Source organism: Pyxicephalus adspersus, chromosome 3 (assembly GCF_032062135.1).
Source record: "Pyxicephalus adspersus chromosome 3, UCB_Pads_2.0, whole genome shotgun sequence".
NCBI classification, from domain to species: domain Eukaryota; kingdom Metazoa; phylum Chordata; class Amphibia; order Anura; family Pyxicephalidae; genus Pyxicephalus; species Pyxicephalus adspersus.
In genome coordinates, this window is record NC_092860.1 from 52,131,364 (window position 1) to 52,203,452 (window position 72,089).

General features: G+C 36.3%; 1 protein-coding gene and 1 long non-coding RNA gene across 2 annotated transcripts; one reads left to right on the forward strand and one right to left on the reverse strand.

Moving 5' to 3' along the window:
- Positions 1–10,966: 10,966 nt before the first annotated feature.
- Positions 10,967–49,290, reverse strand: LOC140326203 (uncharacterized). Its single transcript, XR_011919800.1, has 4 exons — positions 49,209–49,290; positions 47,930–48,137; positions 39,262–39,393; positions 10,967–11,206 (listed from the first exon to the last, which is right to left on the reverse strand). It is a non-coding gene; the product is annotated as an uncharacterized lncRNA (long non-coding RNA).
- On the forward strand, positions 35,355–47,888 carry TMEM271 (transmembrane protein 271). Its single transcript, XM_072404578.1, has one exon. The coding sequence runs from the start codon at positions 35,967–35,969 to the stop codon at positions 36,840–36,842; it is 876 nt and encodes a 291-aa protein (XP_072260679.1). The 5' UTR covers positions 35,355–35,966; the 3' UTR covers positions 36,843–47,888.
- Positions 49,291–72,089: the final 22,799 nt, after the last annotated feature.

A 72,089-nucleotide genomic window follows, 5' to 3' on the forward strand; every position in this document is an offset into this window, starting at 1 on the left:
GTATTGGACTCAACACAGCTTTTTTGTATTGAGTTCAATACAAAGTGATTTGAATTTCCCGCCCCGCCTGCCGCACCGACTCATGCAGCGACGTCATGGAGATCGTCACTGCAGTCGCCGGGAGAAGAAGGAAGAGAGAAGACGTGTCCGGAGAAGCTGCGGGGACCGGTTAAGTATTTACTTACTGTTGTAATCCGATTGTCATACAATGTATGACAATCAGATTGCAATATAACGTTTGTTTATATTTTTAACCACCTGGGAAAAGTTCGGGTTTAACACTTTTTGCAAGTGTTTTTACCCCAATTTATGTTGCGTTTAACGCCCAGGTGGTTAATATTTAATATTTTTTCTTTGCCTTCAATAGCATCATATATCCACTCATTGCAATTTTTAAAAGATCAGCAAAACTTCAAAACTAAAGCTGTCAATAAGAACTTCAAAACTAAAGCTATTAATAAGAAAAAGCATACCCATTCCCAGTAGAAGCAAAGTCTGCCATTCCCACCAGTGCTTTTGTCTTGCTCATTTTAATAATCAGTATTATTTTATTATTAACATTATTTCCAATTATATTAATAACAGCTCATAACTGAATAATATTCAGTGCATTATCATCAATATCCATTAAGAACAAAAAAAAAGAATAGAAAGACAACAGTGTAGCAAAGAAGAAAAAAGAAAGGCCAAGGCCCAATCCAATAAAGATAAAATAAGAAGAATGATGGAAAAGGGAAGTTTTAAAAATAACCACAAAGGATTCAAATCTACAATGTGAGCACAAAATACCTTTGCAAACCTTTTTGTGTAAAAGTAGCACTAACATAATCATACAAATGCTTCTCCTATTTAGATAATTTTTCAGCTTTTAGGTTTTTTAAATATTTTAAATATTTGTTTTCCTTCAAGCACTCTGGGTTCCCCACACCCCAAAAACATGCAATTAGATTGATTGGCTAGCCATGAAACTGATCTTGATATGTAAAATTAGCAGTGCAGTGCTGACAAGCACAATATGGATGTGTGATAATGATAAAACTAATAAAGAAAAAAAAACTTTAAAAAGCGACAGTTTTCACAGTCACAAATGTCCTAATGAGAACACTTATGCTCACTTCTTGTTCCAGTGAAATGTAGGATTTTCCATGATGTTATGTCTTGGTTTACATAACTTCCCCTTCTTCAACCATCTGGGAGATTTCAGTGTAAGAGAAAAAGACATTCTAAAAAACTTCCCTTCACCCATTTCCTTTCCTTCTGCCACCACTCAGGTAAAGAAACCTCACAAGTTATTAATATTATTTTTAAGTTTATCGATTAATCCTCTTTCCTAACCATATTTATCCCCAATAAATTCCTTATCTCCCTTCTCCCCTTAGCTGTAGTTATTATTATTATTATTAAACAGGATTTATATAGCGCCAACATATTACGCAGCGCTGTACATTAAATAGGGATTGCAAATGACAGACTAATACAGGGCTTTTTTTTCCTCCGCCGGCCGGCTTCTTGTTTCAGAGATCACCCGGCGCTGGAACGAGAACGACGCTGGATGATCAGCAGGACCAGGTAAGAAGCCGGCCGGCATCTTACCGGTCCCGCTGGTATAGGAGAAGGCATCCGACGCTGGAGAGGGAGATCGACGCTGGAGGACGACGCTGGAACACGGACACGACGCTGGATGAGCACAGCGGGACCAGGTAAGTGAGGATTTTAATGTAGGGAGAAAATTTCGGGGTTAACGATAATTGCAACTTTTTTTAGTACGGAAAAGTGCGGGCTTAACGGTTGGGAGGTTAAAGGGCAGTCAGTGTGCCAGCAAATTGAAGTAATGGCTATAGCCTTCACTGGCTAAGCATAAGGGAGAAAGAATGAGTATTTTTTACATGAATGGCATAGGTGCATACACGAGTCAGTAGAATCTGCATTTGTAGATCAGACAAGGACAAGTGGCCCACATCTCCAAGATGCAGTTTATGAAAATTTTTGGTGAAGACAAGAATTGTTAAAACAACAACTTAGACATTTCCTCACTTTTGGCACTTGCGTTAGTAAGTCCCAGAACAAATAATGCAAGTAAATCTCTGTAAGGCTGGGTCTACATGGATGTTTTAAAAACGCATATAAACGTTCCTACCACATTTATATATGTTTTTATGCATTTTTACAAGTGTTTTAAAGCTTGACTTTAAAACACTAAAAAACTTTTATAAAAGCCCATGATGCAACCAGGGGAACTCAGCTTTGCTGACAGCTTTGCTTCACTGATTACTCCCGCAGCCCTAGAGGAGCTGTAGTATGTGTTACAGAAGCTGTCAGCATAGCAGAGCTCCGCTGATTGCTCTGCTCCCTGATTGGCTGAGGAAAGGGAAATCCTGATGATGCTTGAGCTGTCATCAGGGTTTCCTATTTCTCAGCCAATTACAGAGCACTATAGATAAATAGGGACAAGTCTCACCATTCAAGTCTAGTGCTGAATGGCTGAGAAACGGAAAACCTCAGCCAATCGCGAAGCACTAGAGATGAATGGAGAGCCTTGTCCTCATTTAACCCCTAGTGCCCGGGGATCCCTCACTGTCAGGAGGAGTCCCATGGCTGTGTTCATGTCATAAAAAAGTTTAGTTACACAAACACACACACATTTATTAAAATACTTTAACATTAAAGCTTGTTCAATTTTTTACACATATTTTAAACCTTTTCAGGGAATGAGTAAGGGGTTTTATGTATCCCTGTACTCATGCCCCAGAGTGGGGGGGTGGAGATCTGGGAGTCTCCTTAATTAAAGGGGGCTTCCATATTCCAATGTCCTGCTAAAAATGCTTATAAAAGCCCCCATTGTTTTCAATGGAAGCTTTCAAAAAAAGCTTAAAAACGCTTGTAAAAGCCTCTATTGAGTTCAATGGGAGCGTTTTCAAGCGTTTTCCCGTATTTACCCTGCATTTTAATTTTTTAAATGTTGCAAGCAACGTTTAAGATAATGCTCATAAATGTGCCTGAAGGAAACGTAGGTGGTGTAGGTTAGCCCATTGGAATGCATGGGGACTTCAAACATGGGCTTTAAAAGCCTCGGGTTAAACGCCGGGGAAAATGTCCATGTAGACTAAGCCTAAGAAAAGTTTCTAACAAAATTGTGGCCTTCTGTACACTGTAGGTGGAAGTAACCCTATGGGGTAAATAATATAGGATTTCAACTTCTAATGCACAGACTGAGATGCATAGAAATGGTAAATGAGGAAGGGGCTTTAAGTAAAAGAGCTTAGTCTACGTCAGTAGGGTTTAGTAATATAAATGAAATTTGATCTGCAAAAAGGGTTTCTCTTCTTTCTGGTTCAGTACATCTTCTTTAGAAAAAGCTATGGATATATTCTTTGTAATTTGAATTGTATTTTTATTGTTAATAACGATATTAATGAAATAGCTTGTTTACATGATGGATTTAAAAAAAAAAAAATGTATCACTTTTTTAAGAATATACAGTCATGGAAAGAAGAAAGACAACTTCTTCCAATTCTGAAGTGTTACGTATCAGGACATAATAAAAAAAAAATCATGTGGTCATTAAAAGGTTCCAAAATTATTTAAATTTAACCTTAGGTGTGTAACGCACAGAGAGACAGGAGTCTCTCTAGGGGTTACGGCTTGCACGGAGGTGGCATGAGCCCTGAGAAGGGCCAGGGGGTAGAGTCTAAGCAGTAACCAGGTCTTCTCCAGAGCCTCTGATTGTGAGGATGTTGGGCCGCTACTTACTGATAGATTGCGGTCCCTGGGCACACCGAGGTGGGAAATTACGTGCCTAATAACAAAGCAGAAGGCTAGGGTCGAGGCAGAAAGCAAGCAAGAGAGGTCAGGTCACATGCCAGGGGTCAATTACCAGGGATCCAGGAGACAGACACTAGTGACACAGGGGCCACTGCAGGCACAGGGAACACAGGAGAACTAGGAACTAGCTCAAAACAACTAGGGGCTCTGCACAATGGAGACACGTTGCACGAACACTGAGTGCAGTGTGTGAGCTAGCTAAATAGCCAGGGCTGGTCATGAGGCTATTTCCTGATTGGCCAGTGCATTGGACGCAATTGATGAAGCTTGGAAACAGAGGCACGCCCACCATCAGAACTGCCTGCATGCGCAGGAGAGAGGTGTCTGCGCTTTAGTGAGGGAGAGGTAAGTGTGACAAGGTGTAAAAAAACCTTATATAACAAAAAAAAATCCAAAATGGAGAATCTTTGTGTGTAAGACAAAGTATCCTATGATTCAGTAACTTGAAGAATCTCCTTTAGCAGCAATTACTAGGTGTTTTTTGTATAACTATCAGTCTCTCATCATCATCCACATCATTATGGAGGAATAATAGCCCATTCTTCTCTACAACATTGCTTCAGTTCATTGAGATTAATGAGCATTTATGTACAGCTCTCTTAAAGCGGACCTATCACCAAAATGTTACTATATAAAGGGGTAGATAACCCTGTTAAATAAAGGAAAAATTAGCTTTTAAAACTTTTTTTCATAGGAAGCCCATGCCCTTCTGTCTTTACTACTGCGGACGACTATTATTTTTAATACAACTAGTAAGTTAGTAAGGTCCCGCAAGAACGCAAATGGATTGAGTTAGTATCTGATTTCGGCTAAAATTGTTTGGAAGTAGCTGATGCTTTGACATTGTGTTAACACAGACCAGCAAACTATGAAAACTTCTGCCTTTTTAGAGGTGGTCGCACTTGCTGATAGTTAATTTGATTAACCATTTGATTAACCTCACCTGTCAACTACTTACCCTTCTATGGAAGTTGTAAGTGTGTACCTACTTTTTCATATACTGTCTTCACATTTTAACTTTGACTTTAACTTTAACTTAAGTCTTTGCTAAGTAAATAATGACATGGTGTAACATGTTATGTGTTGTTGATCATCTGAGGTTGTATATATCTAATTTTAAGATCTGCTAAGAACCATGTGATTTTTTGATTTGCAAAACCTTAGAATTGACAAAGTTTATCCTCTTTTTTCTTATGACTGTATGTCCTATTTATATGAATAAATCTTTTGCATTCAAATGTCCTTCTGTTATTCATATGATTCAATAAATATTTATGGCCACTATTCATATTTCTCATATATTTTCTGTTTCCCCATACTTATAATATCAGCATGCATTGTTTCTTGAAATATTTGAAGGAACAGTCATAAAACTATCTTTCTAAAGCTACAATATGTATAAGTCTGAGGCATTAATAAAAGAGACCATAGAATAAAATATATAAAAGACTTTTTCCATGCATTATCAAGTGGATTTCTAACAAGAAACACTAGAATTAATATATCTCTGCATAGCTTCTGTGAAGATTTGTCTGTCAGGAGGTGAGGCGGTACACCAGTTATAGATGATAATAACATTCATATTTTCAACATTCCAGCAACTCTCAAGAAACATCAACAACCCCACATTTCAGTGGAAGTGTTATTATTCTGGTGTTAATTTTAGTCTTGGACATCTACTTGAATTGGAAATTTCTGAATTTAATCTTGAATATTAGGACTAAACAAAGGTATAATCCAGTAAACCTAAATACACAGTTGAAATACTGTCACTGCTCTGGAGAAAAAAAGATTTTTGGTAGTACATGATGGAGTTTATTCATTGGCAATAATTTAATTTCTATATGTATTTGCAATTTTCATATGCAGAAAATAATGTTTTAAATTTTGTCTAATTAGTGCACTGCTTCACATGTGAAAGTACACTTACAGTATAGGTTATAATGCTGAAGAAGCTGACTCAGGCTGCAGAGTGTCTCAATAATAAAATAATCTGCTGGATTGCATACATTGATCTAATACAAATGTTTACTTTTGTGTGTGTCCAGAATGAAAACAATTGCAGCTTCATCTTTGCCTCAGGCTAAAGAAAGGAAATGTAAAGCCAAGGGAGTTATTTTGTGCAATTCAGTTTCAGAATTTTCAGTACACTCTATTTAAAATGAAAAGGTTAATGGGCTTAAAAGTATACATGAGAAAATATTATTATATCTTGTTATGCTTCCGAATTATTTTATAAAAAATGATTATAACTTGTTATTGGAATTGTTTGAACATGGCCACTTTATTTAAATATTGTACTATTCCATTTTTTATCAATTTTATTAGATTCATAAAACCACTCAATAGCATCACCATACTGGTTTGTATGGCACAATATATCATAAAAAGGCTTGTTTCATGCTGGCAGATGGCAAGACAGGCAAATGTACAGAAGCATTCACAGCAGTGATTGATTTACATGTACGGTTATTGCCATCAAGGATTTGGTTGTGTTTTCTCTGAGACTTCTCATTCTATGTCATCCCCCTATAAGAGTTCATGATGACCTGCTCTTACCGACTAAACTGGGAAGATTTTTTTCAAATTACTTTAATATGAAGAACTCAGAAATATGTCCTCTTGTACCTTAAGATCCTATTTTCAGTGTTATGAACATTAGGGGTTTTTATAAAATAGTGAATGGGGTATTCAGTAAGCATTCTCTGGTGTAGAATGAATCACTGCATTAAAAAACATATTAAATCTGGAATAATCTCCAAACTAAATTGTTTGGTGAATCTCAGATTCACTGCCTTATGAAGTGACCCCTGAGTAACAATGAAGTGGAATTTTTTATAAACAACTAATACCATGGCTGGATATTTATCAATGGATACAGTTTTCTGAACCCAAGTACCAACCCCCTGGTCAGCCGTGCTCATATTTTTTTCTCTGTTTTGTCTCACAGTATTTTAATTTAGTTTTTGGTAGGCACCTACGTAGTCTATTATTTTCTACCAATAGTTTTCTTTTGTTTTCAAGTTCTAACCTGGCTAAGAGTATTTTATTCAAGTTTGAAATTGAATAATTTTTCATGATAACAATACAAAATATGTGGCTATTGCATATATAGGAAATCCCCAACTCTTGCCTTTTGTCCCCTATAGGCACAGGCCTCCTAATTTATAGAATGAATGGGTAATCTGAAAAGTGACTAGTGATTTAGCAACAATACTACCTGGTTTTCAAAGATATCAGTCTTGGACTTTTGGGTTCAGTATATGTCAGTGAACATGGGGTGCACACACTGGGCCTGATTTATTAAACTGGGGAACAATTTTAAACAAATTGTTTGTTGACTTCAATTTTTAAGTCTATTTACATTAAAATAGGTATGCTGATTCTGAAAGTGCAGTTAGTTTACTTCTATCATGTCAGTGTTTCTCTTATCTCACTTATATTAATGCGATTACTGTAGCATGGATTTGTATAGGTGATTCATTTACACGCAAGACAGTGTGGTCAGAGGTTGTGCGCTGCTCTACATAGTGAATAAACTAAATTTATTTTTCAACTTACACAGGTATTTCCTTTCTATCATGTCTGGCCCTGCTGTTTCTTGACGTAAGTGCCTAAACAACCCTGATTTATCTTGTTATATCTGTGGCATTTTCACTATTCCCAGTCAAAGTCCGAACATCAGCACATTTGTAGAACAAGCCTTTTCGGCATATTTCAAAGTTAAACTTGGTGATCAGGATAAGTCTTGAGCTCCTCATAATGTGTGCAAACAGTGTGTTGAGGGTTTATGGATGTGGACAAAGGGAACACATGATAAGATGCCATTTGGTATACCTATGGTTTGGTGAGAGCCAGGAGATCATTTCATGGACTGTTACTTTTGTATAGTGAAAACTTCAGGATATAACGATAAAAATAAATATTCCAGTGCCGGTTTTCATTACACTACCCTCTCTTGAAGAACATGATTATGGTGATGAACTAGATGACAACATAATGAAGAGTTTGAAATTGAAGAGGACTCCATTTGTAAGGGAGTTGATCAGCATGAGTTGAGTGATTTGGCACGTTATTTGGGTCTATCAAAGAAGGCTTCAGAACTCCTAGTATCAAGTCTGCGTGAGAAAAATTTCCTTGAAAAAAGAACAAAGGTAAGGTACTTTCGAACCAGAGAAATTGCATTTCTGCAGTACTTTAGAACTGACAGTGGCTTTTTGTATTGCCATAACATACCTGGTTTAATTGGAGGAATTGGGAATACCAATCTATAACTCAACTGAATGGCGACTATTCATCAATAGCTCAAAGTGGAGCTTAAAGTGTGTCCTCCTTCACAATGGCAATATATTTAGGTCAGTCCCATTTGGCCATTCAGTTTCTCTTATATGCAGACATAAAGAGAGTCATTAAGGTATTGCATTATTATCAACATAATTGGGTCATCTGTGTTGACCTTAAAATGGTATGCTTCCTTCTTGGTCAGCAACGCGGATACACCAAGTATCCCTGTTATCTGTGCATGTGGGACAGCGAAGCTCGTGAGAGGCATTGGGTGGAAAGGAATTGGCCTCCAAGATCTGCCCTAAAACCAGCTGATCCAAAATATTCTACATGAGCGACTTGTTGATATAAAGAATAATATATTCCCGCCTCTGCGCATTAAACTGGGTCTGATGAAGCAGTTTGTTAAAGCTTTGCCAACTGAAGGAGACTGTTTCAAGAACAGGACCTGAGGTGCGCCGGGATTTTAGAAAATCCCAGATTTTTTTTTTTTTATAATTACCTCCACACACAGGCAGCTTTCCTCTTGCAGCACCGTGGACATCTGGCACAGTTCCAGGGAGCAGTCAGCAGGGACGTCTCAACGTGTATTTAGTTATATTCAAAGATAATCCAATATCATCCTGTACCTCATTTTGGCATTACCTAGCCTGTCATTTGAAAAAAAAAAAGACTGGTGTGTTTGATGGTCCACAGATTCAGCAGCTTATAAAAGCCGAACATTTCATCAGGACAATGTCAGAAGTCGAAAAGAATTCTTTGTTATCATTCAAAGCCATTGTAATGGACTTTCTTGAAAACACACGAGCAAATAATTACACAGAAATTGTCCAGAAACTCTTGGAGAGCTACAAAATTCTTGGTACCAATATGAGCATCAAGGTGCATTTTCTGCATAGCCATCTTTCTAGCTTCCCGGAAAACCTTGGTGCAGTCAGTGATGAGCAAGGTGAATGATTCCACCAAGATTTGAAGGTTATGGAAGGATGGTATCAAGGTGGAAAGGATGTACATATGATGGCTGACTATTGTTTGAGTATCTGACGAGATTGTCCTAACAATGAACACTCCCGGAAAAACTATAAGCATAAATTTTTACCTTAACCACTTACCCAAATAATTTTCAAATGTTTTACTGTAAAAAAAAGTCATATAGTAATAATAAATTATTTGTATGAACAAAAGAAATGTAAATTAACAGTACAAATTATTATTTCTTTTTTTTATTGTATGTAAAATTTGTATGTTTTTTGACAAAACTGGAGGGTATCCTGTATCGTAAAAACTGGATGTGACAGCAAAAAAAAGGTGTCATTTCTGGATTTACCACCCAAAATTTAGTAAAAAACAAGTGCAAGATCTAACTCTAACAAAAATTATGTTATGAGTGAAGGGGGATATCTGCCAAATGCGGACAAAAAAACTTATAAAAAACGTATAAAACTTAACAGGTTTATACGTTTTAACCCTAACATGTTCTTTCCATATCTCTCTCATATCCATATCTAAATAAAAAAAAGTTTTGGCTGGGATTCTACTTAAACTGTTTAGGCTTGTTCTATAGAAATGTATTTTTTTCGGGCTTGTGGTGCAAAAATTAGATCCTATGACGTCTTTAAACCTGTTAATTATCAAATGATGACTGCATGGAAACTAATTCAATAATTTCACTAAGAGCTAGAGTTTCTTTGAAAATCCCACAATGTATTGAACTTATCAAGCCGCAGAATTGAGCTGAGTCAAGTCAATCTGAAAATAGACTCTTTGTTTTATCAAAAGCCTTTGAGAAGGAAGAAATAAGCTGACTTGGCTTTTAACATTGCAAATGAAACCTCTAAACTGGTATTGCAGCCTCACATATACATCGATTTGTCATAATCAGAAGCTTGAGTAGCCTAATAGTAGACTGCTGTGATTTTCCTTTTGCTTTGTTTATGCCCAATCAGCTTTTAGTAAGTAAGACTCGACAATAGAATGCTTTATTATAAATATGCTAAAAGATATATAGATCTAAAGGAAAGTTGCACAGCATTATCCTAAAGCCAAGAAAAATTTTAAAGTATACAATAATACAGTATTATGGAACCTGAAGTGTTTGCTCCACAGGCATTTAAAGCAACCCTGTCATGTGAGCATCACTACAGGGATTTTTATGTTTATTATGTACAATAAAGCATCACTGTCATTAAAAAAAAAAGTTTGAAAAACAACACAAATACACTTCATGATGTTTCTACTTCCAAAACACCAATCTGTTCAAGAAAAACATCTTCTAAAGTCCACAGGGAAACTGACACTAACGGGAGTGTTGATCTCCTGGGTCCCCTGAATCTGTCACTGGTTCCTTCTGCTGATCTCCTCTTCACTGTTGTATACTATAATGAGCGGAGATCAACGGAGGAATCCGCAAACAGGGAACTAGCTAAAAATCAAAGTGCAATATTTTCAAGGTGTAGCTTTCCTGCATACTTCAGAATACAAATTGTACTGATCTGAGTGGTGTTGTGGCAAAAATCTTATTTGCCAGAACTCTTGTTTTCCTTTATCTAGAGGAAATGCTTTTTTTGTTCTTTCAGTATAGTTAGGGGCATTTAATGCTATTTTTTTGTTTGTTATGTAATCATTATTTGTGTATTGCAGCTTGTAGCTTTACATATCAGGAAAAAAATAAATACTCAAATGTGAAAATAAACAACTAAAAATTTAAAGAGCATGGTCCAGGTGAAACACTTAGCTTTGTATTCTATTATCTATTTTATAAAAGTTTTGCCTGCTATTTAAAATGCCCTGCTGGACCACTTCTTTGGTGCTTAATTAGGTTCAGAAGCTGGAAAGAGATTCCTTCACACCCTTGGCAGATAAACAATCAAATAGTACAGTAAAGAGGCACTCACATATTATTCATTAAATATGAACACTTTATTGTTCTAGTCATCAAAAGGAAAGGCCTGTTTTGCACCTCTTCTATTTAATTATTGTGATTGTGGGTTTTCCTCTTTTGGTTCTGTTAACAAGTGTCAAACTTTGGCAATTTCCTGGCACTTTCTGTCTCCTTGACAATGAAGGACATATAAACAGGACAATATGCCAGGTACAAAGTCTAAAAGTACAAGGAGAAAAAAATGTTTGTGAGAACTAGCAAAAGTCAATAGCAGGTAAAAATGCTCACAACGTATTACATATCACAGTATTTTGATATATCTAAGGTAAAGCAAAAGGAAAATGAGCAGTCCACTCTTCTAGGTAGGGCAGTGGCCATTTCAAAAGCTTGGAATGCTTAATAAAATTATAATGACAGACATTCATATTATAAATCCTATCACATGTTTAGTTCATGATATTTACAAGTGTTTTATATATATATATATATATATATATATATATATATATATATATATATAATTCTCATTATAATATTAAAGATTGTATAAATATATATATATATATCATATTATACAATATATATATATATATATATATATATATATATATATATATATATATATATATATATATATATATATATAAGCTGCAAAGCATAGTGTTGTTTATCATTCAAACAAAAAAAAAATGCTACTCTGTGAAAGCTAAGTTAAATGCTAAATAAAATACAGTGTCCACATCACAAAGTATCCTTGTCATTTAGCTTCCTTTACCACATGAACACAATACATCTCTCCCTATTGTTAGCTGTCCACTGATAAAATCTGGAAGCATACCACTGAAAAAAACTAATTTAGGAACTTCTCACATTGAAAAGAAAGTAAGAAATGAAAGGCTTTTGATCTAATCTTATATTGTAAAGAATGAGTACAATTATTGCATTAAGTGCTAATTAAGGAACCAGCACAGCAAAACAGAAAAAGCTTGTTGTATGGAATAAACTATTACTACATAATTAGCATACTATGTACTTTATCACACATTTAATTTAACACAGTAGAATTACTTACCTAGGTACTGAGCAGGACAAGATTGCCCAATGTGCCCCTGAGTGCCATTTAAAGTACTGTAAACTGGATTGCATCTCTGGGCAAGGTTCATCATAAACAATTGCAATGTTTCTTTTTAGATAAAATATGATTTTGTCATTTATTTTATCCACTTTTACATTGGAGTGTTGTTAGCTGCATCAAGCTTTTTTTACATACTTCCTGCCTTAATGTGCTTACTTTGGTGTCTGCTGCAATTCATTCCAAGGCAACTGTTTCCTGGACTATGCCTGATCATTGTGTATTAGCACAACTAGTTGTAGTCCTCATCAGAGTTGTGTGACAAGTAACATTGCAAGAGAACAATCAGGCCAGAGAGTTTTCACCTCACAACAAAATGTGTCTGAAAAATATGAAGAAAATATGGACTTCCAATGGTATTACCACCATAGGTCACATCCTTTCCAGCTTCATAATGGTGTTGTTTAGTTTTGTAGGCACATGGTTCAATCTTGATTCACATGCATTGTTATAAGGTTGTTGGATAAGGCATGTAACGGTTTTGGAATTATAGCTTTTTGAATAATGGAAATGATTTGCGCTAGCAATGTAGATGACTCCAATATAAGTAATAATTTGTGCAACTGTGAAGTTGAAGGGTTATTGGCTAGACACATTGGGCTTGATTCATTTAAGCTCTACAAGACTGAACAGGATACACTTTCATCCGTGAAGCTAGGTGATCCAGCAAACCTTGAATGAATCTGGTCCAGGATTCAAACAATTTGCATAGCAAACATAGCAAATAGTAACTTTTAGGAAATCCATTCCAGGTTAGCTGGATCACCCAGCTTTACTGATGAGAGTGTATCCTCTCCAGCCTTGGGCAGCTTTACCAAATCGGGCCCATTCTTTCTAATGACACGAGATCAGCAAAAGATAGTATTTGTTTAGACAGAGTGGATTAAATGCTTCATTTGTTAGTATCTCAATTTCTTTATAGGTTGTATTTAGGCTCAAAAAGGTTTTATTTTGATGGTAACCTGGTGGAGGAGCAACGTTGTTCAAACTGTCAAAACTGGTCTATGAGTAGAATGACTAAAATAGTTTATAAGGTTGGATATAATCATGTCCAAGTATGTGAAAAAGCAAATACATATATCAACCTAAATTTTGTGTGAAGTAAGCCCCCAATTTTAAAGTGTAAGTAGTCATATGTAAAGTGGAAGGTGACAGTCATCTATATGGTTTTCAGATCCCCAGTAAAGCTTCTATGTCAGTTACCATGGGAACAATCCAGCAGAACCCATTTTAAACTGTAGCAAGTAAACACATTAAATTATGGACTACTTTAGCCTGTTAAAACTCACAAGACATAATTGATTAAATTTAGATCTACTTTAATGTTGCTAAAGATTATGTTACCGTTTTCTTTTGTCCAACATTTTTAATATTGAGACATGGGTTAGATGTTTTCCATGATGAATAATAAAGAATCTTCTAGTGTCATTAATTTTGGGTTAACCTACCTCACTTGGTAGCTATATCTCCATTCTCCAGCATAAAAGGAATAGGGAGGGATGAGTTTCAAGTGTTTAACATGTTATTTTATCCAGTAACTGTGATCCTCTTCATGTTCATGAATAATCACAATCTTACTAGAACATGTCCCCCAAATTACTGACATTAACATAATGTTTTAACCCCAGGCTTAAAATATGTAAATAGAGGCATATAAATTAAATCATTATTTTGCCTGGAACATGGCTTTAACTTGCTTATGGCAAGATCATAGTTCATAACTAGCAGATGCCTATAACCTGGGCATAAAGTTTATTCAGCAAGAATATGCTGTAGCCTTTCATATTGCCCTAGTGACATCTTGATTACCACTCTTGATGGTCACATGATTATCTTGCAATTTTGAGTGTTCATATTATTTCATTCAGTTAATTGAAGAAAAATGTGTATGTGTTACGTTAAAAACAATCTATGTCCATGACCCTAACATGAATGTATTGCAATCATTTCTTTTCAAAAACTATTTACCATGACCATGGCAAACATTGCACTGCATGCAACCTTTGATTTACTGCATTTTTATCACGTGGCCTCAGGATTGGAGCAGTTATATTATTCTCAGTGTTTTGTGACAATCTCCATTTCAGCCCAATCAGCAAAGGAAGCATAGTCTGCGGTTGCAATGCTTTTTATTCTACTTAGATGGATTTAGACAGTATGACAGCAGTAGTTGTACCTTACTGAAATGTAATCATGAACCCAAACTATAATACAGGCTTGTCATGATGTGTCACAAAAGCCAGCTCCCTCTAGGAAAAATCTTTGCTGTTCACATATTTTCCCAGAGGCTGTAATTTTAATGTCTGTAAAAATTCTGTTCTTATCAGGTGAAGACTGGCAAACACATTCCAAACACCAGACTGGATAGCTAGATTCTGCCAGTATATAGAAACTAAACAAAGCTGTTCAGTATAGTATTACAATTTAATTCTCTGTATTCTCCTTAAGTGTTAAGAATATTACTTTAATTTAATTGTACATCGTGATGCCCAATGTGAACGGTCTAATCAGGTAGATGCAATTTGACTGCACCAAAGGTGTAGTCCCCTAAAAGGGACTACAAGTGGCTGCACTAACACACATTGCCCAGGCATAGAACACTTTTGTCAGAAAGCTGTTTTGGAACTGAATGTCATTGAGTTTCAATCTGCTTTAAAAAAGGGGGTAAATTAATCACTTTATTGCACAAAATGCTGCTCCAGCTTTAATAATTAACACATTTGCTTAGGGTAATAAATGCCAAGGACTTCAGGAATGTGGTCAACACAAGATAAACACACCTTTATTTTCTTGTTTTTTTAATAGCTTTTGTTATTTGTGTTATTATGCATTATACTGAGTTAGGTTGTTTGGTTTCTGGTGTGTGATGATGAAACCATGATGCAGGTCATGGCAAAGAACTCTGTGGGTCCAAAATATGTATTGCAGAGGCTCACTTCTGAACTTTTAGGTTCTTCTGTTTTTGTGTCAAATCATAAGTCACTCAGTCAACCTTATGGTCATATCCAAAAATATCAAAGTATGGGACATTAACGGCAGTTAAATATTATAAAAATGGCATTTTATTTACATAATTTTAAAAGAAGTTTATACATACTCCTCCCCATATAACAATTCAGGGGAAGGTAAATATACATTGTACACATTACATATGTAGGGATCATCTGACGCGTTTCACAGACTAGGTCCGCTTCCTCAGGGATGTTATTAGTACAGACAATAGATGTATCAGCACAAGATGGCGGTCTCCATTTTCTGAATTACATGTATTGGTCTAGGACAGGGGTCAGCAACCTTTACTATCAAAAGAGCCATTTTGCCTCCTCTTCCACTAAAGAAAAATAGTCTGTAGCCGCAAAACATAACAGTTTATAAACTTTTAAAAGTTTTAATATTTTTTTAATTTTACCTGTTACAACAAGTGTGCACGTGTAGGCCTACTTTGAAATAAATTAAACACTGAACTATGCCCCTAGAAGCCTCCAGCTTCTAACGTATCATCCTGTTACATTAGAAGCTGGAGGCTTCTAACGTAACAGGGTAGATTTTTTTGATGGGCAGAGTTCTTTATTTTCTGACGATGCCTTAGCGATTCAATTGTAGGTGGTGTTAGCCATAAGTCCCCCCCACTTGCACCATTATTTTGGTCACCTGTACCGCCTCCCCCCCGTTCCAGAGAAATTGGGGTTCAGATGCTAGATGCTTCCAGCAATGTGTAACAGGGTAGATTTTTTTGATAGGCAGAGTTTTTATGAATTTTTAGGAGGTGTTAGCCACAGGTGTCCTGTACTTGCACCTCAAATTTTTTTCACCTGTACCCCCGTTTCCAGATAAATTGGGGTTTAGGTGCTAGAAGCCTCCAACAATGTGTAACAGGGTAGGGGTTTTTTGATGGGTGGAGTTTTTAGGAGGTGTTAGCCACAGGTGTCCCCCACTTGCACCTCTAATTTTGTTCACCTGTACCCCCTTCCTGTTCCAGAGAAATTGGGGTTCAGGTGCCTCCAGCAATGTGTAACGGTAGATTTTTTTGATGGGCAGAGTTCTTTATGTTCTGATGATAGCCTAACAATAAAATTTTAGGGGGTGTTAGTCACAAGTGTCCCCCACTTGCACCTACATTTTTGGTTTTGTACATCTCCCCATTTCAGAGGAATTGGGGTTCAAAGGAGGGGGATGTCATTGTGCACACCCATTTGTACACGCCACGTGGTAGATTTATTTCACTGGTAGATTTTTTTCATTAGAACACCGGATAGGGAATCCCCCTCCTCCGCAGTGTCTTGGGAGGAAGGGGATCCCCCATCAGAGATCTCCCGGCGGCAGCCAAAGGGAGCCACAACAAGGAGGCTGAAGAGCCGCATGCGGCTCCGGAGCCGCAGGTTGCAGACCCCTGGTCTAGGACAACAATTTTCTGTGGATAAATAGATACCTGAATGGCAATTTTTTGAAAACTTCAAGGGACAGACACTACAAATTGAACATTATGGTGGATGATTAATTTGGGATACCCTATCCCTGTTGTTGTGGTTTTAGCTCTGCTTTATACCTGCCTCCATACCAGGTGACAAAGTGCACTTGTAGTTGAATAGCCTTTTGTGCGGATACATCTATTGTCTGTACTAATTGCATCCCTGAGAAAGCGGACCTAGTCTGTGAAACAAGTTGGATGATCCCTACATATGTAATGTGTACAATGTATTCAGCCCCTGTATGTTATGATGTTATTTACCTTCTCCTGACTCGTTATATGGGGAGAGGCATGTATAAACTTCTTTTAAAACGATGTAAATAAAATATGATAATTTTATAATATTTAACCGCCGTTAAATTCCCACACTTTGATATTTTTGGATATTATAATTGAACTCATTTAGGGATAGTGACAGTATTAAGTAGAATTGAAATTGGGCAAAAAACATAACCTTATATTCATATTTCATATGGGTTTACTTTTGTTGATGGCAGAGAACAGTCAATTTTGGGCACACATAAGCAGTGGCATATTCATAATATACACAATATACTCTATGGAGATGGAAGTCAATAGAATACAGTCTTTTTAATTTTTATTTATACAAACTGAAAGGTTTTAAGTCTGTTCAGTCTGTTGATATGAACACTTGTCTGTGAAACACATCATGAGGAGACTCAACATCTTTTTGTAAACACTTTGATAATTTGTCTTACTTTTGATTTATAAAAACAAAGGTCTATTTTAGAATAATAAAGGAAATTCTGAACTTCCAATTCATGGTCATGTTTGACCTACAGCACTCGGGTGCTAGACATGCAACACGGGTAAACAAATTTTTAAAGTCCATCCTTTTTTTAACAAGGACTTATTTTCCTAATGCCTAGAGTCTGAATACCAAGCTCAGTCAAAATAATTTATGTATGAAATATACAGTCATAACAGGTCACAAAATATTTAAATCTAACCTTAGGTGTAGAACCACAAATTCCACTGTTTCATTATTGGCAAAATTGAAGCCAAAAAAAATTCAAAAGCTTGTAGAGCCACATTTAGCAGAAACAATTTAAATATTAATTTTTGTATGACTTTAAAAGTCACAACATTGTGGAAAAATTTTGAACCACTCTTTTTCTACAACATTGCTTTAGTTCATGGAGGTTTGCAGGCATTTGTTTTTGCACAGCTCTGTTAAGGTTTGAATTGAGGTCTGAACTCTGACTTCAACAACGCAACAATTTATCTTTTTTCAACCATTATGTTGTAGAATTACTGGTGTGTTTGAAATCAGTGTTTCTGCATGATCTAACTTTGGTCAAGTTTAGCTGTTGCACAGATGGCCTTACAACTAACTCTAGAATATTTTGGTATACAAAGGCATTGATGGTCAACTTAATTACTGTAAGCTGCCTAGGTCCAAAAATCTCTACTTTAGTCTCATCTTTTTAAGACTTCTGAAAAGGACTTGTTTTATCTTTTTCTAATGGAACAGTCATGAACTTTACATTTTACCACCTAACTGGGGTCTGCAGAGCCTGAAATATAGTTCATGGGTTTTTTGTTTTTTTTTTTGCAATTTCACTAAGCATTGCATGGAAGATTGGCAAGTGTCTTAAATGTTTCCCACTAAATAATATTTTTTACTGTAATTCAAAGCATTTAATGAGCAGCACCTAGCTGCTACTCACCTTCTTCATTTCTACGGAAGTGTTAAAGGTGTACATGATCTTTTACATGCTGTTTTTGCTTTTTGACTTAGTCTCTGGTAAATATATAAATACACAGTGGGGCATGTGTTGTTCATTTGTATTTACCTAATAATTTAAATAAAATAAATGTGTATATATATATATATATATATATATATGTATTTTAAGTAGCTGTTTTGAAAAAGTGCATAGTCTCTTGTGTTTTATGAAAGGCTGGCAAATAAGGAGGCTTTGTAATTTGAAGTAGTGTGTATCACTGTGAATTTTTGCTAAACTACTGAGAAAAACAGATATGTTGATTTCAGTTTGCAATTAAAGAACAGAGGGGCTGGTGTTAAGTTAGCTTTACAAATTAGGAAAGGTTCTGAAATGTTATCATTGGAAATTTTAGTTAATAATTAAAGAGAATGCAGTAAAAACATGTTAAGTCAACTATGGACAATTTCATGGTTTGGTGATTTGGGTGAGGTGACATTTTAATGTATTAGCAGCTCAGCTTTACTTGTTTTAATGTTTGCACACACTCAGAGGCTAGTTAGGTAGTCTATGTTACAAAAAGCCACGTCAATTCTTTTAATGTTAATGTCATGGGTTCTTATAAAAGCCAAGATGGTTAAGCACCCTTACACTCTACAGGATGTCTGAGCCCGCTTTGGCTAAAGGAAAGTTTATTGAATTATTTAGGTACAGTTTACATTTACTGCTCTTTAAGTACAAGATTTTCCTGACAGCATATAAAGTTATATGTTCTTTTCTACATGTTTACTAAGCTAAGCATGTTAAAAAACTGTTAAAAAAACAAACGTTGTTTGCAAAGCTCATATATAATGACATTTACGCAAAGAACTGAATGGACATATGTTTGCTCTGTTCAAGGAGTATAGTTTTATTTTTCAATTAAAGAGAGACAGTCTAAAAGCAAACAGTTTCAGCTTCTTTCTGTGAATTTAATGTTTATTTGTAAAATAAAGATTTTTTTTTTGTAAGTAGTAAAATGAAAACATATAAAACAATGTGTTTCAAATATAAACGTAAAAAAAAAAATAGGCTTACCAAAATTATTTTAAGTCTTCATTTTCAGTTCAGTTAAAAAATTTTGTCTTTTCCACGTAGTATTTGATAACTTTATATTCTAATGAACCCTCAGTACTTATTACAGGTAGTCCCCAAGTTAAGGACATCTGACATACAGATGACTCCTGGATACGAACAGGGCTTCCCTGCTGGCTCCTGTGCAGGGTGGGGGCTTGTTAGGGGGGAGGGGCGGTTTGCATGACTTGCAGAAGAAATCTTTTTCTAAACAAAGCTGAGGTTGTGGGTAATCTTATGGGGTGAGCTCCTTCTGCAGCCTCTTATAACTCTTTAATGACCAGGACAAACTCTGCAGTTGTTTCTTTCAGCATATCAAAGCACAGCTTGCTCCAGAAGTTAATGAATGTCTAGGCTCCATAAGGATTTTTTTTTTTGCTTTGTTTGTGATTAACTCACATTGAGGATTTTATAGAGTAACTGACACCATGCTGCCTAATAATATGTTGAGACAAACATCTGTACTAATTGCATTTATTAAAATAATGTTCCTGTCCCGACTTACATACAAATTAAACTTAAGAACAAACTTACAGTTTCTATCTTGTATGTAACCTGGGGAATACCTGTACTGTAAAGCAGTCAGACTGCATATGCAGTAATTAATATATTCTTCTATCTGGTTTTGTTATATAATAAGGGCTGCAGTAAGGGTTAAAATTAACCATGCTAGCAGCATGATGAAGAATTAGATTGCTGCTTTCACATAGAGAACAGAGGTCTGGGTCTCAAGTGCTCTGACAACTTGTACCAAGGCTTTATTAGGGCTTTAATGTAGAATATATTATTTGAAACAGAATCAAAATGCCAAGTGAGCCTTCCAAATAATTAGGCATTTAATAGGCCTTAACAAAAAAATACATTGAAAATGGACAGCTAAATAATTACATATGTATACTGAGATGCTTTAAAAAAAGTTCATATTATCCACTAACTTATTATCTTCTGTGGAGTAATTATTATAATAAAGTATTTCCATAGCATCGACATATTACACAGTGCTTTACATATTCCATTGTAACGTCTCTAGCTGTCCTTCAAAGGGGCTCACAATCCAATGTTTCTATATGAAATTTTACAGAGCTTCCATGTCATCTGTGGCACTGCAGACTTTTTATCTGGACTCCCCCCTGAACTCCAGCAATTTTCCTGACACCTTGAGACATTTACCAATGTCCAGCACAAAACATCACTCTGGATAAATTTAATAAAAAGATTGCAAGTGGAGTTATTATCAACTATTCCATCTCTAGCATCAATGAAAGCTTGAAGTCTTTTGTGGTAGTTGTGAATAAGTCTTTTTATTTTCTAGGGTTGTATAGCTGGCTATTCTTCCTGGCCCAAATCTTCCAGGTTATGTGAAATACATTTTGTTTTCTAGCATGAACAGCACATTTTAGGGTTTAAGAATTTCAAGTTGTTTTTTGGTTGCGATGGTCACTATGTAAACCTTTGCGCACAAATGTTTATGAATGGATATTAGTTTTAAAATAATTTAGGCCCGTGTAACACTGTTGTAGCAACAATGTATATCAGGCTACAGAACAGCTTGTCTTAGCCTTTTTTGCTGCTAGGAATAATTAGATTGCATTCAATAAAAGGTCTGTGTAATAGAAATTGCAAGAGATTTGTATCTTAGTCACTGAACAATTGACTTTTTGCAGAATTTGGAGCTAGCTACAGAAAAACAAGCTTCCGTGGTTAATCATGTTATATAGTACAGAAGTTTTTACAGGGATATCAGCAACCTTGGGAATACCTAGCTCATTCATAACCACTTACTGCTGCAAATTATATTCACTGATTCTGTGTGGTTTGGCTTCTGATGTTGTGAGCACATTACCATCATAGTGATCACACACAGGCTTGAATCTTCATCCACAGATAAACTTTCTGCCTGTAAATGGCACTGCAAATGCTACTACAGCCTGAAGATGGAATTGTGTTTTTTAAAACTGCAATTGTCAAATGCAACGTCAGTATTCAAAAACATTTAAAATAATGTATTATATTATTACAATATGTTCAGTGACAGGCTCTTGGAAAACTTTCTGAGAACATAAAATGAAGCAACCATGATGATGAGTGTCAGAGTAAAGTCAGAAATGCTGATCTGCATGCTTAACCTAACTAAGCTGTTGTACAGACGCCTTTTCTGTACTGGAACTGCTTAGTTTTCAAGGCTTACACTGAACACTGCAAGTTTCTCACAGTGAAAGTCAGGACCAGGGACTGTAAGCATTCTTCCACACTTAATCCTTTTTTACTGTTACTGCTTGTTGTTTTATTCTGCAGATATTTTTATGCATCATTTTTCTTTATTTTATTAAAAATGATATAAAAATTGTTTGCTGAATCTTCAAATGTTCGGAAGTAACAAAGTATGTACTTGCCTATAAAAGACACAACCAAGTATATCAAATTGTGTTGTACTTCTGCCTGAGCATGGCTGTGACACATATTTTATTATCCTAAAAAGTCATTATTGCAGCAGCGCTGCTGGAATCAGTTCATGTTTTTCATTATAAACGCGTGGTGGCATTTTGTTTATGTATATATGGGAATAACATTTTTGTTAACCCTCATCCAGTAATGACTACTCTCATTCAGCTGACATTAGTTACATAGTAGTTCCACGAGTTGGAAATTCTTGTGCAGGGTGGGTCCGATCCTAGAGTTACATCACAGTGGTTGTAGGGTTTGTATCATGTGTTGATGGCAGCCACTTTGGGATCATAGCATTGCATCACTACCCAATCTAAAATGGCCTAAGCAAACCCAGAGTGTCAGAAAGGAGGAAAACATAGGGGGAAAAGGATAGGGAAAATTATCTTAATGAAATGGAACAGCAGAGCAAAGCAAATAGGGGGCTGGGAGTGTGGCCAGCCCCTCATATGCCCCAGCATTTACCTAGTTTCTCTTTGAGCCTCGAAGCAGGGTATGCAAATTCAGGATTGAAAGCAGGGAAAATTGGTGAATTAAGGTTCACTAATCTCCTCTGCTCAGGCTAAACTAAAAAAAAAAAAGCTTATCTCTGACAACATCCAGGTACGAAGGTATCAAAATCCTATCTGCAGTGGTCGAGTCATATGCTGAAGAGGTGAGGAGTCTAACAGACAGTCACCAAGAGGTATAATAATTAAAAAATTACACAGTAATTTGTTCAACATGAGTGCTTGTTTCAGAGTTGTAAAGAGGATGCCAATAAATATACTCTGATAAGAAACTTTGGAGGAGGATGGACAACAGGGAGTGTTTTCAGTGGTCTGCAGGGAGGATGATACCTTGGGCCTGATTTATAAAAGCTCACCAAAGCTGGAGAGGATACACTTTCATTGGTAAACCTGGTTGATCCAGCAAACCTTGAATAAATGGTTAGCAAATGTTTTCAATCTTGGACCAGATCCATTCTATGTTTTTTAGATCACCCAGGTTGACTGATGAAAGTGTATCCTCTCCGGCCTACACCATGGGGAAACATTGAGGGTATTAACAGTATTAATGTGATAAATTCAGGGATCGATTTCCAAAACTTCTGAATATTCAAACAATACCACCAAATATGTGCTTACAAATCCAGCTCACCACAGCCTCTGCAGAGTTGGAAGGCCCACATGATATTCTGTAAAGCAAATGGTGACATAGTACAATCTAGAGAGAGCTTGAAGTTTATTTCCTGCATTTTTCAGCACAGAGTTGACTGTTGGGACAGATCCTATTTAAGTTTCCTCTTCCAGTGATCAGGGATGATCAAAAAGTTTTAGGAACTAGCTTGTTTTGGTATTGGGTAAGGTATTATGGAGGTTATGAATTAATAAGATTAAAGTTGAGAAACTGCATAGGGAGGTGTAGTGCCCGAAACCAGTAGTGATTCCAGTAGTATAAGGTCCTAAAAATCATGAAATGGGTGTGGCAATGTGTACAAAAAGTGATGAAACTACATGTAAAGATGCCAATAGGTTTTATCAAAAAACGGTAATGATTGAGTTCCTCAAGCAAGCTTGGTGCCTTATATGCAACAGAAATTTTTTTGGAACCACTGGTGTAGATTTCAAGCAAGATGGAGACAAACAAGTGCTTTGATTAAAATAAGTTTTCAACTTTTGTTAGTGTTTGTAATTCTTAGGAAAAACAAGAGTTTATGCTTGGAGGCACCTATTTTAAAGCCTATAAAGGGAATTAAAAGACCTAAGAATATGTAAAGTAGGGAGTAGGAAACCAGTACTTTTTGGATCAAATGCAGAAGAAATAATTGTTACTTTTGTACTTTAACACACCACAGGTGCAACTTGAAACGAAGACTGTTTATTTAAAATGTACCAGTGAACTTCTAATAGGCTTTGCAGAATTTATTTCTATTTTAACCTGGACTGAAGAAAAAATAAAAATCACTTTTTCTATACAACTATATATATATATGACCCCTGGGGGAATATGTTGTAGAATTTTTAAATCATATTAATCACAAGGTATTCTTATGGTTAAAGCATAATGATTATCATTATATTACTAAATATTCATTTTGATGTTTTTATATTTGGAAGGGGGGGTATCCGATAATGACATATTATTTCTTTATAATTTGGAATTAGGGTAATTCTTGTGTAGCACAAAATTTCAGTACAGACTTAAATAGGTTTATACTAAAATATTGTTAGCAGTCTTTCTATGATGGATAGGCTGAAACACTTCTTCCTTAAGAAAAAATAAAAATGTTTTTGGTGATAACCACATGTCTGAAGGCCTAGGCGGTTGGTCATGTGGTGTCTTGGGAATGGGAGCAGAACTCAATCTGGCTGAACCTTTTCTTTAGCAAAGATTATGTGACAAAAATCTTAGGCCTTTTGTGGCCCACATTAATATTTGCCTTGAACATTTTTCAGGAAACATAATTATTTTAGTCCTTCTGTTCTATATGCTCTTATCGGTCTCATCAATTTCTCTTTCTTTCCTGAATGACTGTTAACAAAGCTTTTGGAAACAGATTTATTTTAGAGTGGTGAGTGCATTAGCTTTTCATTTTTTAATTTGTTAGCATATTTTTTATTTTCTGTATATGTAAATATTTGTAATACTAACAATATATTAAACATGTAAATACTTTTAAAACGTAAACTTTTTCATTCTTAAAAAAAAATAAAATAAATAATTGCCATTTTTTGTGAATGATTCCAAATTTTCTGTTAGTCTTCAACTGTTTCTTTTTTTTACAGCTGTAAATAGGTTACTTCTTACTAATCTTGCATGAATAACTTGCCCAAAATGGGACTGTATATATTCTATAAAAAAAATACAACTCTTTCATTAAAAAAAAAACCTAATGAATTAGCACTGGACATTCTGGCAAGTGACCGCATAAAGTAAATCCCAAGGTAGTTTACAGTGTGACAGTGCTAAACAAAAGGAATTAAACACTTAATTAAACAAAGGAGTTAGAGAATTAGAGACCAAAAGTAAATGAATTGAATTCAGCTAAAAAGAAAAAATGTTTTTTGTTTTAAAAAAATATATCATCAGTGTAAGCAGCAAGTTTGTGATGCCTGAAACTGAACCCCACTGCTATTTTTTCATTTTTTTTTTTACAGTGGCCAAATTACCCTTCAGACATATGGCAAACAGTAGGAGGAACAAACCTGTCAAGAGCCACTAAGTAGTGAAAAGGGAGCTGATAAGGTGCAATTACCATAAACCTGTGCAGATGGTCTTGAGTATAGATCCATGATCTATCTTAACATATTTGGCCCAGGACCCAAATTATATCGTCAGTAAAGAAATATAGCAAGTCCACCCTGCCAAATGGATTCTCAGCATTAGGTAAAAGAAGCACGGACGGTTGGCTGGAGCTTCATACCTGATGGATCAGGGAAAGAACCCAGATTGTCCCGGATCTCTGGGCTGGAACACATCCCACCTGTTGGACATGTGTGCTGCTTGGGAGAAATATATATAACCAAGACTTTGTGTCAATGTACACGGATACAATCAGAGAGAATATCAAAAATAGTCCTTAAATTCCCAGATAAAGAGTTGTCACTCTTTAATATTTACGCTCCTAATTCTCCTTCTCGGTCTTTTTTTCAAGAAGTGACTAGTTGGATCACCCAGGATTCTAATGTCTATAAGTTGATAGGAGGTGATTTTAACACTGTAATGAATGCATTTGATGATAGGACCCCTGGTTCCAGCCATACCACTCAGGAAAATACCCGAATTTCACAGGGATCTATGTGTGTGGACTCTTTATTGACACATTTTACATGAACCACACACCTAATTGACTACTACACCAATTTCCTGACCGAGAGGCAATACCCCTTTTTTTTCCCACGCCCATGCGTCACAGTCTAGAATAGACTATATGTTTTGTACTGATTCCCCCTTAAATCTTATATATAAGCCGGAGATATTTACAAAATCAATTTCTGACCATGCGCTGGTGGCCTTCAATTTGAGAGATACACTCCCCAGGGGTGATTCTTGGTTGTGGAAGTTTCCCACCTATTTAAGCAAAGATAAATTATTTCAGGCTGAGCTTAAGTCAGCATGGGCCACTTACACGGACACAAGAAGCATAAAAATGACCCATTCTTTTCTGGGAAGCAGGAAAGGCATATATGAGGGGCCATATCATGGCATATGTCAGTTCCTGTAAAAAAAAAGACATGCTTGGCATCAACAGAGGTCATTAAGGACTTAAAGACCTTATTAAATGAAATTCCTACTCTTGGCTAGCTGCTAAAGCCCATTTTGAATATTGGACAGAACAACAAGAATTGTACAATAAAAAATATAGTGATTTGAGAATACATAAATTTGTGAATAAATCAGAAAAATTGTTAGCCAATCTTATTAAGCCACAGTACAAGGTGGCACATATTCCTTCCATGTACACTTCTAAAGGGGATCTAAATAATGATCCAAAAGACTAATAATGCACTGCTTGAACAATTTTATAAGAATTTATACACTAAAAATGTGGTGGAGCCATCCCAGGCTTCGCAGTGCTTTGCAAGTGTTCCCCTGCCCACGTTAAAGGAAGGCCAGATTGGAATTCTTAATGCGGAAAAAACAGAAGAGGAATTACGAGGCACCATTTCTTCACTGGTTAATGATAAAGCGCCGGGACCCAACGACCTAACGGCCCAGGATTATCAAATACTCAAAGAGGACATTTTAAAGGACCTGGGTAATGTGTATCACAAAATGTGGGAAACAATTGAGTATCTTCCCTCGGGAAGGGACTCTTATATTAAAGTCCTTCCAAAACCTGGAAAAGATTCCAGGTACCCAGCTTCTTACCATGCAATATCCTTGATAAGTTTAGATGCTAAATTACTTTCATCAATATTAGCGATCAGGTTGGCAGGATTTTTACCTGATCTTTTTTCGCCGACCCAAGCAGGATTTGTCAGAGGCAGATTGGCAGTGATAAATATCCGTAAGGTTTTGACAATACTGGAATATGCCAAATGCCATCTCATGTCTGACCTGGCTATCATAGGAATCAATGCTGAAAAAGCATTCAATAACGTCATATCCCTTGGCTGTTTCTCACTTTGCGGAAAACTGGAATTAGAGGACCATTTTACAATCTGCTGACTGCCATGTAATCAGACGCCCAAGTGAGAATTAACACACCCAGGTTTTTTTCGAACCCGAAATCATTGTGGCAGGGTATGTCCCCCCACTTGTTTAATATGGCTATACAACTGCTTATTAGGTATATAAATGCAAGCCCTCTTCTTCATGGAATTGAATTACATGATGTTAGAATTAATTGTGCATTCCTTGCAGACGAGATACTACTATTTATGTCCAACCCTACCCAAGATATCCCCAATGTCCAGACTATACTAACACAATTTGGAGAGGTGGCGGGCCTGAAAATTAATTTTTCCCTAACCAATTTAAAAAACAGGGACTGGTTGAGTACTTCCCCATTTACTATTGTCAAGGAGTATCTAACATACCTGGGCATACCAATAGGTAAGGAACCTATTTCTCTATATCAGCTGAAATATACACCTATATTCCAGAAAATACAGAGGTAAATGGACATGTGGGAAAATTTGCCATTATCTTTCATGGGGAGGTGCCAACTAATAAAAATGGTAACTTTCCCCAAACTGTTGTATCCACTTCATACAATTCTAATACTACTGAAACATAAGGTCAAGATATGTACAAGTCTTTCATAAAATTTTTATGGCAGGGGAGAGACCCAGAATTTCTATTACCACATTGTTTCTTTCTGTGATGGACAGTGGAGTTAATTTCCCCAATATCCGCCTATATAACATAGCGTTTAACATTCGACATGTGATTGACTGTTCAAACTCCGTTTTGGAACAGGCAATGGTTCACCCCTAGCGCTTAACAGCATTTCTACCCTGCAGCCCTTCACAACTGCCTCTTAATTTAAAACATAACATCTTGGTGAGGGATACTATACTCACCTGGCGAGAAGTGAGGCGCAAGCTAGGCTTACCTTGCTCTGTGTCAAAATACTTACTGATAGTAGGGAGCCCATTGTTCTATGGTAATGGACACCAAGTTTACCATAGATTATCTGAAAAAGGTCCAACAACGGTGGGTGATTTTTACTGGGCGAACCTTCCAGGACCGATTACCTTACAAAGTTTACAACGTAAATTTGGTTTGACTGTACGGGAGGTTCAACCGTTGTATTACTTAGTTTGTAAATTTCTGCAAGGTGTATATGCCCAATCCAGCTAAGGTGGTTGACCATGATAGATTTGATAATCTACTGGCCATAACATCTCCATCTATTGCATCTATATACCCACATTTACAGATGATGTATCCTAAACCACTCACAGACTCTAATGTACGCAGTTGGCAAAGAGACTTTGAGATCCCAGCATTACCTGATAGAATTGTTCAAGGATATTTAGAGGTTCGTAGGATTACACCTAATGAAACTTGGGAGAGAGACAGTTTAGGATTCCCCACAGGGCATACAAAGTCTATTGACCCACAGTTGTGTCCCCAAACACTGTTCCAGTGAGAAACAATCAATGTCAGAAATTTGGAGTTATTCCAAAAACGCTTAAACATAGATGCACAAATATGCTGCAATGGATAAATGCTCAACCGCCTAGTTTGGATATAGTGTTGGACTTCTTGGAGCCAAATGAGTCAGACAACCCTTCTGTAACCAAATTTTTTGATAAATGGTTTAATTTTATGGACTTTACACTTGATCCGCCAGAACTGCGCCAGATTCTCCATCGTCATCGCCTTTCTACATGGCACATCCATGTCCTTGAGATTGGTTCCTATCAGCCACATATGTGGTAAGGGTGTTCACAATTTTGTCCTGCCAATGTAGCTACACTGATTGACTGCACTATATTTTTTAAGAAACGACAACCCCCCCCCCCCCCCCCAATCCTTTACCCCATCTCCTATATGTGCCTGAAATTTTCCCTTTGTTTAAATCGAAAAGAAAAAAATGGAGGAAAAAGTGGTTGTTTATTGAAACAGTTAGACACAACACATCGCAGTTGTATGAATACACTCTGGACACATGTAAGGGGAGAGTATTTTATTTTATTGTTATTATTGTCCACTGGATATATAAGACTATGTAATATTACCACGTGCTCTGTGTATACAATACCTATTTTGTAATGTGCAACTCCGTGTTTTGCACTCCTGTATATTTTGCTATGTCTACCTGTTTTTCTAAAAAAAATTATAAAATAAAAAAAAAAGTCGGGTTGAGGGATTGGGATGGGTCCGAGGTCGCACACAAAGATTTAAAAGCTGTTTTTGTTTTGTTTGTTTTTGTTTTTGTGTGTGAACTCAGAAGTCTGAGAAAGAGAGTGTAGAAAGTGAGAGAGCTGTATAGCTCTATAAAAATCTAATTCATAACTGGAGGCTCTCAAACTGTCCAATCCACTCATATTTCCTCTTTGGAAAAATCCTATATATATATATATATATATATATATATATATTTATATATATATATATATATCCTGTTCCATTGGTACCTAAATTGGTACCGGGTGCCCATATTTTGTTCATCCTCTTTTCTCTGCATTTAAAGATGCGATGCTGCAGGCAGTATTTTCCATATCTGATGGACCTGTCCAGTAGCCAGGCAAAATCGGGTCTTAATCTCCAATGTTCTTAACGCTGCTAAACTAACCTTGGTTAAGGAACGGAAATTCCCAAATGTTTGTTTTGGTGAGGGTAATATACAAAGCATTTTCATAAATGAAAAACTCTCTGAGATTTTATTAGACAAACATGATACATTTTCTGATGTCTGGCAGCCGTGGATTGAGTCTACTTACCTGAGGAACTTGGATCATACTTCAATTAGAGTACAGCCGAGTATTTATGCATACCCCACTTGGGAATGGTTGCGATCCCCTTCAACCCTCTACTGTCTTTTTCTATCACTCCCCCCTCCTTTTTTTGAAAGCTGTGTGTCTGTGGTCCAGTCTCTCTGTTTTTCTCTATAAATATTACTTTTTTTTTATCTCCTGGTACTATAAGTATAAACTGGACTATTATTTCACTGTTTTCTGGATAGCATTCAGGGTTTCATTTTTTATAACCCCCTTCCTCAATCATTTAGATAATTTTCCCACTTTAATGTCATATTGTCGTTCTTTTATTATACGGGATTCAAAATGGGTCCATGTGTTCGGTTCACTATGTAATTATTTATGACCACTCCTGCCTTGAGATGCTTATCTGTATTTGAGGTTATTTATTTTTTTTATTTCTAATTGTTTGCACTGTCTTCCTACCGGTAGCTAAAAATCTCAATAAAAAATTTGTACAAGATTATGTACGAGTCTATACACACCGTCAAGCCTAAGCCAAAGAAAGACCGGATCCTCCAATCCTGAGGAGAAGGCGGGGTGATCTGTAATGGGCATGAGGGGGAATGGAGAAGGTGGCAAAAGTGATCTAAGCAAAGTTTTTTTATTTACATGGGGACAAAGTTTGGATGGGTGTAGGCACAAGTCTGGCTGTTCCAAAAAGGGGAGCCAAGGCAGAGCTGCAAGAGGAACTTTGCTGAAAGTTTGCTCAACAGACACACACTGTTTGATATCAGCATGTCTGCACCAGTCCAGAATGCCAGCCATATGAGAGGCACCGTAATACAACATTTATATAAAATTTGGAATACCTAGATGTCTTTCACGTTTTTGGTAAAACAGAAGATTTCGCCTAAAAGCCTGTGTCCTTTATTGCCCCAGATAAGTCAAAACATTTTATTATGTTCTATGATGACCTAATGAGGGCAAAAATACAACACTCTGGGTAGAATGTTCTTTTTGATGGATAAATGTAGTTATTTGATGTGGGATAATTAACCATCCTAACCTTAATTCTTGTACGTGTCTTTCAAAGCATGAATATTGGTAAAGATTTGGATGTAGACAGTAAGATAATTCCTTATTCTAAATCAAAGAGGAATTTTCTTATTTCATTACCATTTGTAACCTGCCGTTTTAAGGTTCTAGAAGACCTAATAAAAGAAGAGCTTAGAGAAAATTAGGCTGATGCATGTGGATTGTTGCAGCATCTGCTTTTAACCTTTGTAAGCACTAAAGGAGTGAAGTGTCATTCTTTGGATTCTTAGAAATATTGTAAAAGAGTCTAATGTCATAAATCCACAGGAGGAAGTAAATCTTAGTTTCCATTAGCCATTCACCATTGAAAGCTTTGTTAAATTGTCATTTTCATAGGGAATAAGGGACATCCCAAGATCCAAAAGGCAAATGTACATTTACAGGGCTGTAAATTACTTTAAAGAGTCTTATTATTTCAATAAATAAGCTAAAATGTAGTTTAATTGTACACGTCTGTGTATTTTCCACTGTACATGCAATTTTAAAGGAAGACATCAGCAATAGAACCTCTCTCAATGTGTATATACCATATATATATATATGTATATACACACACATATATACACATACACAGACATTGCCCCTGATTCATCATTGAAATCCGCGATCGCTGGGAGCGCGAACGTACGCGCGGCCAGCGATCGCGGATTACCGCGGTCCGGACTCGAGTATGCGCGTACACCCGCCTCACTACCTGCAAGATCGCCAGTAAAAAGCTGTCGGATAAGCGCGGCTCCGTGCGCGAGCTTTTTCAGTTGTTGAATAGCGCGATCGCGCACGATTCCGGATCGCTAATACGAATGCGCGACCGATAATCCAATTTTGCTTGATGAATCAGGGGCAGTGAGAGAAGTTCTTTTGCTGATGTCTTCCTCTAAAAATGCATGTACAGTGGTAAACTACAAATATTTCTAAAATGTACTTCTTTTACAATATTTCTAAGATATATCACACCATAACTGAACTGATACATATAGATCCTAGAGCTTCAGAAATTGATATTCATATAAATGTATGATTCCTATGAAAACAAGGGGAATATAAAGGGAAAAAAGCTTTATCAGTAGCACCAATAGAAATAAAATATTTAGTAGTAACTATATTACATTTATACCTGGTACCACCAAGTAAATTGTTGCAGAGATATGTCAATGTGTAAACCCAATGACCCCAAGAGAGGAAGTTTTAATAGATGTAAAGAATAGTGTACAGATATCACAAAGACTGTAGGTATCTTACAAAATTCAATATGAATAACACCATTCAATGCATCCAGGAAATCATCAATTTTGCATTTTAAATGTTTACATTTGATCATACTGAAAAAATATTTAAAGTTCTACATCAGATAAACAACTAATTTCAGCTATGTTTTGTGATCTGTACAAAGGTCTCCAAAAATGTCCTGATATCAATAAAATGTGGCACTACAATTCACAAATCATCAAATAGTGATAAGCAAAACCGAGAAATGTACTTTTAACCAAACTTTTTCATGAAATTCACCAAAATGCATGGTTGCATAGTTGAGATATATTTGTAATTACATCCAACTGGTAGGAAAGCTTATTATATCAATTATATCCCTTACCAATACTTTATGCGCATGCCAGACATGCATGCCACAATCACTAGATGCACATGCACAAGCGTGTGTGTGTTAAGAACAAATTTTTTTTCTTTTTTCATATGGTCACTGTAGTTATTGATCAAGAGCCTCAATAATTACAGAGACTATGTCCAGGCCAAATTTTATTGGGTTTTCAGAAACCATTTACAGTTTAGCGTATGGTAAACAACCTTTACCAGTATTTATGTGGGTTTCATCAGGATTCACATAGGCCATGGTAGGTTAGTTAGGTTTTCTAAAAATAGTTCTAAGAATGCAGTAAACCAAAAAAACAAATGAGTTTCGTTCCCACTAGAAATAAAAGTTTATGCTTAACATGCACTCTACCATACAATTTTGGATTTCCTTTTAGGTGATATATATATATATATATATATATATATATATATATATATATTGTATAGGAAAATAGCATGATTTTTTTTTAATGTTTTTAAAAAGGATTGTAAAATCCCTAATACACTGGGAAACAATTTTGGGGACTTCAATTTTTAAGCCTATTTACAATAAAATAGGTATGCTAATTGTGAAAGTGCAGTTAGTTTTCTTCTCAGGTGTCAGGTTTTTTCTCTACTGCTGGTCAGAGGTTGTGCGCTGCTCTACGTAGTGAATAGGCAAAATATATTTTTCTGCTTACACACGTATTTCCGTTCTTTCAGATCATGTCTGGCTCTGCTGTTTCTCGTCGTAAGTGCCTAAACAACCCCGATTTATTTTGTTATATCTGTGGCAGTTTCATCATTCCCAGTAAAAGGACAAACATCAGCACATTTGTAGAGCAAGCCTATTTGGCATATTTCAAAGTTAAACTTGGTGATCAAGATAAGTCTTGGACCCCTCATAAGGTGTGCAAACAGTGTGTCGAGAGTTTATGGATGTGTACAAAGGGAACACGTGATAAGATGCTATTTGGTATACCTATGGTTTGGTGAGAGCCAGGAGATCATTTCAGTGACTGTTACTTTTGTATAGTGAAAACTTCAGGATATAACAAGAAAAATAAATGTAACAGAGTATCCTAGTCTACCATCGCCTATACGCCTCATTCAGATGAAATCCCAGTGCCGGTTTTTGTTACACTTCGTTACACTACCCTCTCTTGAAAAACATGATTATGGTGATGAACTAGGTGACAACAATGATGAAGAGTTTGAAACTGAAGAGGACTCTGTTCGTAAGGGATTTAATCAGCATGAGTTGAGTGATTTGGCACGTGATTTGGGACTATCGAAGAAGGCTTCAGAACACCTAGCATCAAGACTGCATGAGAAAAACTTACTTGAAAAAGCAACGAAGGTATTGTACTTTCAAACCAGAGAAATTGCATTTCTTCAGTACTTTAGAAACAACAGTGGCTTTGTGTATTGCCATAACATACCTGGTTTAATGGAGGAATTGGGATTTCCAATCTATAACTCAACTGAATGGTGACTATTCATTGATGGCTCAGAGCGGAGGCTAAAGGGTGTTCTCTTTGTGAAGAATATGCAGACATAAAGAGAGTCATTGAGTTGTTGCAATATCACCAACACAATTGGGTCATCTGTGTTGACCTTAAAATGGTATGCTTCCTTCTTGGTCAGCAACGTGGACACACCAAGTATCCCAGTTATCTGTGCATGTGGGACAGCAAAGTTCGTGATAGGCTTTGGGCGGAAAGGAACTGACTTCCAAGATCTGCCCTAAAACTAGCTGATCCAAACATTCTACAGGAGCCACTTGTTAAAAGAAAGAATATTATATTCCCGCCTTCGCACATGAACCTGGGTCTGATGAAGCAGTTCGTTAAAGCTTTGCCAACTGAAGGAGACTGTTTCAAGTACCTCATTTTGGCATTTCCTAGCCTGTCATTTGAAAAAATAAAGACCGGTGTGTTTCGGCAGCTCATCAAAGATGAACATTTCATCAGTACAATGTCAGAAGTTGAAAAGAATGCTTGGTTATCATTCAAAGCCATTGTCAAGGACATTTTCAGAAACACACAAGCAAGTACACAGAAATTGTTCATAATCTCTTGGAGAGCTACAAAATGCTTGATTGCAATATGAGCATCAAGATGCATTTTCTGCATAGCCATCTTTTAAACTTCCTGGAAAACCTTGGTGCAGTCAGTGATGAGCAAGGTGAATGATTCCACCTCGATTTGAAGGTCATGGAAGGACAGTATCAGGGTAGATGGGATGTACATATGAACATTGAACACTCCCGGAAAAGCTTTAAGTTTAAATTTTTACCTTAACCGCTTACCCGATTAATTTTCAAATGTTTTATTGTAAAAAAAAAAGTCATAGAGTAACAATAAATCATCTGTATAAACAAAAGAAATTTAAATAAACAGTACATTCAAGTTAATATTTCATTATATTTCATTGAATGTAAAATTTGTATGTTTTTTTGACAAAAATGGAGGGTACCTTGTATCGTAAAAACTAGATGTGATAGCAAAAAACTGGGGTCATTTCTGGATTCACCACCCAAAAATGTATAAAAAACAAGTGTAAGATCTAACTCAACAAAAAATGTGTTCCCCAGTGTTATCAATATGGTATGCAGCAAGTGCCTCATTCCAGCTACAAAATGTGCCTAGGGCCTATAAACTTAGCATGCTGGCTGTGTTCAGTAAAATAGATTATTATGTAGTCACTCAGGAATACAAAAAGTTTGAGCAGCAGAATAAACATTCCATGCTGCAGTGCTATATACTAGAATTTGTTACACCTATTGTTCATGATGCTATTCAAAACATTTACTAGCCATTTCAATGGAAGCTAGCCGGAATGTGTTTCAGCGTGATTCACAGCTACCTTTAATTGAAAGAGTATATGTAGTCTTTGGAAGAAAATAGCAATTAACTCCTGAAATCTTTCATTGATGGGCAGAGATTTAAGGGCAGCAGTGGCATATTCCGTTTCCCCATTTCTGTGCTTTTGTCACAATGCAGTATCCGCACAATCAAGCAGCTTCTCTTCATACAACTAGTCTCTTGCACCATTAACCTCTTCCATGCTTTGAAGATATGCAGGTTAAAGATAGCAATTCTGGGGGAGGAACCAGCTCTGTGTGGGCTTCATGACATCAACTGCTAAGTGATTGTTTTTTTCCTCCTAGCCTAAAACGGACTGGTGTGCAGCAGAGCCGGCTGGTGTAAAGTCTGACAGGCTTTCTTGTCTATTCCTCAGCACATTGCCTGTATTCCCCCCTCTCTCACATCAATATTTAATCCTCTTCTAAGAGCAATGAGATAATGCAATGTGCAGAGGCTGGGAAGGTGCAGTGAGAGGGAGCTGTGCTGCTGTATGCTACTACAACTGCTGCTGCTGACTGGACTCAGAAAGCCAGGATCCTTGGGCTAAGCCCTAGTGCATGCAGCTCTACAGCCTCTCTCCCTAAAGCATGTCCTCTCTGGACCCCACCACCTCCTTCCTGGAAAGGGCAGCTGGGGAGGAGGATACGGGAGGATGAGGAGAGAGAGCCGGCCGGAGCACAGGAGGAGGAGGAAGAGGAGAAGGAGAGGAGGGGGTGCTGAAAGAGGAGAGGTCGGCGCGGAGGATGAAGTGGGGTGTCCGGGGAGCCTGCGCTGCGCTCTCCAGCTGCTTCCTACTTGCCTGCGCCCTAAGTGCAGCCGCCGTGGGCCTTAAGTGCTTCTCTCTGGGTTCTGAGCTGAAGGGTGAGCCATTTCGTTTGGGTACGGCCGCTGGCGCCTTCTACTCCGGGTTGCTTCTCTCAGCGGGTCTCTCCCTCTTGGGATCTGCCCTTATCTGCTGCCGCGAAGATGCGGCAGGGGAGAGTAAACCCAGCAGTCAGAACTTCCTCCTCCTCGGAGTACTGGTATTCATGTTGGGTGTATTGAGCGCCTTTGCTGGGGCAGTGATAGATGGGGACACTGTGTCGCTTGTGGAAAGAAAGTATTCACACTTTTGCTTGCAACAAACAACACCTGGCGCAGGAAGCAGTTCCACCAAGTGCCAGAAGCTGAAGGATTATCAACGGGGTTTGGTCATATCTACCATTTTTAACTCCCTGGAATGTCTGCTGGGGCTTATCAACCTGTTGCTGGTCAAAAACTACAAATCCTCCCAGCAGCGGCGCAGGAGAAGAAGGAGATGTGGTGGAAGGCGCTTTCAGCGGCAGAACAGGGGTTCCATCTTCTCAAACGAGGAGCATGACTTCTCTCCTGGAGACTTCCCCTTCCAAAGTGTATCCTACATTAATGTTGGGGTATTTCATCTTTTTGATGAAGCAGGTGTTGAAGTACACTGTGGGGGTCACCCGTCTCTGGAGCTACCTGGTTACTCGCCCATGGATCCCGATTTAAACCCTTCATACCCTTATTGTTACCCTCTACCTAATGAGCAGCCTCCTCCATATGATGAAATATACCCTGCTACAGAGCTGTGCAGCAGCACAACCACCACAACCACATAACATCACCCAGACTTCTGTACAGAGACCATACTGCTTCATGATCTGCACTGACAATCACTGATGCCTGCAAATGGGACAGGGAGATATTACACAAGGACTACCACAATATATCTAGATGGTTGTGTACAGACAATGTTCATAACCAATGTATGGTAAGGGGTGAAAGCTAAACCATGTTGACTGGTGTGTTAGTATGCGTGTGAGTGTGTGTACTTGCTGGTCTCAACGAATGCACTGTATTCACCTGACTCCAACTGAAATAATGTATTTTATATTTGTGGAGTCAGTGGCAAACGGCATAGATCTATCAGTTTTTCCTCCTCTTCACATTTATTTTGTCATACCAGTGTAAATCTCAATTTTGGTATTCGTCACTATTGCCATGGTTACAGTGTCTAGCTACAAAATTATTATGTCAGTATAAATAGGCTTTTTATTTCATGTCTGATGAGATTACTCATCTTTATCGAATCTCAAGATTTTATCAGTAATGCTTCTGTTAATGTCAATTCTTTTACAATTTTTGCCCAATTTCATGAATCATCAAATAGAGTATTTTTGTAAGCTTGAGAAAGAAAAGCAACTGCCTAAAAAAAATGATTGATATGCAAAGAAAGGAAAATATGCAAAGGAACTAAATAGGGCCAGAGCAAGTAATGGTCCTGATGCATGGAGGTAAAAGGGCCCCAAGGCTAAATGGGATCATGGTTCTTAAAATTGTGCTGATGCCACTCTTTCATCTCTTTGCAGAACAAACAGAGTTAATAAAGGTCTACGTCTTTGTTGGCTTGGCATCTGATCACGTTATGTGGGCTGAACAATCAGACATGTTGTTCCAAAGAAGGATTTTCAGAATTAAGGCAGGAGCCTAGGCTTAAAAACACTTGTAGGAGTTGCAGGTATAAGGATGGAACTGTTTTCAAGCACTTAGGCATGGATATTAATGAAACAGCCCTGCTGTCAGTTAACAATTCCTCAGAGAAGTCTCACATCACATCCTCTAAAAAGCCTCATCATACAAAAGTGAAGGAGCGATGCACACAGAACAGTGATTTAAATGACACTTGCAGAAAGAAGTCTAGAGAAATGCAGATTGCATGATGGGCAGCCCTCCAAAGTTCAGCAGATACTTAAATCAAGAGCATTCTGTATGGATTTTTACTGAGAGTAAACGGTGATATGGTCATCTAATTATCACATGTATTTACATATATTGGGATAATGAATCTAAGGGTAAGGTTTCCTTCAGATTTTCATCTCTCAGTGGCATTTCATAAAACAAGAAATGGAACATAGATTTTCTTATGCAATCAGAATAAATTAAAAAAATTTGTTCCATAGTAAATAAGTTGCACGTCTTTAATCCTTAATACTTGATAATTATTCTTTTGGAACATGAAGATTCACAGCAAGAAAGCCATAAGGCTTATTTTCCTAAAAAGAAATAATAAAAGGTTTCTTTTTACGATAACCTAGTGAATGATGAGTAACATAAGCATGGGACTGGGGATCAGACTAACAGGGAGTATCAATAGAAAATAATGCATGTCTCCCCATTTCAGTTCCGCAATAGCTCTGAATATACACAAACTAGAATTGTTCTCTTTCTGTCACGTGAGATGGATGGAAGATATATTCATTTCCAAAAATGCTGCATGTAAAATTTCTTGATCACCCTCCTCATCCTCCTGTGTGATAAAAGACTGAGCCCCCCTTTTTTTAATGCTGAGCTAATGCACTTAAGTCAACAGAGGACACACTGTTCTTTAAATTTAAGAGAAGCTTTAGATGCCTTTTCTGCCATTGTCCTTAGGAGCAGTATCTTTACAAGAGTTTTTAATGTCCATGGTTCTTTAAATTGATAATTACAACTTGTAAATTCTTCAACAAGCTAATAATCTTTACATCAATTCATGGTAGAGGTCAAACTGGAAATGCTTTGACTCTGTTATATATACATGGTTGTTTCCTTGTAAAGATCATTATTCCAAGGTTACAGCCATGTAATGAGTGCAATAAAAAAACTCTCCTTAGGAAATCTCATTTGTATTACCACCATTTATATAGTGATTACCAATTGAACAATATCAAGATGCTAAATTTCACCAAAAAGTATCTTGACTATATAAAATGAGCAAACACATGTATACAAACATAAACAATTAAATAAACCGAGGGAGGTAGACTAGTATAACAGGGAAGGCTGTTCCGTCCATGAGCACAACAAACAAGTATTTTAGAATCTCTACAGGGTTCCAATTGACCCACTACTAACACTATGTTTGGAACTAGCATATTTTGTATTATTCAAAGTATTTTATGGCCTGGTGTTAAATCGCACCTGTGCCCAAATTAGAAAACAAAAAATATTTACTTATATTATATATTTATATAAAAGAGCTTTAAAACAAGCACTTACCTCTCTAGCTGCATGTACAGTGAAGTAACTGGTTGTCAAAAATCCTCAATGACCACAAGAAAGACTCGAAAGTCATTTTTAATTTTCTAAGAATCTCCTGCTGTGTGTTTACATTAGAAGGCTGCCAAGATTCTGTTTAATAGAAAGTAATAGAAAAAGAGCTAAGATGAGAGGAGAGTTCATTATAAATTGCTTTTACATACCAATGGCATGGAAACAGAATGTATTACAATTTTTTTACCGGATTGCAGGCATCTGTTTAGAAAGAAAACTCTAACATTTGATTACTTGTTTGCTATGGACAAGACAGATACATGCCTTCAATTTTGTATGCCTAAGGTCCTGTCTGTTCTCTGACAATAGCAAACTACCCTGTGGCATTAACTTTGCACCACTTATTTTCAATTATGACTTCATCTTTTTTTTTTAAGGGTCATTGCCCTGTATGATTGTCATAAAATACCCTTGTCTTAAAAACAGTATCATAATCATATTACTCTAAATAGTTATGCTGCTTGGCAAAGCTTTATAATTTGGCAATAATTTTAATGCTAGACAAAAAAGTTTTGTTTTATCTTTTCGAATGGCAAACGTTGCACTTTAAAGATAGAAAAGCTCCTGTATATTTTAGGTATACAAAGCAGTCATCCCAGGTGCAAATAGACATTTATTAGTTAGTGCTATCATTTATGCTCAGCAACACCACAAATTTTCAGCTGAATCAGACATAATATATATATACTTTATGTGTTCCAGAGAAAAAGACCAGTACTTGAGGCACTTTATGAATTACTAGAATATTTGTTTTGTAATTTAAAAACTGAGAAAATATTTTTGATGCCAAAAGATATGGCGTAGAATAATGTTTGGGTATACATTTTATTTTCAAATGTAATTATTTTTAAATGTATTAGAGCACTGGTTTTATGTAGAGTCATAAAACCAACATCTGGGTATATTATTTATGCTGAATCTATAGATCACACTGTTGCATGAAGACATCTGCAGTCTATGTAGACATATTACCATGTAGTTAATACAAATTTTAATTTGCAGCCATTATGTCCATGTTGCATGCTTTTGTTCTGTGTTACAAACTAATCATAAGAATTACCTGCTGACTGTTTTATTTGATTTCTGTATTTGTTAAAACACCAATGCTTTGAACTGATCATGTTTTTGGTGATGCATGTCATTGACGTGAAAGCTGATTCATAGTATGGCAGTGGGATGCTAAATACAACATGTTTATTGAAAATACAATTTTGGTGAAATCTGGAGCTTGAGCTTGCTACAGTTTGACATTAGTCATAATTTTCTGCTTTGCCTAAATGTGGCATTTTATTTTGGTCTGTTATTCCTACTAAATATGCCTGCTAATAATTATAATTATTAATAATATTATTATTATTATTATTAAACAGGATTTATATAGCGCCAACATGTTACGCAGCGCTGAACATTAAATAGGGGTTGCAAATGACAAACAAATACAGACAGTGACACTGGAGGAGAGGACCCTGCCCCGAAGAGCTTACAATCTAGTAGGCTATAAAAACTTACCTTGCCCGATATCCCATGCTAAATAATTTGAAGCCTTGGGTTACACATTTCTATTTACATTGAGTGCCATCTTTTACAAGATGATAATTCTTCTAGAAAGACAAGAAGGGTTACAGAACAAAACAAATGTTTTTGAATTATGTACATACTAATATAAAGCTAGAATACAGCTAGGGAGTAATAAACAGTTCTGTGTTTAGGTACCATTGCTCCACTATCTAGAACACAAGTCATTACACTTGAAAAGAAAACAAACTTGTGGATGAAAAAATTAAAATGTTCTAAACTCACATTTCTTGTTTGTTTTAGCATGACTGCCCCTGCGCACAAGAAAAGGGTCATAAGGTGGCCCCAAACAGCCCTGGCTTAAAAGCCCTGATCTCAACCCCACTGATCATCTTGGTAATTAATGGAGATGTCAATGGGAAAATAAGGTTTTCTTTTCTGGTACTTTTCCTCTCAAATTTTCTTCTTCTTCTTCTCGCTAAATTGTGCCACAAAATTTCACAAACACACTTATTCTTGTAGAAAACCATTACAGAAGAGTCAAGATTGTTATAGCTGCGAAATAGGTGGCAGTGGCTGGAAAAAAAGCATAATTTTATTGACCATGGCTATAAACAAATGATGTCTACAATCCTTTGGCTGTTTATCTATCTATCTATCTATCTATCTATCTATCTATCTATCTATCTATCTATCTTTTCTTTACCTACCTACACACATTTAAATGAAAATTCAAATTAACCAGTTCTTTAAAAAGTGTTTATTTCTCTGAATTAGCTAATCTTTACTAATCAATTTTGTCAGTTGATCTAACAAAAGCCTGGATACCTGAAATTTAGACGTTCTCCAAAAAAATCACACAGCAGCATACATAAACAGCAAAATTTGTTATGGCATTTTTTATAATTTTAAACTTCATACAGGAAAAATTCTGAAGGAGGAAGCTTACTTTCGAAGAAGAAACTGATCACTAGGGGTAAGGTAGATGCCTATTTTATAACCATTGACATGCAAATCAATCAGACACCATGAACATTCTAGTTGACTATGGTACTTTGAAAGAATATACCAAGCTCAGTTCAATGAATGGAAAAGGGTGGCGGAGGGCTGTAAGTTATGTTTAGCACTTTCCTAAGTTGCCTCTAATGTTACATTGGGAGCATAAAGCACAATTCAACATATGTCCCCACCATCATCTACTGCGAATTCATAGTAAGGTTACTATATTGTAATATATACATTTATATTCCAGTATATTGTTCCTTTAAATGTTTGTACAGAGTAATGACAATTTCAACAATTCAACCAATTGCTATTTAATTAAACATCTTTCTAACCTCTGGTGCTGGGAAAAAAAATAATTGAACTTTTCTAACAAAGGCCATAGCTTTTTAGTTGGAAATAATAACGGTCTATGATCAATTTTATTTTTACTTTGATTTTACTTTACATTTACATGTTTAAAATGGTCACATAATCTCTGTCTTTTTATTGTTTATGTACTGTCTTTGACATCCTTGTTTATGTACAATCTTGCCATGACAAATTATTTACAGAGTACTATGGATAAGCTAGAAAAACAGCAGTAGCTGCCTGTCTTGTTGCTCTGTCTACATGAAATTTCAGCCCGAGCCATACAATGATCCAATTAATCTAGAAAGCCTATAAAATGCTGTAAATAGATAGTGATACACATTTAAAATGAGCCTTTTGCCCCCCCCCCCCTCTTCAGCAAAAAGAAAAATTCAAAATAGTATTAGGTAATATCTTAGCTTAACTACAAAAAAAGTTTTTTGTTTTTTTATAATGGTTTGCCAACATTTTCTCAGGAGAGCACAAACAATCGAGTTGAAACAGAAAGTTTAAAACACGACCAACTCACAATGGACCTGTCTATGGCCATTATTAGAAAATCAGCATGGTAAGTAGCTGATGTGATCTGATTAATTACCTGCTCTCATCACATTATACGGCCATAAGTATCTACTGCTAATACCAGTGATATCAAAGCAGCACTTTTTAATATTTATATGGTAATTACCCATCTGCACAATGTAAACAACTGCACTGCAGCATTAGAGGTTCTTCAACCATTACCAACCAAGGAAAATTATGCCCGGACAGCATTTGTACATTTACATTCCCCAGTTACTGTTACAGTGATTGCTATTTATCTAAATTTGCTTATATGAATTTTAAAAGTAATAAAAAAAAGCAGTGCCAATAGAATTTAGGGATATGCTGCTATTACCTGGTAATATCTTAGGATCAGATATTATGAAAATACATTGGCAATACACAGTGTATGTAAGTGAAGGCATATTTAAATTTATGTACTGAAAAAGCTAGAATAAGTTTAGCACCCATGCAAATGTTAGATACGTTTTTGATTATATATGCTGGTGATGTGACCTCACATTACAGTCGTAAGGGTAGTCTATTTAGATGCAGAGGACAAATCATTTTGGAAATTAAGCTTGAAAACTTTCCTGAGAATCCAATAGCCATTTGTAAAGTGTTAAAGCAATTTAAGCAAACAGCTAATTCATTGTAACCTCCCCTGCTGTGCACTCCTGATACAGTTAACAGGTCTTAGTCTGCAGTAATAAGAGCTACATTTTGGTTCTAGGCTAACAGCTTAAGCATTAAATGAATATATCTTCTGATAAAATGCAGGTTTAACATGAAATATTGGGATTCCATACAACTTTTTTTGGATTCTGTAGGCTTTGTTACAGCACCCCAATGCTATCATCATCTCTTTTTAAAAAAGACACTTATCTGGTCTTTGCAAAAAATTAATGAGATGATTGTATTTTAGTGATGAGTGACAGAACTAAAAAATTATGCCTAATGGCAATACTGCCCTGGTACACTCACATGAATTTAATTTGTTTGTCTTTGGCCTTGTATTTCCCTAGTGCGTTCTACCTATTTTTCATGATAACTATAAAACTGAGAAAATATAGACATGTTTTTATTGTTGCAAATGAATACACCTACCATTTTATCCTCCCCCATTTTTTTGTTTATTCTGTTAATTAATATTTTTATGAAGACATTAGGGTGAAAAGAAAATGCTTAAGGCTATAGTTAATGATTTTAGGTATAGTGTTATGCTACAAAAATTTTTAAAAAATGGTGAAAAATAAAATTAGTAGAAAAGCAAATAAAAACAAATCAAAACCTCCTCCTTTCATACCAGTTTACTAAAAAAAAGTCTGTACCACTTGAACACTGTAAAACGCAAGTACATTTATTTAAATATACCAACGTATACTCCCTATGTCATATTTTAAAGTGTTTACAAGCTATAAAGCATCAACATAAGGAGTATTGTTAAAAGGCAATTAGCATACCTACAAAGGAATTATATATATAAACTAACCGTAAGATACAAAAAATTTCTAAAACCTCCCCTGGCCAAAAAACAAAACAAAAACCCTACATCATAGGATGGCTAAACAGGTCATGGAGATAGATAACTTTACCACTGTTCAAAACTTATGCATACTTAAGTATGACTATTTTTAACTGCCTGCTCATTTGCCTGTGTCTCCTTATACACAGGCAAATTTTCACACATGTTAACAACAAGCAGTAGATGGGCTTTATAACAGGAACTCATTGACCTCTGTAGCCTCAGGCGTTGTGTAGAAGTTCATCCTTAATATTTACCTTGGAAACACTAAAGTCTATATAGTTGGTTTACAGCAGCTCAACTTCCCCTTCTCCACTCTCCTACCAGCAATTCAGCAGCCTTCTGACGTAGACTCCAATGTAATCACAATAAATGTGCTGTAGAAGAGGAAAACAAGATGAGCTGAGCTGCTGAGAAGAGGACTTTGACTACTTTCATGTTTTGAATTTGAGTATAAAATGTTTTAAATTAATAAGTTAAAGCAGGAGGGCTGTACAGTGTTGTCCTTGTCCATAGACATAGTGAAGAGAAGAGTAGAAGTTTCCTGCTGCTTTCTTCCAATGGTAAACAATAGCAGATTTTAGCAGTTATGCAATGGTAACATTTTCAGTCAATCAAGAGAGATTGTCTTTGGTGTGTACAAAAACTTAAATCCTAGCAAAAGCATGGGAGGCAGTGTTGAAAGCTTGCTGCTTTAATGTATGAAAGCCAACTTAATATCTTTATTATGTGCGAGGTGTCTCATTAGTATAATGGAGACTCATCTATCAGTGACCTGTAATCAACTTAAAACCATTAAAAATCAAATATAATAATTTTGCTAAAGGACTACGATATAGTCATCACACATTTACAGTATTGCTTCTTTCAACAGTTCTACCAGAAAAATCCCAATAACACCTTTACTGCTGTATATGGCTAGATAAAGGCAAGATTGAAAAGGGTCTTTATTATGTGAATGTCAATGCTTTATATTACGGTTATATCATATGAACTACTTTTGAGTCATATAAACTACGAAATTATCCAGATGGGCAATGCTCATTGACTTCACGGGCTTACAGTGCAATTGAATTGATGACTAACATGCATTTGCCTTGGCTACGCAAATTAATTATTGGGAATTGTAAACAACAGCTAAGTCAGAACCGAAGCACTATTTATTTGTTGAACACTGCACATTTGAATTTCACTGGGATGTATATTATTGATGTCTTAAAGCAGAATGTATTCACATGCTTCCATAAATCCAAAATGTAAGTGGTTTAAGCTTCATTTTATGATAGAAGGTGAACACATGCAGATTGTTCCTTTTCGTCCCAGAGGCCAATTGTGCATCCAGAACTGCTGGTTATTAGCACAGATGTTGTCTAACATATAAAGCCATTCATCCAACCTGCATACTGATGTTTTCTCCTTGTGCATAACAAAATCAGTAATGTACAATATTATATTGTAGAGTATATTGACCAGTCTTACTATAACTTGAAAGGATGTCATCTAAACATCTGCAGGAAGATTGAATCATTTTGCTAAATAATTCAATGTAAAATTTCTGCTAACATCTTCTGATAACATCATGGCAATCGCTCAAAAAATTATACCTAACCTTTAACAGTCAGGTGCACATGGCAAAGGACATTTTCTAGCCCATGTGGTAGCTAGATGGATAAAACTAATTACACTGTTGCAACAATTTGATTTCAAAACAGAATTTTTAGTTGCATACATTTAAATAGAAACCACACTACCCCGTCAAGGCCCTTTTGTAAAGTGTGGTACCTCAATTTACAAGAGCTTTCATTCTGGAAAAATAAAATTGGAACGGGTATGTCTGGAGGATGTCCAGCAAAACACAATGGCAGCTGAAGACTAAATGGCAAGTACTAAAACAAATTATAACTAGCCTTTAAAAGCAAGGTGCCCAATTACTAGTCCAGCAGAAAGCCAAATTACACTTTCAGCAATTTACTTTAAGGGGATTTGGTTACAAACATTTTGCATACATATGGCTTCCATATATATCTGGGAAGCAATCGCCTACCAATATACTTATATATTACTGACAGGTAGAGTCGCTCCCCTGGCTTAGAAATGCAGTGTTTGTGCCAGCCAGGGTATGCTAGAATGTCCTCATACATCCTATAAATTTCAACATGCCTTGCCAATTTTTTCTCCTACCACTCAACTCCCAACTCTTGTCTAAATGTATGACCTAAATAGCCGGGAGCTGTATTAAAAACATTATTATCCAGCCATCAAATGTGGGTGTACTTCTGCACCTATAACCATAGGACGATGTAGAAAAAAAACTACTCTAATGCAGAGTGATATTTGACAAACAAAACTTCACTGCTTGAGGTTTTGCTTACCATAATTTTCCTGCTCCTGAAGCCAATGAGGACTTTCAGGGCTGTGAGGTTCCACACCAAACATTAGGTCTTTAGTTTTGCTTGTGTACACATCCTTGGAAATATATATATCATGTATTAAGGTAAAGAATAGAATATTTAACAAATAAACATTTTTGAAACTGTGGGTATACATGCAGATGAAATTCGATGCTTTTCTGAGTTTTGTACATTTTTTGAGGTAGGTGATTTGCATGTCATCACCAACATTCTAATTTCTTTTATCTCAAAAAAATAAATAGCATCCATGTCTAACATTAGTGTAACATTATGTGTATTTAAGTGGAACACTAGCCACAAATTTTCTAAGGTTTTTACTCTTTGCAAACTATATTCTAAACAAAATAAAACAATGTTTTAGTTGGATTTTCATTTTAATTCAGAGTTTGTAGTAACAAAAGTGACGCATATAACCTTCCGTACAAGATCTGGGAAAACAGCTATAAAAGGTAACAAACCAATTTAAAATTAATGGTAGAATAGACTATGCCTGCATTTTACAGCTCATACCGTACCAGCTCGAAAAAAAAATTCCCTCTCCGCTGCGCCTACTGTTTTCATCGAGTAAACTAATTTACAAAAAATATTTTCTGCCACCAGAGAATGAAAAGTATGTATTTCATATAAAGGTCTGGTAAACGTGAAATATTACATTAGGTAAAAATCTGCTTATACCACCTAAAGTATCCTTTTTTCAAGCAAATATTAAAGTATATCTGTGATCAAATAATTTCATTTTGTATTAATTAGGGTACATTTAGAACCTCTGTTAGGTTTTTATGTCTGGATGACTGTCTATGTCACTGCAGAAATACTTTCTCTCTCTTTCTGTCCTGATAACCATTAACAGGGAGGACAAAATCCAAAATTTGAATATCCGACTTATTGAAAATGTCAGAAAAATTCCTTGCACACAAGAAAACAGGAATATTTTGAGATTGCCAGAAATGTGAACAAATCAATTTGTATTGCATTGCAAAGCACTGTTGCCCTAACATATTCCAAGCAATGAGGTTTAGGGGTTGCTCATGCAGCTTACAAGATGGGAAAAACACAAAATGCTATTTAGGTGGTGTTTCTCCTAAAACTGGTAGATTGAGCTGAGATTAAGTTTTGTTTAGAGATAGAACAACACCCCCTTATTTTTTTTTGTTTAAAATAAATGAAATGTTTTGCATATCTGTTCTTCAAAATGTTTATTCAAAAATAAAATGTTTGAAAATAAATATTTTATACTAATAGATATTTCATATAAAAATATACTTACCACTTGCAGCTTGCAAGGAAATACTACTCCAAGTACTCCAATTAAAGTTCCACATTTGCAGCTCAGAGTTGGTTGCCAGGAAAACCCAGCAATCTCGATTTTTCTCAGACTGAATGAACATTCACGAGCCTGTGCAGAGGATATTTCACCCTGGCCTGGCCAGTCAAGATGAAGATAATCTCCATGAAGAAAAGAAAATGGTAGAGCCCTGCAACAAGCAAGAACAGATGGGTATTAGATGGGTTTAGTTCTACTTTAAGCCTAATTTACTACTGCACTGTATGTGTTATCTGTTAAATATTATGCTTAAAGAACTGGATACCAAACTACAATCATGCAGATAATTAACTCTTTGGGGGAACACACTATAGCTTCTATTGGCAGAGACCGTACCCTTCTCCATTCATAATTTGGGTATATTCTGCAAATTAGCTACCTTTCACACCTACTGTGGAAAACTGGACAGTTGGTCACTTGCAGGTGCATAGCAAACTGCTGCTGGGAGTGGCAACTTGCACCGCAGATAAAACATTTGCAGTTGCATTGTTGGCCATTGTGCAGCGGCCACATACCAAAAGTGATTGGTTGCTTTCTAGAACTGTACCATGTTCCACTGCAGCAACATGCACAAAATGGTTTGCAATCACTTCGGGTCACTGAAATTGGAATGGTTGGTACCGCAGCTAAGTAGTTGAAAACTGTGGCTCACCATGGGTCCAAAATGGCCCTTAAAAAATTAACTGTGTTTGTTAGTCTGGGCTTACGCTGTTGATGACATAAATTTGTCTAGTCTAGTTGGTTAAACAGGAAGTGATGAGGCAGGAGATAATAGAAGGCAAGAAGACAAGAAACATGGACGACAACGAAATGGAGGATGAGCAGCCTTGTCCTAATACCCTGACTCAACAATTCCATCTGGACCAAGGTGGAAATATACAGAAACCTTCAGAACTAAAGTCCCAGATTTAAATCAACAAGTAACAATTGTGTATAATTTTGAATTTTAGAAAACAGTTCAAGATTATTGGCTTGTCTTAATATAAATTCAATATCAATAAATATCATAAATATCAATAGATCCACTATTTTCATCTGTGCCTATTGCTCTACATAGCTATTTTCTACACATTTTTAAAGCTGGCATTCAGTAAAGCTATACCAACCTCCTGTTATTCTTCAATCTCTTTCTAGACCTGACCCTTTAAAATAAGCAACTCCTAGTACATTGCTCCTTCAACAGAAGTCAAGGAATAATGTTTCACAAGGCAACACATCTCACCTATACCACACCAATATGCATCAGTTCCTCCTTTCCTGGGTCCAGCAGCAGAAGAATCCTCTAACTTTTATCTGGATCCCCCTCAGCAAGATGCTTCCTACCTGGAGAAAAAGCAGAGCACTCAGGAAATTCACTCCCAACATGTGAACACACCACTGAGCAAACTAGCAGACCTGCTGACTTCTGGCATCATCAACAAAAGCAGACAGAAGAAATCCATCCAGAGTTTAGAAAAGATTTGCAGAGTGCTGAAAATGTAAACATATAGACAGCTTTCAGCCCAACTAACCAAAGAAATGCTACAAAACTGCAATTTGGGACACTCCAGCAGAAAAAGGGAACAAAGATATAAAGCTATAGTCTACAAACTTGTAAAATTCACCAAAAGGCATATTTCCCTCATAATTTCTATAGCATTTAGATATAAATCCTGTATACATTACAAGTTTGCTTTGTTAAAAGGCTCACTAATTACTTTTTGGAGAACATTTTATTATAATGTTAATATATTTTATTACTTATGTTAAGCATGGAATATTTTTATTGCTGATCTTTGATGTTAGTTGTGTGTCTGTTAAAGCAGAACTAGAACTATCAATACTCACCTGTCCCTATTCTATATTCAGCACCGCCATCTTCCTTTTTCTTTTCCACATTTTGATCTTCCGCCAATTTGATTGGCCAGACTGCCCATGCAGGCACACAAAAGTTCTTTTATTTCAAGGGAAGCTGGAATTGTCGGGTATCTCTGAACTTTGACAGCTGGGTGAGAATAGTTGTTTCAGAAAGGACGTTAGCCGACCTTAACATCTGCCTGATCACAAATTTTCGAAGTGAGATTTTAAGCTGATCAACTATCTTTATAACATAGGCACTTACTAACATGTATGCAGAACAGAGAGGTCAGGGGACAGTCATCACTCCTTATCGACAGCCTGTTTGTATTTCTCATGATAGGTTTACTTTGATGATAATAAAAAGTGGATTCACTGAAGGTATTATTTATTTATTATCCTCAAACTCTTTTGCATGTAAAATCATATTTTAACATTTCTATTATACTATATAAGCCTTTCTTTGAGAATGGGTCATGAACCCGTTTGCTATGGGCTGCTGCTTGTCTGCTCAGCTGCCTGCCCTGCGCTCTGATAGAGATTGAGTTTTATTTAAAATACAATCTCACAAGAAAATTTACCAAGGTTTTTTAAATTAGCAATGAAAAGGTTAATCCAGTAGACTATTCTGTCTGCATTCCTTTGGAAAAGATGGCCAAGCCAATTTAAAGCAATGGCACATAACGAAGCAAAGAAAATATGTAAAAGCTATTTTCTGGAACAGATTAACTTTCTCTGAACAGTTAAAAACCCTTGAATTCTTTTTATTTAGGTGATCAATAGAAAATATTGCAGGAGATTTACATATACCGGTATGTAGAGGTGAAATCCTATAGTATTCCTAACCAATGTGTTTCAACTAACCAATTTCTAGGCTACAGGGCAAACAGGGTAAAAAAATAATGTTTCCCCCAGGGGTGTGGTGAATAGTGGGTATGGCTTCACTGTGCTCACATAGGAGGTAATAAAGGCATACTTAAATAAGAGCTGAGCCTCCTAGTGGTAAGAATAGATCAGCTGGGACAAAAGCTGACAGTTAGTGTATTTACTGGGGGCTCAGTGGTATGTGATGTAAGATTCAGAACTTTGCTACAGCTTTTGTGTACAATGTTAAGTGGAAGTTTAATAGAAATCTGAGTGAAATAATAAAGAATTTCTCAGCTCAAAACACTGTCCCCCAGACACTGTATCAGTACATAGGAATTTCTGAACAGGCTTCATTTGCATGCAGAGCACACTAGGAAATTCACCCCACACAAGAAGCTCAGAATACATGACTAAGAGGACAGAAGGCAAATAGCTATTAAAGGTAGACCGGGACAACATAGATGAGTACAAGTGGGCTGGATGATACTTTTAGTCAAACAAGTAATGAGGTGGGATCAAGATGAAGCTACACATGCTTGTTGTGTGGAAAGGAAGGGAAATTAAACACATTTGTGCAGGAAATTAAACTAATTATTTTTTACACAATAAAAGATTATCTACAAGTGTGCAAAAAGAACAGTAAGGCCAAAGTTCAGCTTTATAGTGTTGCAATGCTACTTTGGAATAGCAGAGAAAATAATTTATTAATCAATCTTTACTTGTATAGAAATCCATCTCTGCTATTTAGCATTACTCTGCAGTGTGGTTAAATGCCAGCCTCAGTATTTCACCGATTACTTCGTATGACATTAAAAAACCAACTAAAAGATGTTGTAGATCATGGATAGGAAACACTGAAAAAGTGGAGCTCTATCTAAATACCATGGAAAAGTAAACCAGGGTGACACACACATTTTTAAGGAGATAACCTAATTAAGTTCCATTAAAAATTAAGGAAGGTTTGAAGAGAGTCCTTGTTCTCAGCAGAAATCTACCACCTCTCAAAAAAAACTCCCCTTGGAAAAAATTTCCCAATCTCTAGGAAACCCCTCCTCTCCCGACTAATAACCTCCCCACTACCCCCAAGAAAACCTCTTTCTAACTTTATCAGCAACAATATTCTCTGGAATTTCCACTGGCAGTATGATTTGAGGTCTAATGGGAAGTAGAATACTTTGCGTTTGTGGGCATCAAGCTGGGGTCATGACCTACCCACCACTTGACATATGCAAATTTAAAGGATCTTCCAATTGTGGTCAGCATGGTTACAATGGCCAGTAATGATGGTTTTAGAATGTTTTTTTTTATTCAGCCATTTCTCATTGTTGGAGATGTATGAGTGGAGTTAGTTTACTTTGCTACAGTGCAATATTGTTCTACATTTCTGTGGATTGCAATGTGACAAGCTACAAATTAGGATTTATTTCTTTCCCACTATGTTTACAGCTAAGAGATTTTTTTAGAACTTCCCCTCTCATGGTTTAAAAGAAAAAGCATGTGTTTCCCCTAATATTCTCAACAGGATCTTTTTGGTGCATAAAAAATGGGTGGCCATGAAAAGGGGAGAGTGTTTTCCCCTACATTTCCTGTGCATTGGAAACTTGATGGCCAATATATCTGTATGTGCATAAAAAAACAAAAGACATAGGTGAAGAAGGTGAAAATAAGTGAAATAAGTGACTAAGGTAATAAGTCATGCTGGTACTACTGGCTCGAGGGGGGCAATATGCTGGGAACCTTCTGTGTCTGCGAGGGATAGGGAGCTATAATATAGGATTGTTTTTGTTTCTCCTGCATGTCCAGCAACCTGAGTGTGCCCCCTGTCACAAAAGTCACAGCTCGCCCCTTTATCTTTCATATATGAGGGGGTGCTGAGAAGTTCCTAGATTTGCCCAGAAAAAGGAGATGAAGAGTTATGAAACAACACTTTTATTCAACATATCCCCCCCTGAGAGTGATGCATTTGTTACAGCGTAGTTGGAGCTTTTCTAGACCGTTCAAATAAAAGTCCTTTTATTTGCTCTCAGCAGCATCTTTGACGTCAGAAATGTCCTCAAAACGTTGCCCCTGCAGGTGTTTCTTCAAATTCGAGAACAGATAGTAGTCCAAAGGGGCCAGGTCAGGTGAGTAGGGGGGATGGTGGACCAATTGAAAACCCAGGGTGTTCAATTTGGCAGCCACCAGGTTGGATGTGTGTGCAGGTGCATTGTCCTGCAAAAAAATGATCCCTTTGGTCAACTTTCCACTGCGTTTCGTCTTAATTGCCTCCTTCAGCTGGTCCAGGAGGTTAGCATAAAACTGTCTGGTGATACTAGAGCCCTGAGGTAGGTAGTCCACCAACAGAATATTGTCTTTGTCCCGGAAAATGGACGCCATGACCTTTTTGGACGATTTCTGGGTTCCGAACTTCTTCGGCCGCGGAAACCCGCTGTGGCGCCATTCCTTTGACTGTTCCTTGGTTTCAGGATTAAAGATGTGAAGCCAGGTTTCATCCTCAGTCACTAACCTAGCCAAAAAAGTCCTGTGCAGCTTCAAAATGGGCCAAACCGGCTTTGGATGCTTCAATCGTTCCTTCTTCTGATCACTGTTCAAACATTTCGGCACCCAATTTGCTGAACGTTTGTTCATGTCTATGATAGTGGGGATGACAAACCCAACATGCTCCCGTGAGATGTCAAGTATCGGGCTATCTTTTTTTCAGATATTCGCCGGTCCTTAATGATCAGCTCAGGGACAGCATCGCTGGTTGCCGGGTCAGTTGAGGTTGGGGGGCGCCCACTGCGGGGCTCATCTTCAACGGTGAAATGCCAAGTCTTGAAACGAGATATCCAGGTTTTGACAGTCCTGTAGGAAGGCCACCTCTCCCTCAGTGTTTTTGACATCTCAATGTGAATGTCCTTTGCTTTCCCTGCAGAAACAAAAACTTCATGACCCGTAACTCAATCGACGTGAAACTTGCTTGTGTCTCTGCCATCACAACTTCTCACTAAAAGAAAACACTGTTTTAAGAATCGCAAAGACCTGATATTTGTACAGTTACATACTAAGATATTAGGCTGCCATATGCCCCCACACTCATTTTTCTATTTCATCTGGAAGGGGGCAAAGCCAGGAACTTCTCAGCAACCCCTCGTACATAAAGCTTCTTAAAGAGAATGCTGTTGAGTGATTGACTTGAATAACAATGCAATGAAACTTGTGAATTTTGATAATAAGTTTCTCCACTGTGCATACATCTACAGAGGCCATCAGAGGGCCTGCTTAAGGACCATTTCAAATTTTCAGTTGACCACAGCATTGTACCGGCCGCTCCCCTTTAACTGAGTGGGGGCAGTTGGGAACCATTTTGTGTTCACGTGGCTGCAGTTACTGTTTTCTGCCTGCATGTTTCCTATTTCTCTTCTGGATGAAGAACCAACCAATAAAGTGGTTGTCAAATGTACAGTTGGCAGTGAAAACAGGACAGTAGCTGAACAGTGATGCTTGAGAGGCCTAAAGCTGATTTATATTTTTAAAGAATACATAAATACTTAAATGTGCACAGCCTGGCACATATTCTGAACTTTCCAGCAATAGGTAGATGATCCCTACATGATAGTGTAGATGATTCCAAATACCCACATGTACAATTACATTATGCCCAGCTTACCTTGAAAAATTAGATTCTGCATTAGAGAAATAAGCAACCATTTTTTTTCTGGAAGAGTTCTGGAAGTTGTTTCCATGCGGGTTCCTGCTTCAGATTTACTGTTACCTTATATATCTGTATATGATGTTACTGTAAGCTGTACTATATGTCAAGATCTGACATCATCACCCTAAAAAGTATGTATTAAATGTACCTGCTTGCAATAATTTCTATACAGCTGTGACAGATGCATTTTCCTCCCTTTGATTTTTTTCTTACTAAAGCTCATAACAGTATCCTAGTAACGATTTGCATTCTTTCTGCAACAATTTCTCAATGAAGCCAAAACAAGACAATTCTGAAAAGCCATGTTAAAGGTCTCTGTTTCTAAATATACTAAGTATGCCACCATATTGTTCCCATTATGTTCATGGTACTTGGTTGACTTGTATTTCCTGCACTCTACCAATGTTTATTAAACCTGGAATTTAGTAAAATGAATGTTTTGTGTAAATTTCAACTGAATAAGCAGTGAACAGATAGTAAAAGTTTTTTTTAGTACACAGTCTGATTGTCAGTCATTAAAATGGCCTATTACCATTTTATCTTAATCCAAAAAATGCTTGCAAATTTTTCTCCCAGAATATGTATCCATTAAACTTTGACATGCATATATACTAAAACACTTTGTATCAAACTCAGTTGAACTGTGCTCAGTATATTTTCAATAATTTCCCTTGTGTTTTCTCTCACCTACAATATGCTTTGTATAATTTATTAGAAATTAGTTTCATATGACACCAATTGTTATCTAAATTTATACAATAAAATTGATTCATAATTATTTTTACTGTAAAAAGGGTTATTTATACAAAGTTCTTGTCTTCAAAGACATTTAAACATTATTTCAAGCAGATATCTTCCCCCTCAAAATGGTATATGTGTGTGAAAGTGTGGGTATTGTCACTGCTTTAAAAACAATTGCCCTTTTCTCAACCTTTGTACCCCTAAGGACCCCTTAAATAGCTTTTGAGGTCTTATGGATTGGTTATGTTACTACAAGTCATGGTGTAAAGTGTGATCAGTAAGTTTCAATAATGAAATACTAAAGAAGTACTTATAAAATTGAATTAACAATTACCAGAAACTAATTTTAGATGGTGAAATATAGTTCCCCTTTTATTGGTGCCCAGAAAAAAAAGAACATATGGTGAAGAACAGCAATTTTTGTAGCGGGATTTTTTAGGCCAATATCAATAACATATATGATAAAAATAACAAAATTTTATTTATATTTACATTAAAAGGCTCATTTCCAATACATAAAACCACATAATAACCATTAATATTACACACAATAATCTCTCCTTTCAAAGTGTCCCTGTGATGGATACATTCTGGGTTATTTCTCTACGCGTTTCGCGGAAATATCCGCTTCCTCAGGAGAGAGTAGAGAGAATCTACAACTATAAAAAAGATTACATTGTTATCATCAATTAAATTATTACTACATTAACAGAAAAAATACATTAAACTAAACATATTATAAATCTTCTTCCCCTTTTATTGGTAGTCAATATTGAAATACCAACCCCCTTACATTGAGGGTCAGTGGAAAAGTGCCATTTACATTGGTGTTTACTGAAAAAGTGCCCCTTACATTGGTGGCTAGTAGAAACATTTTCTATTAGTGGTTTGTGGCAAAAGAAATGCTCCTTTATAGACACCTAAAAGATGGATTGGTGTCAATGGACACCTGCCTGCTTTTTGCAGAACTATGTACCATTGGATAGGGGATTGATTTACCACTGCTCAATGCTCATGGAACTCTAGCAAACTTTTAATGAAGCCTGGTTGAGAAAGGCTGACTTAGACACATTTGGCCTGGATATATCTGTTAACATCCATTACCTCTGCTTTGCATATTAGGAAATGTCATGAATTTCCCCAGAAGAAGGTAAACTCTTAATACATGTGAGGAGATGTAACTTTATTGCCAGTAAACAAGTATTTGCATCGATGAGCACTGGGGAGCCAGCAGAAGCAAATATGGCTGGAACCCCCTAAAAATCAAAGGAAACTTAATGGTTAACTATCTCCCGATCCTGTATTATCTAACGGTCAAAATCAAACCAAGCCAAATGATTCTAATATTCATCCGTTTATAAACCCAGCAAAAATTCTTGTATTTTAAGAAGAAAAAAAAATCTAGACATGCATTAAAGAGATTGTACTTGACAAATAGGGGGTGATGAATGTGGTTTTTATTTAGTGACCACTTAATAATTATCCCCCTATGCTTTTTGTGTGTGTGTACAAAAGTAATGCAATGCTAATCCATTATATTTAGAAAACAAGCTGGGATGATGGTGCTTAAAAAAACAGGTTATTTAAAAAATGGATCAGCAAGACAAGTCTCTCAACATGATATTTTTGAAGAGCTGTATATGTATTTCTGCAGGTATCGGTATGAAGATTTATTTTCCTAAACCATATTAATTGGCTTTTAAAGCCTCATCCACCTTTGGATGTCTGCAATACATACTGGTACAGTTATGTCTGTTTAGACCTACTGGCAATTTCTACATTTGGACTACATCCAGTGGCATCTGGCATCTTGTGTTGCTAAGAGGATGCACAAAGACATGAAATTATTCACATTAAGGTTCCATGTACTACTTTCCAAGAGATTTGTTTTGTAAGATTTCATGCCATTTTTTTAAAACTTTTTATTTTTTTTAGGATAAAGGGGATGCTGAGAATGTAAGCTGGTAGAAAAGTGTATTTGTTTCATTGTTCCACTCTATTTGTCTTTGTAGGTTTCAACATAAAGCAGTTATCACTAACACTTCCTAAAGCTATAGAGATTTTTCTTCTTTCATAAAAGGGAATAGACCCACTTCACTGTATAGTTCACCTTACACCTTGACATTGCCTTGTTCAGTTTCCCACTCCTCCGACTAATAGGAAACTACAATTCTACTAAAATTCTATTTTGTGATATTCTCTCTTGTAATATTTAGGGGTGCCACTTTATTTGCATTTAGGTTTAACATGGAGCAGTGTTGTTTTAATTTGCACTAGAACAACTTTGACAAATAACAAGGACATTTAAATGCCTACTAGATTTTAGCAATTTCGTATATTTAAAATTAAAAATATTGTCATAATATTTGTAATATTTTTTTTTCATCAGGAGATTAGTGAAATAAGTTTACTTCAATGAGCACCAGCTCATATCTTGCTTTTCTTGCTAAAGGAATGGGATACTTGCTGTTATAGGGGGTAGTGACAGAGCAGTAGCAATTAAGTATTGGCGAGAAGAGAATTCCCCAATCACAGCCCACGGATCAAACTCCTCCTGACAAGCTAAACATGAATTTTGTAATGTTTGAAGACGTGACACCTGCTCAGATCTCTCACACTCTAATTTTATTAAAAAAAGATGGTAGACTTTTAATGTCTATAAAGAAACATAAAGAAGAATTTCTGGCTGGTATAAACAATTTCCTATTGAATCTAGTTACATATTCCTAAATGTGCCTAATGTATTCTTCAAATCACATTGTTTTTTTTTCAGTACACTTTGTAACTCCCTGCATGGCAGCCAGGCTCTACTTTATTGTACAGTAAAGTCAATGTAACAAAGTCTGTTGAAAGGATGAGGGAAGAATTGAAAGTTGAATTAATTGGCAAGCTACATTTTTTTTACTATGCAATCAAAGGCTTTGGCAACTGTAACTTTCAAGCATGGTAAGCTGTATTTCCTTACTGGAACAGAATTGGGGGACATGACTGCTACAAGTAAGAGTTTATAAACTGCAAAACTGTCTGAAGAAAATACCAAAGTTTTACGTTTACCTATTCATATTTCACCTTAGTATTCAACTTTCCCTGTAGTTTTGCTTTGAGTTTATTGCAAAAGGAGTTATAGTTAGGGAGAAAAGAAAACTATAGTAGGCAGCAAAATTGAACAGACAAAACCAAATAGATCCTAGAACTAAGGTCTGTTCTATGTGTGCTATAAAGCTTAGGTTCAAGAATCAAGGTTACCATTCATATTTTAGGTAGAAAAAAATTTATCTTTTTAGGTATGTAAAAAATTTGGCATGTTCTCACAGAAACTAAATATTCAAAGAAAAGATAAGAAAAGGCATTGATGTGTATGGTTACAAAGCATGGTGTGGGCTAAACCTGCTATTAATATTAAACATGGTAATATTTTACACCTACCAGGGAAAACAAGTACTTAGAAACTATCTATGAAACAAATATAATCATTACTTTTACTCTTTGCGTCCATTCTAGGATCTCCAGTGTTCTGTGTGATTGCAAAATGTGATCTGAGGGATTTATGCCCTGAGCCTTTATCTAATGAAGGCTGGTATTCCAGAGACTAAGGTTATGTATGAACATTAGATTACGATAGTTGGAAATTAGCTTTTATGGCAATTTCCAGTGAGTGAGTGATGCACACACAGTGCTGTTCTGTTCTATTGGGGGAGAAGAGAATGGGGAAGGATAAATGAGTAGCACCCTGCTGTGCTCTCCTCTATTGGAGAGTACAGAGGTCCTCTCAGTCATTCATTGATCTGCAAGGACTGATTGATGAACTACATTGGGGGACCAATGTACAGAGGCTAGATTTTTACCCAAAACAATCACGATCATTCTACATACATGTGTATATAGCCTTAGTCATTCCTACCTGTACTAATCACATGAATTTATTTGTTAGACAGTTGTTGGTGATTTGGGCATATGGTGCAAGACTTTCATTTCCTCCTATCCGTCTGCTCCACATATGTATTTTTGTGAGCTACGTGTGGCTTTTTGTTCACTAAAAGTGATTTGAACCCTCTATGACTAATAAGAAAACATAAGAGGTGTAAGGCCTTAGTTAGAGCATGGTCATCAGATCTGGTCACTATTTACACAGTCAGACTGCAGTTTCGGGAATAGTGGGGGAACCTGTACCTTTGGAGCACTTTATTATAAAAGCCCAACTTATAATTATATAATAACTATTATATAATATAAAATAATTAATTCAAATAAATATAGTGCAAGGGAACACAATAGGCTCTATTTATAAAAAAAAATCCTGCAAAGCACATCATGGGTGTATCCTATGTTGAATGCTTTTTTTGAAAAATATAACTTACATAAATAGTAAGAACAGTAAAAAATGTTAGAACTCATCAAATATAACATAAAATTGTACCACAGTCATTACAGACGGGTTAGAGGTGGCATTTGCTGTGTGCTGAAAATTGCATTTCCTTCACAGTGGGCATTTAAATGATATGGCACATTATTTGAGTCAGAAATATAACCCTTCCTTGGTTGCTCAGTTTTTTTTAACAGGCACAAAGGCATACAGATTATTACACTAACTCAGCTTAGTTGCATTAGCACATAGAACATAGAGGGCTGAGGAATACACACAGTCCTCTCCTACTGCTCACTATTGACCACAGGCTCCATGTTGATCACTGTGTGTGTTGCTATGGGAATTTAGATCAGGTTCAAACATTGCATTAAACTTTAGTTTATGATTTTCATTTTCTTTTTAAATCAATGTCGCAATTTGATTGCAAAAGCTTTGTTTCTTATATTCTAAAAAAGGAAAAAAATGCTTGAAAGCCAACTGCCAAAGGCAAAAAAGCACTAAATAACCTTTAAACATTCAGGACTTTTATTGTGAAAGGCAATGACAATGTGAACTAAAATGACAGTATTAAATAGCATCAGATATTAAATAACTATTACAAACCGTACACTCCAATACCAGATAATACATCATATAATGAAATATCACAATATTCACAGTATACAATGCTGGCAATGTGTACCCCATTTACTTGTTACCTTGCTTTGTATTAACACAAAGAATTTCCGGTATTACATAACTTTGTTTATTTATATAAATAAATGAATTCATTTTTTTTTTTTTTTAGATTTCTCTTTTTTGCACATATATGGGAGCACATTTATACTAGGACTGCTGTATTTGGTCAACATCAAACAGCATCTTTTTTAATTTTGAAAATGAACAAGAATGTATGATGTGCAAAACATTAAATATATACTGTCACATAATCAAGGACCCTTCCTAACCCCTTTATGTTCAACTTTGTCCTCTCTCCCTTGTGGATCCTTCCTTGGTCTTTAGAAATTACACTTCCCTCTACTTTCGGGTATGGGTATATATGTAATTTGCTCCCCTGTAACAGTGCTTGGGCTTGTTATGTTACCAAGTGGGTGATGTAACCTGTCCCCCTGATTGCTGATATCTTTACCCTTCTTAGCGGTAACCCCGAGTCTGACTTGGGGTAGAAGAAAGTTGCTGAAAGTGATAACCACGAGTCGCACTCGGGGTAGGTGAACCTATGGAAAGTAATAGTAAATACAGCACTTACCTGATCCGCCGGTGTCCCGCGTCGTCCATCGCGGCGATCCCTGCCTTCTTCCTCTTGCGTCTTCTGCACACGATGAGTTACCGGTGGTGTCCCGGTGATGTTGGTGCGCGTGCACGTTGCAGGTGGGGCGGGGTGGGAAACTCAAAAACCATTTGTATTGCATTCAATACAAAATAACTGTATTGAATGCAATACATTGGATTTATATGTGTAAAAGCACTACATTGTTTTCAAGAACCTTTATTTTACAGTATAATAAAATAGTATAGGTATAATTTTTTTTTTTATTAAAAAAAATAAAAAAAAATAAAAAATATATATATACTTTTTAATTTATTCAATGTATTATTTTTACATGATTTTGTGTTTCAAACTTTATTATACTCATACTATTATAATATACTGTAAAATAAATTTTCATGAAAATCTTTAGACATATAAAACCAGAAAGTAATGAACTGCTAGGGAGGTTAATATCATTTTAGCACCCGCTCAACAAAGATAGCAAATGTAGCAAAATACATAGTCCTTTTTTTTTCTTATAGGTTCTGGGACTTTTACAATCATTCCAAATTTGCATAGATAGTTAGGCTCCTGGAATAATTGTACATATTATTTTTAAAGAAAATGCTGTGCTTAGCCCAATGTTATATAGGTAGCTTATCTTACTTGTTTGTTGGCACCTCTTTATTGTTTCAGCATGACTCTGTTCTTCTGCCAGCTTGCTCCCACAGAAAGTGAGTCCGGACCCTCTGCCAAGAATGACACTTATGATAGACAGCAAGCTTAGGGGCTCTGTTCACTAGTTTGGCTTTATAATGTGCTTAATAATTAAAATAACTTATGTGAACAGAACCGCCAATGATTGATGATAAACTCACAAACATACAACTTCAAGTCACGATTTCAGTTTTTTTTTCTATGTTCATTTTCTTTGATGCAGCTTTTTCACAGGGAGATCATAGAACAAGCCTGTGATCCACAGAGATTTGTGCAGTAACAGTGTCACTTTGTAATAGTTTCTCAAGTGGTGAAGATAATACTTTCCCAGATCAAGAAGCTAAGTAAGTTACATTTTTTTCATGCTCTCAAGCCCTGGCCATCAAATACTAAGTCTGTAATATAAGGTTTTTATTACCTAAAGTCCAACTGAACTTTCAATCAGATAAAACTATTCGAGGTGCATAAAAAGGAGTGCAAATTCCTTGGACCAAAATTACAAAATTTACAACTAAATGCTTGTCCAGTGTAAATGCTGTTAAGATTAACTATAAACTGCTGATGTGTTGGTACCTGGTGCTGATCAGGCTCCACAAATTTGTCCGTTTGGCTTCCGATCCTTGTTTTCAGGTCTAAGGACACTCTCTTTCATATTTATTAGAAGTGCCCCAAAATCTGAGGATTCTGGTCCACAGTCTACCAGCTGGCATAAATCGTCTTAGAAAGACACCTTTGCAAGGACCCTAAAGAAGCCCTCAGGCTATGTCAGTTCATTTTTATTCAGACTAAACAAGTCTTGACCAAAATGTGGAAAACTCTAATACCCACAGCTACCCAACTGAAGAATACAATGTTTTAGTACCCCTTTCGCTTTGCTTTGGGTTATCAAGAGTTTGGTAAATAAAGATTTTTTTAGGGTGGGAAATCTGATCTATGGTAGGTACATTCAAAGCCTTGATCATTTATTACAACGCAAAACGGCCCCCCTCAGAGTTCTTACGCTATGCCCATATCCATATATTTTTTTGTATGTTGTTGGCACCCATAATTAAGCTGGCTACAGCATGGAAATCTCTTAATATTTACCTCAGATTGTTATCAACAAATCTCAACTGGATAATGGTAAAAGACAAACTTACCTGCATTCTCAAGGACCCCCTAATGCCTTTGAACCTACCTGGAATAGATTGACTAATGTCTTTCTGTATAGGAATCTTCCTGGTATGGACCATTTCCTCCTTTTCTCCTTCCCACATTTTGCCGCCCCAGGATATATGTGTGTCTTCCCCTAAACGGTTATCTGTTATTATCATTCCCTTAACTTGCACTACAAGTTGTTGTAGATATAGGCTATTAATTTGTTTTTTTGGTTGTAATTATCATATTGAGATTAAAAATACAATGTTAAAAAAAATGGAAATAAAATGTTGTGGTACCTGATCAATGCAAAATTGTCTGCCTCTCCTAATGATTCTATGGAGATCCCTGGGTTCCAGTTCACATCACTTCAAACATTGATCCAGCTCTCTCCATAGTTTGTCCATGAGGTGTTGTAATTTTTCCTTTGTTTACCTATTTATTATTTATTAATATAAATAATAATGAACACTATTTATATAGCACCAATACATTATGCAGCTACAATTACAAGCCTATAATCTACTTATAATTTAAAGAATTAATATATTTGTAAGAACGCTTCTTACATGACAGCCAGTGATAAGAATGCTACCCTTACACATAGCCAAAATGATCATTGATGTCAGGTAAAATAACTTGATAGAAAAAATTGCGGAACCCTTAAGTGACTTAACCCTTTAATTAAGAACCCCTACTAATCTCTGGAGGAACCACTGACACTGAGCATTTGGAGACTCCATGTGATGATAAATTCCAGAGAACAGCTGCAAGAGAGTGCCTAAACAAGACTCTCCATGGCAGAATCACCAAATTTTTTTTAATGACAGCTGAAATAAATTTTCATACACCTTAATAATTAGTAAATGTCAGTAAATTAGGTGAGAATAGGTCAACATTAATAAAGATGTCAGCCACATTCTCAAATGTCAAAAGCTGGTAAAGCTCAACTAAACATTTTAAAGTAGCTAAAAATTTTACAATGGCATAAAACCAAGATGATGTTGTCTTTAGAAAGTAGCCACAGTCTAAATAGAAAAGCCTGTACCTTGACAGTATGATGTGTGAAATGCTCTGCCGACTGGTGACCCTGACACACCTCTATGCTGTTTTAGATCTAGAGCTCGTCAATCAGTGCATACTTTACAGATTGCGGAATTGTAGGTCTGGATCTGCAGATAGCAAGGGTCTTTTTCTGCAGCATATTGGCAAAGGTTTTCTTTCCACACTGTGGCTTCTTTTCTTAAAGTGTTTTTGATGCATCTAGAATGTATTTTGATATGCTGTTTTAAAAAGTTTACAGCATTAAGGAGTGCACAATTATCAATAAATCAAGAAACATGTCAACTAATTTGCCTCTCCAATCTAGTTGTCACTTTAGACACTGCATCTTTCACATTACAATATAATTGTTGTATGCTGGTACTCACACAAATGCATTAGTTCACATAACTAGCTTTTACTAGACAGAAACTATTTAAAAAAGAAACTTTAATCCACCAAAATGTGATATTTTTAGATGGCTAGTGAGTCGGATCATGGGTTTGGATTCCACAACAATTACATCACCAGCACCTTTCCCATCCACCTCTGTGCATGATAGGATTGTGACATTATAACTTAAACACAAACCCAGTACAAAGACTGGCACCATCCTAATAGTGCCCACAGCTGATCAGCAAAAAAGTTCAAGGATAGATCCCGAAGAGATGCTACCCAAACTACCCACAGATTGACAACAGTGCAGTGTTATCAATGCATAACGAGCAGCATTGTCATTATAGGAAAAGGAAAACTTAATAGACCAAATGGCAGGGTCAAGAGGTAATAAAACTATGATATAAGGGTGACTTACAAAATCAAAATCTGTTGTGTGAAAGTTTTTAGTTCCTGTATTATTTAGTTCTCCAGCATCTATCAAATGATGAAAGTTTTAGTGATATTATTTATATTAGTTTTCGGTAGTCTGACCTTTAAAGTTGACACCTGCCAACACTGCCTGTGTGTGGATAAAAGCATTGAAATTAATTTATTAAATTTGGGGATAATGTGAATATTTCCTTTAAAAAATACTGTGCAAAACAACGGAGCTACAAGCGTGATACAATAAATAGTCTCCAACTGATGTGTTTATAAAAGCCTAGCTAGCTGTCTAATATTGGGACCATGAATTTAATAGCCTGCACTTTAAAACTCATTTTTGTGGAAAACCCAAAATTCAGCCAATACTTGATTACTATATGCTACTGCTAAAGTAGTTAACATGACATTTTTGTGGCTCCATGCAAAGAGTTATGGGTGTTTTTCAATCTCTGCCTGCTTATGTTACCTTCATAGCTAAACAAAAATTGTCACTTATTCAACAAATATCTGAAACACAGCAGACGTATTACTAAAGCTCTATGGAAGACCAATAAAATATTGTAATAATGATAATATTTGCAAAATATCTGAGCTTAGGGAGATGAGCAAATTAATTGTAAGTGAGACCTAATTTACATAAAACACTTAAACTCCATATGAATGTTCATATTGAACTGAAGTGAGATCCTAAATAAGAATTTTTAGGATTTGCTTTGTAGTCATGACATTAGTGTACATACAGTAGCTGGTTGGAAAGGGAAGTAATACACCTTCCTAGCCAGCTGTGATATTCCATGTTTTAGAACCTGTTCCCTAGTCCCTTTCTTCACTTGGGGGAGCTATAAACAGGCAAAGCTCCCAACCAGGGCCAGTTTTATAGGGGCAATTGCCCATGGGGACATTCCATATTTGTAGTTACTTTTTTGCCTACCTTCTAAGAAATGTGTAATTTTTGTAAATTCAGTTCCTGCCTTTAATATATCTGTATGAAGCCGATGGTGGTAGTCATTTCATCAGTATGTGCCTGATAGTGTTTTCTAAGCTTGGAGATTCTGTTTTTATCACTTGCTGTGTGAACTTTTCTCAGCAGGATTTACAAGTACTTAAAATTTGTTAAGTATTTAGGACATTTCCTAGCACACAATTTTAACTCCTAGGCTTTTTCCTGGTGAGGTTGCAGCTGGGAGAGCTGTCTTCCAGACCTTTCGGGCCAAAGGATTTAGTATACTGCACAATCCTTCTCTATTGGGTGGACACCCTAAAGATGTTGGCTGCTTGTGATGTCCCATGTTGGCCCTGAGGAAGCGAGTTCCCATTAATGGAGGTGCTAAGTGACTGGCGGAGTAAAAAAAAACCCTTTTTCATGCTGTCCTGACTTTAAAAGACAGAGATCCATTACCACAAAGAGCCCTATTTTAGGTTTAGTTGCCCAGCCTGTGTTCTTCTGTTGAAAACCCACAGGCATCTGGTGCTCCCTCCACCTTTTATCCCATTCTCTATTCACTTGTGCAATATACCCATTTTTAGGTCTTACCTCCAAAATGATTATGCCTTAAAATGAATGTTTCTAGGACATACTCTGTGCTAAATGGTGTACCGTCTTCTCAAGTCAGAAACTTAGGAGGAATGGACAGGTAGAAGGTCATACTACAGACTTTATTAAAGTACACATGCTCAGTTGTTGGAAGGAATTTAATAAAGAGAAAGGTAGAAGAACGTATGGCTGATTTACTAAATAAAAGATAAGAATCTTCACTGAAAAATTTGTGTAAATATTCACTCAAATTATCCACTCATATGAAAAGCATCTGCACATAATTAGGTATTCAAAGTCATCAGGATATATTTGCTTTTCACATGACTGAATAAATTAGGTGAATATTCACACATTTTTCTCACTAAAGATTTTCATCTTACTTAGTAAATCAGACTCATCACTTTTGGCTCTGCATAGCAGAACAAAGTTACAGGGGCATGACCACAATTTTTCCCCAGAAGAAACGTGCAGTGAAAGCTTAAGAAGTAGAAAGTCATCACCTAAAAGGCTCAGCAGACTGGGTGGACCAGTTGGCACCAATTTGTATAGTATTTTGGCCTAATACAGGACACCGGTTATATTTAATGGTTTAAAATGATTTTTTCATATTACCAATACTATATAAATAAAAACGTCAGTGTATATTTAGAAAAAAAATGTATCAGCTGTAGAAATACAACAAAGTAGAAACATGTAAAATGCAACATCTATAGGCAAATCGCTGAGTGTTGGTTATTTTTTATTTTTTTTTTGGCATTTATCATGGCTGATAAAAGTTATAGTGTGTCGCTGTATTGGGGTAGAGTGGAAGCAATGAAAGTTGCTACAGGTATGCAAAGATACCCCTAGATCCCTACACTATGCTATCTAGGATCTGTAAAGTTGCAATCATGTTAATCAGCGCTACATAATATGTTGGCATTATATTAATCCTGTTTATTATTATTATTATTATTATTATTATTAGTAATAATAATGTTAGGCAACATTTAACACTATAAATATGGCAGTAGATGTACGACCGCAGGTAACTGGAAGAATAGATACTGAAGTGTGCTTGGAATGGAGTGAGGGTTAAAATGACATTTTGATAGATTGTTCGCACTTTGCTATCTTCAAGAGCTACTCCTATGTACTTAAATCAACCCTACTAGACCTTTCATTTCTGAATTATAAGTGTTACAGTAACTTACCTTGCATGTATATTGTCTACGTTATTTCTGGCAACTACATACATCTCCATATATTTGCTTCAGTGCATTCATCTTACCTTACTCTTATTGTATGATTCTTTTGTATACAGTAAAGAGTGGCATTATAGGTAACTATAGTTAGGCTCCCTTACAGCCCTATACAAACTTGCAATCTCGATGTGGAAGACTTGGATCAGCGACATCAGGATTCAATAAAGACTCTGCAGGTCACTATTGAATTCCAAATTAACTTAGCAAATATGCTTGCTGTGAGCAATAGAGGTGAATAAACTGATTTACCAATATCTCTAGATTTAACCCAAATAGGACAGGTTAGTAGGAGGTGATATCCTTTATAGTTTTATGCTATTTATGCTTTGGTAATGTTTGACAGGCTATTCCCATGTTGTTCCAATATTGATGATGTTACTTTTCTTGAGACTAATACCTTTAATGCTCATCACTGTGTGTTGGTTATCATATTTTGATCTACATTCATCATGGCTGATAAAATTCTGTCTTTAAAACACTAATTAAAATGTGTGCTTTGGTTGTTCAGAATGTCCCTGCATTGGGAGCAATGAAAGCTGCTTCGGGTATGAGTAAGCACCTGTAGCTGTGTACACTTTATACCTGCTACACTATAAATGTGGCAAAATCTATCTGAGGATCTCTAAAGTGGCAAAAACGATAAACTTTACTTTTCAGTTAATCATCACTGACAACATTGTTATTGTAAAATAGTCCAGAGGTTTATATAGGGAAATAATAACATTATATACCAGGATATAATGCAACATCCAGCATATATTAAATTATTGTAATATCCAGCATGTAGTGATTTAAAACCTCCTGTTTTAGGTCTCTGCACATTGCAGAAACAAGAAGCAAGCTGAGCTGTTGACAGCCCTATCATAGAAATCTGATACTATTTGAGTTTAGAGATTTGAAATGAGAAAACCACTCATAGACCATTAATAACTGTGATCTTGAGAATTCCAGCTTTTACCCAGAAGCTGGTGATAATCTTAATGTTTTATCTCTGCAAACCTCTATAGTGATAATGTCTGTCTCCCATAAGTGCTAATGCTGTGGCTGCAGAAAACTTAATATAGGTAAACACTGCAGCCTAGACAGAAAGCCTGCTCGGTCCTAATTATAGTACACATCCAACCAATTTGTCTTTTTTTATAATGTTCTTTTTTTAGGAAAATTATGAGTTGGCATATTTTACCATATTGAAAAGTGAGAGGTTTTAAGACACATTTACCCACCAGTTAACTGTATGTTGTTTGCTTGAATTTGTGTCTCTGACTTAACTGTGCTGCTAGAATAACAAATGACTTTTCAATAACATGTTCACAATAGTGGAAGTGCCAAGTTGTGCTACAGAATACTTTATGTATTCCTTCAAAGAAGTTAGAAGCACCAAGGGAGATCTAACACTGACAAGGAGTTTTACCTAAAGGGCCAAAAGCAGTCAACTGAGAAGAGTAGGCCTGGGGGAACCTAGAAGTAATTATAAACATGGAACCAATGAGAACAGGACAGTTGAAATCTAGTTCAACACTGCAGCCAAGGTTCAATAAATCACATAAAGGGCTACACAGCAGCAGATTTTCAGTTGCCGCGGAATGATGTACGGGGTTCCTGAGCATGCTCATATGTTATTAAACTGATGATGAAGTCCGTGCAGTTCAGCAGGTTAGGATGTTTCCTGTAAATAAAGTATTATAAATATAAATTATTGTTTGGGTGGATTAGGAACAGGATTGTCTTCTTCTGTATCATAAAAAGCTTGTGTAATAATTCAAAAATCTTAGCTACAAGAAGAAGAAGAATATGAGTGTAAATATGTGCATGTGTGTGGTGACGGCCGATGGATGTGATGTCTCGGAATATAATTACAATGCGATATATACCTTTCCATACATTCAAAAATGGTGATACATACAGAAATAGAGAAAAACAATATGCTAATACAGCTCATGAATATTTGCTCCAGCTTTCTGGGCAGTCTCAAACTCCAAAATAGCATCAACTCAAGTATGATAGACATATGACATTAATTTCACTTTCAGTCACTTACATGAGTATGACATCATATATAATTATGGGTTTCTAACATTTCCCAATAACAGGGTAGGGAAGTGTACCATTTTAAAAGATGCCCTATTCAACCCAGTATCATTAAAAGAACCAATTTATTGAGATAAATTCAGGTACTTTGTTCATTGACCTTTATAAAGGATTGTAGATAAGCCAGATGCTCACTGTGAATTCTTAGTGTCAGGTAGTCCCCGCTGCAGATCTGCCCTATGTGAGGTTCCAATCTGGCAATCAGGACCTTCAGATCAGAAAGCATGGAAGTAGTATGTGCCAAAAGTCTGTGAATCCCAACACAGCCATACTTTGTGGGCTCAGCGATAGAGCAGGAACAGGGTGCCTTGAGATCTTGTCAATAATCTACAAGATGGCACAGTGAGTTTGACCAGTACAACAATCCTACCAAACAACCAAAATGTACCTTCTTCCCACTCCTCAGACTCCAATGTCCCCAAAGAATCAAATCCATTCAGGTGATGATGGTGCAGGTGTTATATTGTATTGGCTATCACTTCACGGGACCAGCTCCAAGGATTCACCAAATGCCATCTAACTACTGTACTGGTGCACATAAGGTTCAGCATTCTGTCCTTTATTGGATAATTGTAAATTCCGAGTGTGTGGGTCCCAGAAAAGAAGTTGGGTGGAGAGGCTGCAGAAGTTCCCTAGAAATTAGTGCTTATGCCACTATGCCCAGCCATGTTTTGGCTGACATACATTTTAACTTAAAGTTTATGAGTTTATGTATTCCACTTCGGCTAGGTTTAGAATGTTCATATAAGTAGGAATATATCCCTTGTCAGATCATTCTCTAACTAGCAGCTCTCTTTTTGTTCTATATCTCTGTATTAAACAACAAGAGCAATGACCAGTAAAGAAAACCTTACCTGCACAGCCTGGTTACATGTTTCAAAACACAGACTGGGCTAACCATGTACCAGGACTGGGTGGTGATCGCAGATCATGATGTTAGCTACACTCATTTTTGAAAGAGTGCCTGTTTCTTCCACTGCCAGGGGGTGGGTGCTTTGTAGAGAACAGACCAGAAAACAATTTGTGGAAAGCTGGAGTTCCCTGTAATCAGGTATCCCAATTGGGAGATATTGACTTACCTTCATTTCCTGCTGCAACTGTTTAAATTTGGATTTCCTATTTGGATGTCCCAGTAAAAGTTTATAGCAAGACAATTTTTTTTTTTTATTTCTTTAGATACACTTTTAACTGATTATTTTCTATAATAAGCTAAATTTTATTCTATAAATAAAATGATCAATCTATTGCCATAGACATGGTAACACAAAAGTAGCTGACCTAAGGACAATATTACCCAGTTGGTGTATGGCGTAATATATGCAAATAACCATCAAAGCTCCCTAAAAATCCTTGGCTTCTTCATTATTCAATATGTTGTTCTGCCGATGTCTTCCTTTAGGAATCAGCAATATTTCCAAGCCTGTGACACATATCTTTACATCAGCTGAAATCTTTCTCAAGAATTCATTAGCAGGGTAGAGGCATAAATCAGACTTAATGTATTTCTTTATATAGCACCTCTCCACCGCTCTTCCTAAGCAAACATGTCCTGTGAATATATGTGAAATGTATTGATTGACCCATCATGGTACATGATGGACGAATGGTAATAATCAATCTATAGGACTAGATACTGACATAATATGCAGGCTTTTAGAATTTATTCTGTGCAATAAATCTTGGGTGCCACTATTGAAAATTAGTTAACTGCAGAGAACTATAATGTATAAGGCTTGTATGTTGTAGATATTGTGGGGATATTCTTGTTTTTATTTTTAATTGAAAGCTTAGATTTCCTTCTAAAAGACATGCTTATTAAATAATGAAAATGTATGATTAGGGATAAGACTGGTGTATAATGGCTTTTCTCATCACATGTATCCAATGCTTTTTCTACTATTGGCAAACTGTGGCACAATAGTAGACCCATTGTTTTCACTAGAGCCATTCCCATTTGTAGGGTTTCAGGTCATTAAGGATTCTCATCTTCCCAAAAGTATCACTTTATGATTAAAGGAGAACTTGCATGGTAAGGTTTATGTAAACCGAGGAACAAAATTGTGATATATTAAAGCTCAACAGTGCTTAGACATGGTGGCTGCATGATTAATATTTTTAGGCTACTTTTTCTTGCTGATCTTACTGATCCTGCCGGTAACACATGCCAACTCTTTTGCTGATGACACTCTCTCACTATACTCTATCTATGGAGCAGCAACAATGTAACCCCAGTCATTTAATTGAATTGAACAGTACACCTTCTCCTCTCTTCGTCGTTATATCACGGGAAAACGTTTCCTTGCTAACACTGAAAGCATTGCAACAGAGGCTGAAAGTTAGGAACTCATGGATTTCTTGCAGGATTAACGGGTATTTTTTGTACTTTACATGTTCAATGGTATATTTACCATTCTAAGGATTATATATTGAAAAAGTTTATTCTTAGAGTTTACAAAAACTTTAACCAATGGCCCAATTATTTGTCAAGCAAAATAACTTTATTACTATAGGTATTACAGTCTTCTGCCCACCAGGGTTCATTTAATAAAATATCACTTTTGCTTTGAATGGTCTTTCATGCTTAAAGCCACAGATTTTATACAGAAAACAAAAAGAGAATGCAACAGGTATCCCTAACATTACATTTAATGAAAATCAAGGCTATCCAGATAACGATCAATTTTAGTTTCAGAACTGACAAACAAGTTAATTATATTTGCATTGGAAATAGATGTACTTACCAAGCTATTAAGTGTTTCCA

Bases quoted from the DNA above. Each gene is read 5' to 3' on its own strand.
- TMEM271 (XM_072404578.1), top strand. From the start codon at position 35,967: ATGAAGTGGGGTGTCCGGGGAGCCTGCGCTGCGCTCTCCAGCTGCTTC.